Source organism: Pezoporus occidentalis, unplaced genomic scaffold (assembly GCF_034315485.1).
Source record: "Pezoporus occidentalis ecotype Australia unplaced genomic scaffold, CSIRO_AGI_Poc_V1 ctg1, whole genome shotgun sequence".
NCBI lineage: Eukaryota > Metazoa > Chordata > Aves > Psittaciformes > Psittacidae > Pezoporus > Pezoporus occidentalis.
The window spans coordinates 2,881,287-2,953,375 of record NW_026912778.1 but is presented as its reverse complement, the minus strand read 5'-3'; the positions used below and the strand labels follow the sequence as shown (position 1 = coordinate 2,953,375).

At 38.2% G+C, this 72,089-nt stretch overlaps 1 protein-coding gene across 1 annotated transcript; it reads left to right on the top strand.

The window, feature by feature from the left end:
- Positions 1 to 28,162: 28,162 nt before the first annotated feature.
- On the top strand, positions 28,163 to 50,627 carry NAF1 (nuclear assembly factor 1 ribonucleoprotein). Its single transcript, XM_062609180.1, has 8 exons — positions 28,163 to 28,406; positions 33,178 to 33,316; positions 36,341 to 36,434; positions 38,833 to 38,915; positions 39,911 to 40,071; positions 43,916 to 43,967; positions 46,912 to 47,017; positions 49,925 to 50,627. Exons 1-8 carry the CDS (start codon positions 28,177 to 28,179, stop codon positions 50,332 to 50,334), a joined length of 1,275 nt encoding a protein of 424 aa, XP_062465164.1. The 5' UTR covers positions 28,163 to 28,176; the 3' UTR covers positions 50,335 to 50,627.
- The last annotated feature ends 21,462 nt before the right edge of the window (positions 50,628 to 72,089 follow it).

Here is a 72,089-nt window from a genome sequence, read left to right as displayed (position 1 = left end):
GTTGGCAGGATGCTGTTCTTGAATTAATCACCTCATCTTGGTTAGAAACAGTTCAAATTGGTCTGAGATAAGGCACTGGGATATTTATACATATTCTTCTGTGTTGCAGTACTAACAACACCCACATTAGATATATAATATCTATGGATTAGATATATAATATCTAATGTAACAGTATTGCAAGCAACCTTAACATATGGCACAAGCTAATATTCTTAACATTGGGAAGACAAAAGAAACCATTGTAGTGAGTACTGGATAATACAACTGGTTTTCCTACAGCCTACTGAGTAGATGTAATTATAGCTCTGAAATCCTGCCAGCCTGTCTTGATAGTTCTTGAAGTAGCATTGGTTGTATAATTTGAGAAGAAAGCCTTCAAAATATGATGGAGCTAACAGACAGTATCTGGAAGTGTGAAGATGGGAGCTCCCTCCATACATAGGTGATTTATGGTATCTCGATCTGATGGACAGAATAGTTATTCAAGGCGCAGGGTGTCCATACAGCCAGCCAGCCATTGAAGTAACAGCTCTTTTAGAAAAGCTTTCTTCGTGAACCTGGAATTGCCAAAGTTTTGTGGCTGAAGGAAATACTTGTATATCCAAGTAAGATGAGTAATATCAATCTGCCAGGGTAAGCACTGAACCTGCAATGTCCTATTACAACAACTTTATGCATAATAAGGAAAAAATATCAAAGGTTAATAAAGGTGGCTATTAATAAGAAACTGATAAAACAAGATTAGAAAAGCAGCTCTGGTAAAAAACTTTTAGATTGAGTGTCAGTGTCCTTTTTGACTATGGGCTAGAGAGAGAAACAACATTTGCATCTATCTCCCTTCAGGCACCAGATTGCTAATAGAGCCAACAGAGCTTGCAAATCCTTTGGTAAACATCCAGTGTGGTGAATGGATAGGAATGTGTGTAAAAGCTTCATTGGACACTGAATAATTACAGATCTTTGTTTTTCAGGATCAAACAGAAAAAAAAAACAAAACAGGGAAATACATAGTTTGGACTGCATGAGAATTCTAGTTTTGGATTTTATTCAACAACAACAAAAAAGAAAGTTTTTATACTGTTCAGCATTATTTAACCTTTCAAAACATGTTTTTCTCTTAATCTTGATGGAATCTTAATGAAAAATGCCATAGTGAAACAAGAAATCTACATTCTGGATCTGAATGTTCAAAATGAGTTGTTTCAGCTTTTTTCAAACAAAACATTATATTTTGATAAGACCATAAAAGTAAGCACTAAGAAAGAGGCATTCAAAATCTTCTCAACCCCCCTGAAAAAAACATACTGGTTGAATGAATCCAAATTTTGTGAATAACATTGCTCCAAATAAATTACATTTTTGGTGGTTTTGTTACTTTATAAAGATGGACTGGTAGCACTAATCCAGTTCTTACCCACTCTTGTAACATCCTAGATGTTAAGTGTAACTTCATAATAAATTACAACCCTTTTAGTGTAAATGCAAACCATTTGTCTTCTTTCATAATTTTTCTCCATGGATTACCCTGCATTCTGTGTTTGTGGCTGCTGAAATATTATTGTATTGCTACAGGAACAGTATTTGAAATATCAGACTTTAGCTGGGTATCCTATTAGTATCCAATATCATCTGAATAATGGCATGGGAGTATAAAGTCTCATTATAACAAACCTATTCAGGATTGGACAAGAAAGGATAAGGATACAGAAGAAGGAAAGGAGAAGAAAGGAAAGGATACCCTACTGCAACTTTTCACCTCCTCTTACTAAAGGAGTGGGTAACTCAAGAGAAACACAGCATAACCAGAGGCCTTGTGAACTAGAAATAGTAGAGAAGGTTAGGACCATGACTTTGAGACCACATTCATCCTAGAATCTGTAATAACGTTCGTAACTTTAAAAAATACATTTATAAATTGCCTGAGATTAATATGACTTAAGCAAACGGGAAAAAAAAAATGTGATGGATCTTCATTTTCCAAAAGTTTCTAGAAATATTTAAAAAAAATAGAAAGAGAACTAGAAAGTCATGAATCCTTTGCAAATGCAGTTCTCTTTTCAGTAAGCTAACTCCTATCTTTGTACATTTTTCCTCAGTAACTCTCATCACACATGCAGTTGACAGTCTTTTCTGTGATTTTTCACAAAAAATCCAAAGTACAGTATCAACTGCACTTATTCTGTGGTACTATGTGTTAGAATGTTTATAGGAGGAAGAATAAGCTGAGAGGTGTGTGGGCGATAGCTTTGTTACTGTAGAAAGACTAAGCTTGAGAAATAAGCTGTAGTCTCTATGGCAATGAACTTAAACTTGCTATGTGCCTTTGTAAGGGTTTTAAAATTCAGTTTTTATTTTGTTTTTCTTTTTTAAAATGCAACATACAAACAATAAAGGAACAAATGAGTATTGATTTACATCCCAGTTCTGCAAACGGCACCAGGTTTAATGCACAGATACCCATGGTGCTGGAAAATTAAGAGAAACTGAGACATAAGTGGCAAGAGGAGGAAAAAAAAAGGAGAAAAAGAAAAATGAGAGAGAATACTTGCACGATACTTTATCAGTCTTTCTTGACACTAGTTTTCTTAGCTTCAGCTGAACAAGAGTTAATTTTGTTCAGCAGATATTTAACAGCTAATTTTACTCTGAAGTTTGGTGTAATGCAGAAATGAAATGTACTTTTTTACTCATTGCTTAATTTCAAGCATGTGGCTGAATGTTATAGCTCGCTCACTGAAGGCTACCATTCCCACTGGGATTGTTGACAGCACTGTTCGTAGGCTTTCAGTTATTTAATAAATTGTTCAGTTGTACACAAGCAACAGACAGGACGTAGTAAAAAATGCATGTTCTGTCTTTAAAGTTGAGCCATACTAATAATGAGTTGTTAGTGGAACAATGGCATCAATCCTTAGTCAGTAAAATAAAGGTGAGTATATGATTTTATAAATCCTCATACATAAATATACATAACATTAGAGAAGGGTTTTTCTTATTTTCTTTTAGGCAAATAACCATGGCTGCATAACCCTGTAATACAATCCTGTGTACAGAAATAATACCTTTAAATACCCACTGATCAATCACTGCCATCATAAAAACTTCTGAAGAACAATTTTTGAACTGTAATGATTATTCTATTAGTGCCACTTGCTCTTTTTGGAAACTGAATGCTTGTACAGAGCTAGTTTACTGCATCTTGCTTAATTTTGACCATACCTGTTGCTATCACTTAGATTTGTTTAATACCAGTGAAAAAATAGCAGTAAAAGGTTCTTAAAAACACAGCTTCCCAAGCTGTTGTGCTTTCCTCTGGGCTCTTTTGGGGGATACAGTACTAGAAGAGACCACCTGAGATATTGATTCAAGTCTTTTGTCACAGAAGAGTTGCTCTTTGTGTTACATGTAAGCCTTTCCTGCTGATACAGGAACACATTTCTGTGGCTGTTATAAATTGAGCCATTTAGTCAAAAGTTCTAGAAGTAATCAAAAGAAACCAAAGGAGAACAAACTGCTTTTGTACTACCAATAATTTAATTTCTGCCTGTTAGTGGGAAAGAAAAAATTAGATTAAGCACCCTAAACATTCATGCTGACAAGCGTCAAATGTTTCTCACTTCTAGAAACGCTGGAAGTTCTCCTTCCATTTTTTAAAGGGAGAGAGAGAACCAAGCTATGCTGGATACGTATGTGTGTGGGGAATGAAATGTAAGAGATTGCACAAAATATAAACTTTGAAGTCCACTCCTGAAATTTTGATGCTGGCAAACAGTCAGTTACGTTGGCTCCAAATGCAGCTTATACAACATTTTGTAAGGTCAATCTCTCTAATGAAATATAACATAACAAGTACTGATCACATTTGCTGGCGGGATACTGGAAGACATTCAGATGATATAAGAATGCTATAATCAGCATTCAAGAAGGACATGTATAAATGTGAAATCTAATTTAATTCAGGAAAGTACAGTTTTTTATAGTATTACTTTCTGCTTAGACTTAAATGATTATTTAAACAAACAGAAGTGTCAGTTACTCAAATAAATGTAACTGCTCCTTCATCTCCTTTGTTCCCCTGGCTACTGTGCGTGCAGTGCGTCAGTAAGGACAGTTAATAGCTGTATGCCCAAGCTACTGTCTTGGTTCCTCTTATCTCCCTTATTTGTGGACCCACAGGTGATCTTTTCGTTTTATACATCAGACTGCATTTTTCATTACACTGACAGATGCCATTAGACAACAAGGAAACTGATTGCTGCGTGTGGTGAAAATAATTGCTTATGAGCCCACCAGGACCATTTAGAGGAAAAATTTTCTCTGTTTATCAGTGCAGAATTCAGATGGCAAATATTCAGATACTCTGTTTTCTTTAACTGAATAGAAATGATTGATCTGATTATGAACACCAGGAACTTTCCCAAAGTTCACCACCCAAAATCAGTATTTTACATTGGTTTTGACAGAATGACACACGTTTTTTAAAGTCTAAGTAAAACAGCCATTGCTTTTCTTTCAAGGTTGCAGTTCTCATTTATTATTTCAGGGTTGCAATTCCCATTTATTACTGTGTACCATAATCATCTAGATTATTTCTTCACAAAGCTTTTACTACTTAAACATACAAACACACCCCCAAGCCCTTGTGAATTGAAAGCAAGAAGAGGTTCATTGCAAATTGAGCAACATGGAATCCTTTTGTGATGCTGTTTTTAGGGCAATAGCTCATGACGGACACATGGGAAGCAGAAAATTGATAGTGGATCAGAGTTCAAAGGGAAGTTAAGATTTTGATCTAACGATACATACTTCTTTTTTTTTTCCTAATTTTAATTTAACATAAATTCCAATTGGTTTGACTACTCAAATAGTAAATTCAAAATCTTACATTTTTAAATTCATGAATTTACTAGCATTTAGGTAGGAAAGGGTAGGAAAGCAGGATGCCGCTAAATTAATACTAAAAAAAACAAAAACCCAAACCACAGCATTTCCACAGGAATTTCTTCCTTAACTTACAACTTTTCTGAAAGCTTGAATAACTCACAGAAAAGAGCAAAGCTGAATTTATGGAGGTAATATAACTGTCTCACGTGCCTCCATCATTACTAGATTGCATTAATCTTAGCTGCCCTCTCCTTGATTACATTTCATATTTGAAATTATTATTATCCAAAATTGTTTCCTGCTTGAAGTATAGATTTTTCAAGTCAGTCTGACAGTCATGCATCTCACTGAGGTGCCTAACTGTCTTTTATACTGGAAGATACTGCTTGAAAAACATGCACTTTCTAAACCCAGCTTGATTCACACACAAGGAAACATCATGACAAAATTATTTTTCAGCACACAGTATAAGCTATTTAACTGGAATGAGATCCAAAAAATGAAGAAATTAAATCCCTGAGGACCTAAAAATCTGTTAATCCTGAAGGAAAAAGCTTCTAAATTAGGATTGAGACCAAGTATTAGATGCTTCAGAAAAAAAAAGGTAAGGGTTTTGTGTGCTCAGAGGCTGTGTTTTGCCTGGTCATCCCAGCTGGGACTGTACCCAACACAGCTGAAGAACCCATCAGACAAAAGCACAAGACAGTCTGAAGAGAGACTACGTGGGAAGTTTATTCTTTGCATGTTCCTGTTCTATGAAGGAAAACAAGAGTTCAGTTCCAGGACTGAAATATTTTTCAAGCGTTTAGCTCATTTAACTGCTTTCAGTATTCCTCCAATTATTGAAAACCAACCACTTTCTATTCAAAGTGAATGCTATAATAAATCTTGGTACCGCCTGCTTCCTTTGCTGCTGGGAGTAATTGATTATAATGTCACAGCAGGATTCAAAGAAGCAGTGCATGCAGGCTTTTCCGTCATGTCTGTAGTCTAACATCAGAGAGGGTTGAGGTACAACATCCATCAGCCCAAAGGTGGAGTTAAGCACGGGATATTTATGCCTCTGAGGCATTTTTTTCTCCCTTTTTTACACATACGGAGGAGTCAAAGGGGCTCAGAGGAGAGCGGGTCCCAAGCAGTGCATACTAGGCTAGGTAAGAAAGTGTATCTCAGGAAAGGAGTGGGCAGCCTTGAAACAGATGCATAAGGTTCTTGTATTCTCTTGCAAAGAGTCTGTAGTTCAAATCTTAGTCTTGTGTAATATGAAGAAAAACAATTCTCAGTGATATTTGCCAGAAATGCTTCAGGTTATCTTTTACTCCAGTGTGACCTAAATATCTTATTAAAAAGTATGTGTTTGTGTAATTATATAAAATTCCCAATAACTTGCTCAAAAAAAACCCCCACCAAACCCCAAAAAGCTTTTATTCTCTATGCCTGTTCCCTTCCCATTAATAAATGTCTTTGCACATTTGGTTTCTCATTAGAGTTTCCAGCATCCTAGTGGAAACAAATGTCATAAGATTGTTTTTCCATGGTAAGTTAATACGCTGGTTTTGCAGACTGGAGGATGTTTTCTCAGCAGGGAAATAATTATTCTGAAAACAATGAATTTTTCTTAACAACATCTAAATCTTCACAAGATATCCAGGGCTTCAAGCCAAACCATCCACAGCATAAGTTTACCTCTGTTTCATCAGTGATTGTGTTGATAACTGTGCACTAACGATGATCCTTACTTTACTTATGGGTGTGTAATTAGATATATCCAAGAGCTAGCACAGTTAGTGGATTCAAATAAGCCTTTCCAGATAGCTGTACAATACCCAGCACCAAGACATGCCAGTTCTAATAAATTCTCAAGGTTATGGCATTTTCACAGATTACAGTGTGACACTGGCCACATATTTGGCTTTGCAGGCTTCTGGTAAAATGAAAAGTTGAACATTTGTGTTGAACTTGTGAATAAAGCTATACTAGTTTTCCAATTCAATATTTTTTCCCTCAATTTAACAAGTTTTGGTATCAGAATAGCTTAGCACACAATGAATAGAAAAAGGAACAGTTGTTACTGCTATAAACTGTCCTTGATTTAATCGCCACTCCCCATTTTCCTTTGAAAAAATGTTTTAGAATTATTTTTAATTCTTCTAAGATTTTGCTTGCATTTTTTTTTATTCTACAAACTTCTGCCTTCTCTTTCACTTTCCATTCTTTTTCCAAAGAAAGCTCAGGGGACTATAATTCAGTATTAAAAACACAGCATTTCCAAATTTCCTCTTAGAAATCTCAGGGGACTATAATTGTGTTTTAAAAACACAGCATTTGCAAATCTCTTCTTACTTCATTCTGTATTTTGTGCTGAGACTTTCCTAAAAGTGGGCCCTTTGTTATTTAAAAGGGTCTATAATCAATATTTTCATTGTCTCAATTGTACTGCCTAGTTTAATAAGAAAACAGAATTGCTGAAAGTGAAGCAAATTGATTTTCAGGGGCCAAGGTTGCACACAGAAATCTTACTTCGCATAAGAAATATGCCCCTGTATACCTTGGAAATAGAGAGCCCCCAGATAGGAAACAAAGCAGACAATTTAATTTAGTTTTATGTTATTTTAATTACAGCAAATTGATATAAAACAAAAACGAATCTGAGTGTATTCTTCATTCTTCCATGGTTGCTAAACTCTGTGCTTCTCTGATGCAAGCACCATGTAGGCAGAAGCATACAAAAGCATCCAGGCTTTTTTTTGCCCCTGTGAGCAAGCTGTTGCTTTTAACACAGAGTTTAGCCTCACAAACAGTTCCTGGAAGTTTGGAGTCCATGCTGAACATGGCACAGTGTATGTAGTCAGTTTTGCAAAATACCTTTAATGCAAGGTCACATGCACTTCTAACCAGAAGGTTGAAAAGCTTGTAATACTGTGTTCAATATACATCTGTATAAAACCAGTCATGTGGCTGATGTACTGATGACTTGTATTATTTTATTTTAATTGGGTGTTATTAAGTACCTGACGCCCCTAAATGCTGTTGGTGTTCTGATGTGTGGCTCCAGCAAAGAAGTTTTCAAGCCTGTGGGATCCTTATGCCTTACCCTGCAGTAACGTATTCAAAGGGAATCTGCTTTTTAGAGCTGGTCTAAGAAAATTTGGCTAATTTCATGCGATAGTGGACTAGGGGAGTGTACATGTTCAAAGTACCAGATTTTGGCATAGTAATAGTAATCTCCACACAGAGAAGAGCTTTCTGAACTGCACTTGTTCGCTTTCTTGCTGTTCCTTAGTGCTAGCTAGAGATTAAGACTCAGCTATATTTCAGCTATATTTCTGACTAAGTTCAAGTTGCCCTTCTACTCTGCTCTTGTGAGATCCTACTTGTGGTATTGTGTGCAATTCTCAACACAGTGTCCTCAACATCAGAAGCACATGGAACTGTTGGAACAAGTCCACAGGAGGGCCACGAGGATGACTGGGGACCTGGAGTGCCTTCCATATGAAGACAGGCTCAGAAAGTTGGGGCTGTTCAGCCTGGAGAAGAGAAGTCTGCGTGGAGACCTCAGAGCAACCTTCCACTATCTGAAGTTCTTTACTGTGAGGGTGGTGAGGCACTGGAACAGGTTGTTCAAAGAAGTGGTGGATGCTCCACCCCTGCCAGTGTTCAAGGCTGGGTTGGACAGAGCCTTGCACAGCATGGTCTAGTGCGAGGCATTCCTCATGATCTTAAGGTCCTTTCCAGTCCTAACCGCTCTATGATTCTATGTTCCAGAATTGGAAGTAATTATCACCTATTCAAACTGATATCTCAGTTTCCATAGTTTCATAGAAATTCTCCTCTTCTGGTTCTTATGGTACACAGCACAGTAACAAAACCACAGCATATACAACAGAACAACTCATCGTAGCTTATAGATAGAAAATGCACCAAAAAAAAAAAAAAAAAGTTTCTGAGGATTCCAAAGAATCCTGTAGGCACATCTTGTTCTTGGAAGGAGCACACTATAATTTACTGTTCAGAAAAGTTCCTCTTTCCTGCCATTATCCAAGATGTAGATTTTTCCCAAGCTGGTATCAGTGCAAAGTTGGAAGCATTAATCTCTCTGTATTGCTTAAAATGACTGATAGACCTTGGTTGGTTGTTTTTTTTTTTATATTTTATATGCTCCTTATTTTACAGCAGCGATGCCTCTAGAAGAAGTGATGGCATATCCATAGGGCTGTGGTAATATAAATCACAAGTGTCAAGCAATGGAATGCTGCTTCTCTAAACAAAGCAGAAGTGTTGCATATAGAGTATTTTCTCCAAACATCTCTCAGGGGAAGCTCTTCCAGGTTTTAAGATCTTATATCTGAGCAGTATTGAAACCTGTCAAAGAGATCTGCTGCACATTCTAACATATCAAGTCTTGGACAGTACGTCACACTTAGTCCTTTCAGCATCTGCAATGCAGTAGTCCTTTTTCACAATTAAATACCTTTGCATCTGCCTTCTGGGTTCCCCACACGTAAAAATTAAGGGGCCTTATTACTTTTTATTCCAAGATAGTCAACAGTCTCCAAACCCTGCTTAATTAATAGATAGCACTATAAATGAGATATGTCATCTGAGTAATAGAAAATATTCTGTAAAGCTATGCAGATTAAGTCTGTCTGGGAAGTCAACACTTCATTAATCCTTGAAAATGCTTTTCATGTTTGATGACTGCCATGTCAATCTTGCATGAAGATCTCTATGGGATGCTGCTGATCATCCATGGATAATGGGATACACAGTTCACTGCTGTCCGTAAGGTACACATGACCAATCTGTGCTTACTCTTCCAGTAGCCCTCTGTGGATAGCACAGGAGAAAAGGATGAAAATAGATCCATGTAAGAATCTAAAAACCTGACGTTTGAGGAAGAACAGATTTTGCCTCCCATTACTTTCAACACTACACCAATATTTCAGCATGCATCTATTTAAAAAGGCTAATGAATTCCCTAGTTTTGCACTTATCTCTTTCACTTGAGGACATTTGTAGGAACAAAAGCCACAGTTTAAACCCAGAAGCTGAATGGTAGGCATTTAATGATTGAATTAATAGAAATGTACCTCAGTCTGGATTATTATAATCACACAGGCAGCTCATGTTCACTTTTTATAACACACTGCAAACTTTTGGTGGATGCTTATGTGAAAGAAAATTTAAATTTTGTGTACTGCACCTAAGTTTGTGTAACAAAGTGCCCATTTTGTGTTTCTAGCCTAGCTGTAGAATGATGATAATTTCTATTCGGAGACTAAGTGGATCTACCTCTTGTTTGCATAATTTCACATTTTGGTAACTTAGAGCATTTCCATGTCATAATAGGAGTCAGGTCCACTACAGTGGCTACCTATGTATCACCTGTTCAACCCCATTATGAAAGAAACCTGAAAAGTCTCAGTAACTAAAGCATTCTGGGAGCTGCTGCTGAACCAGCATGGGTTACGATATGAAACTGGATCACACTACATTATAAACAGAGATTGCAATCAGGCTATATCTTATCGTATTATTGGATATAATGCTTTCCATAGATTTCAGGCATCATGTAAGTGTGAGAAGTATATGACTTTGCATCTATGTATATGTAATTTAGCTATCCACTATGTCCAGTGACTGCTGCTGACATGAAATATCAGTGTCATCAGTTCTTAGCATTCCATTTATATAAATTTATGATTTCAAGGCTTTGTTTGCTTAATGAAAGCTTATATTCTCTTTCACAGAGATAAAGATCAGTTCTTTTCTCAAGGGCTTCCACGAATCCTATTCAGGAATAATTTCTCTGGTATCTACAGTCTCACTCATTTCTTTTTTTCTCTGATTTGGCCTCAGGTAAATGACTCAGGACTGTCTGTGCACAGTGCTGTCTTTTTCATCTTGAACAATGTGATTCTCTCAATACACAGCTCCATCAGCAAGGCCTGTTTACAGCCTTGAGTGTTTGAAATTTCACAATGAGAAGCAAAGTGCTAGGCTTAAAGTCATATATTATGGCAACTGCACACAAACTAGCAGATTATGATGTTTTCAAGAATAAGAGGGGGCAATATGTCAAATTTGTACAACAGCAGTGGATGATTATCTTAGAATTCATGGGGCCCTACTTTCTCTTACACTATGGAAATTTAGGATATGAAAACAAGGAGTGAAGTTTAATTTCTGAATACCAGCTGACACACAAAATAGAAGTTTCTTCTGAAGAGTATTGTAGGAACTGAGATACTACTCCCTTTTCATACCCAGAAAAGAGATGCAGAGATGCATCTTTCTTAACTGTCTCTAAACTCCACTTTCCAAATTGCTTTAGGCTGTTGTATACATCTCTCTTTGCAAATGCATAGCTAAATCAAATCTAAAGTGCAAAATGGAAATCTTAGGGTGAAAGCATCTAAAAATGTTTCAGATTAGATATTACAGCCCAAACCTTTTCTCTTCTGAAATCCTTGAAATGCCACATCTGGTATATCTCAGCATTTCCCACCAAAACATATTGCTGTCTCCTCAGACAAACCCTGGTACTTCCCACCTGAGATTTGGATTTGATCACTTTCCCCCTGCATTAACTCAGGTTTTACTTCCCAAAACTGTTCATTCTACTTTGCGAGTCATATTAGCCCTTCTAACCACATCCTGCACTATTCCTTCTGAGGTACCTCAGTGTTTTCTACTCACACATGAGCACTGATCTCTTCAGATATTAGGGAGTGAAATCAGAAATCAGTCTGACAACCCAGCACTTCATGCCCCAAAACCTCCTCCTCCCTCCTGAGGACACTCAGAGAAAAGGGCATCATGGAATTACTGAATTTTGATTACAAGGATATTTATTAAACCTGTCTGTGGCACTACAAAATGAAAACCTGCTGAAGTACCTCAACATGTCCTGCACTGCTGTACCTCAGAGGCATGTTAGAACATTGTCTATATAAAATACACTTGAGACATCTATTATGGTCAGTGAGATTAACTTTAAAACTTATTTGGATCCTCTATAAGAACAGCCATATCAGCAATGTTCCAAATTGCCGGCTCAACTACTGGGAAGTCATGGCTGATCTGAGGTAGATCATACCCAGAGAATCATCATGAATTCTTAGAGAAGCACTGGAAGAAAATGTTCCATTGGAGAAACTTTGTCTATAAATTACTCTGCAAGAAAACAACCCTCTAGATAGAAAAAAATCCTTATTATTATGAAACAGCAAATGTCATGAAAGACTAAAAAAATACATGTGATTAAGTAGGTGCTTTTGACGCATGATATCAACACATCTGATGGCAAAGAGATCAAGAAGCCTGTTTACAGAGATCAAGATGCCAGCTGCATTCTTTGAGAGTTCAGGGTGTAAAATATTAGAAATAGATACTAATGTTCTGGGTCTAACCCATTTTCTGTGACAGTGACAAGAAGAATATTGAAGTTACACACACAGAAGGAAAATAGGAGCTCACTGTAACTGTTAAAAACTCCTGCAGACATCAGTGAGTCTAACATTTTACTCATGTGTTTATGTGGAAATTCCTAGTATGCATGCTTAGCCTAAGAATTAGCTTTCTGTTGAAAAACAAATCAGCCATTAGTACCAATAAATCCTCCTATGCCAGTGTAAAACATTTAGAAGGATTTGGATCTCCACCCCCACCCCCACAGCTGATTCCAAAGACAACTCCATCCTGGGCTGTAAGCAGACTAGAGACTGCTTGCCTAACTTTGCTTTTTATCTTCAACTGAGTATCAGTGACTGAATACGCAACTGGAGTATATATTTTTATTTGTCAGACACTGAGAAGACTTCTCAGCCATTTTTTGTACCTCTGAAACAGGAATGTCCAGGAAATACCATATTTAAAAAATCTGGAAAATACACCAATATATAAATAGTACCTTTCAAGAGAAGATGAGCTATGCAAATTTATTTCGATTATACATTAACTAAATGGAGACCAGAAAATGAAGCACTTTATTTGTGAAAACATTTTAATTCAGAAAAAGTAGCTGTAATTGGTGAACTTGTCTTCTCAACATGCTTTAGATAGGACTGTAGTATCTGGAATTATCATCGATTTGATTTAATGCCAAATTTACAGTTTTGAATTCACTAATATTACTGTAACCTATTGGATATATTCTTTATTTTGGATCCACGACTAATGTCACAATGTCCTTTCCGCAGAACAAAAATTTGCCTAAAAAAACAAATAGCTATTTCTATTTTTGGCATTCTTTTAAGTAAGAAACATCTATGAATATTTAGGTGAGTCATCACTTCACTACCTAAACAAAGTCTTCTGCAATATGGTGTTTTGTTACGTTATCCCTGATCCTGGTCAGCTCAACAAAGGACATCAACCCCCAAAGCCATGGCTTATTAAATACATTATACAAATACACAAATAAATATGAATAGAGTAGTAGTTACTATATCATGTAACAACAGATGACAAAAAAGGAATTAAGTGAAGATTACATGCAACATGCAAGATTACATGTGGCAACAAAGTAAGAAATCAAAGAAAGAGAATGCTTTTTATTTGTTTTAGTAATGCACTTCAGCTATCTTTTCATTTGATTTGAGGTACTGAAAGTAAGTACAACACAAATAGATTTTAAAAAGATAAAAAAGAGATGAGCACTCTAATAATGTAGTTGCAAAATTTCTGCTTTACCATCATACTTCCAATTTAGTCAGTCTTTTGCCTAGCTTTGATTTTTTAAATTTGACATTACCATAGCTATGTGAGCCACTAAAATATAGTCTACTGTTTGATTATTAGCCCCCTAAATACTCTAATATTGCTCTCCCCTGCTCTTGTGTATAATCTTTTCCCAAATAGTTTATTAGGTAGCTTACACTTAATTTGTACACAAATCAGGGCTTCATATGTCAATGTCATGTACATCACAGTGTCAGTAATAAATATTAAAAATACAATAATACATTATTAAAACAACAATGTTCCTAGATTACCTTCTCATTCACAATTACTGATTCTCTTTCAACTTTTCCAGTAGCAAGATTTTAGCCATGCTACCATGGGCATTGTCTTGTTGTAGTGTTTGTTGTTCTATCAACACAAGTCTAGTGTTTTTCTCTATGGAAATATTTGCCCTTTCACTGTTTTGTTTCTCTCAACATTCTTAAACCAGTGTTTTCATCAGCCTGTTTGTCACAAAGGCTGACTTGCACCTTCCTCTTATTCCCAGTCAATCCAGTCAGTTCTCTCTGTCACTACAGTAACTGATTCCCTGATGACAGTGTGACCTCTGATCTGACATCATTTGTACTTAACATTTGTACTTTCCCACTCTTGTACTGAACTCTTCAAAGTACTATGAGATTCCTACTGCATTGCCAGAAAGAAAAGCTATAAATATCGGTATGACTATTAAGTTAAGGCATTGTGCTTTGAATTCTAGAGAATGGAAAGATAAGAAATCAAATCAGAAGCACCAGTCACCTTAATGAATAAGATGTAGGTTAAAAATACAAGGAAGTGAGGCTGAGGAAATGACTTCACTTACAAACTTGCCTTCTAAAGTTTCTCTTCTTTTTCATTTCCAGCTGAAACTCCTTCCTCTACTCCAACGCTGAACAAACAACATGGTTACCTAAGAAGGCTAAAAGGCAGTGACACACATCTACCTTACCTACTATGTGTGTGTTCATGTGGCCATTTCGTGTACGTGATTTCAGCTTTGTGGGAATAAGGAACTAAATTATTTACAATAAATATGCATTCCTGGATGAACAGAAAACAAACTAGCATCTCTGGACTGTATTTCCTTTAAATATATTGAGTTACCTGGGTAAGCAAATCCAGTGAAGGAAATTACAAGCCCTCTCTTTTACCAGAGAGGGCCATGATAATTTAAAGTTCTAGTGCTGCCTTTTGACCACAAGATGAAGGATGCCTTTCCCACAGATGGAATTAAGCTCTAATTATTTACCAAGGAGTTCACCACAGGGTGTGAAATCTGATGTCATGTCTCTGAAATGCTTTGATAATATTTTATTTCTCTACTCCAATTTTTTTTTTTTCTTTTTTTTTTTTAAATAGTGATCTCCTTTCGGAGCACCTTCCTCCTCCCTTCTTTCTCTTCTTGCCCCAAAGAAAAGGACAAAGCAAAGTGGTTTAGTTTCAATACCCAGGAAATTATGATCTTGAATGGGGCAGACCACACTGGTTTGCAATGAGCACATTGCTTCTGAGCAAAAGGGACTGAACTTCTGGTGAAGTTTTGCTTCCTTTTCTATGCCGTCTTAGTATCATATTTCTGGTGGAAGTATGCCAGCTTATATGGAGGGTTCCATCCATAAAATACAGTAATGATAGAAGGTAGTAGGTATTACTTACATCCATAAGGAAGACAAAGTCCTAGAATGTCTACATTCACAATAACAGCTTGACAGAAAATAGAATCTGAAGAAAAAAAGAGTTGACCTGAAAGTATGAAACCTTCCAGTTGTAGACTTATTGCATACAGATGGTAAATGAGGATAAATCAGTTCAATTGTAACTTTTGCTAGCATATGATCTTTTTTTTTTAGCTTAATCAATAAAGCAACCAATACTTCTCCAGTTTTGTCTGAACCCAAACACGAACAAAAAACAATTTGTCTATCGCATATCTCCAAAATTCAGAAAGTACACCTCAGATACTGACTGACAAATGGAATTTTGAGATATTTTAAATAATCTAAGAAATCTTATTAAGGGACATATGACAATTCCTGAAATAAACTGAAATCCAATCTGAATATACTGGACGTTGAGTCTCATAGAACATGTTTTCCTGTTTTGTTTCGTGGTGTTTTTTTTGCTTGGTGTGGGGTTTTTTTTGAGAGTTTGGTTGTTTGTTTTTGTTTTTTTTTTGTGAGAAGTATTCACTAACTATCATCGATAAAATACAACAAAGAATACAGATACTATATTACTTTTTTTAATAAAATCGCTTTGTGTTTTAGAGTGTCATATTGTGATTGAAATTAACCTTTTGGCTAGGAACAGTAAACCATTTCTGAAATTGATTAATTTATTTTTATTGTTGGCTAAGATGCCTGTATGTCTGTGAGGAAAATTCTGCACAGAAATAAGAGTAAATACACCGTGCAGCACATATATTGTGTCTGTCTCTTAGGCAATGTCAGCCCAGTTGTGTATATGTTAATAAGTTGACTGATAAAGTCTATGTGTGTGTACAGTAACTCAGAGCATCTCATCTGTATGGGACTTAGTATACATAAGCAAATCAGACAGAGAGCTCCTCTGCAGTAGCCATTGCTTCAGGAGTTCTGGATGTTGAGGTGTCTTAGGGGAATCAAGCACTCAGGAGATACTGTGCTCAGGAAACACAAAAACACTGTATTGGTTTAGGCCAAGACTCTTCTAGCTGAATATCCTGTCTACAGCAGTAGATGATGGTGCCTGTCTAAAAGAAAAACATGATTAACAAAGCTAGCGTAGGTGCTCCAACCCTGCAGCAATCTGTGGCTCAGGAACTTTCTGAGGCAGTGACATTATCTTTACAATTAATAAAAACTTCTGATATGCAAAACATTCTGTGGAAAGGAGTTCCATAGCTTAGTTATACGTGTTTTGTGAACGACAATCTTTCTCTTTTTTCATTTTGACCTCTCTTAGAAGGTTTTAATGTCATTTTTTTTAATGTCTCTTGTTACTGTCAAGTGTTTTATATTCATATTCCTCATAAATCTCTCTGAAAGTACATCTGGGCTGTCTTTCTGCAGACTGAAGAAGGCTGTCTATTTAGTACAGAATCTTCCCTACGTTTGTTCCTGTCCTACTATATCCTCTCTGATGTGAGGGCTTGCTCATAGTATTCAAGATGCAGAAGCAGTCGATTTATTCTGCAGTATTAGATTTTTCTGGTTTGTTCTCTGTTTATTTTTTTCTCTTTTTCTTTCTCCTTCTGTCTTTGTCTGTGTCGTGGTTTAAACCCAGTCAGGCAACTTGTTCACTCACTCCCAGTGAGTGGTGCCGAGCTGACAACAATCGAGGTCCGTGTCCCCCCCCCACCGGGGTTCTCCCCTTCCCCACTCCCGGAGGAACGGGGAGGAGGATCGAAAAAGTGCAACTCCCACGGGTTGAGACAAGAACAGTCCAGGAACCAATGTACACAAATCACCACCGCTACTATCAACTACAACAATGATAAGGGAAAATAACAAGGGAAGAGAATACAATACCACTGGCCAAGAAAACGAGTTCCACCCGGAAGCCTGTGTCCTTCCAGGTAACTCCCAGTCACCCCCCACCCCGGGCATGACGTGCTGTGGTATGGAATACCTCCCTGGCTAGCCCGGGTCAGGCGCCCCGTCTCTGCTTCCTCCCGGCTTCCCCTCCTCCCTGGCAGAGCACGAGCCTCACAAAGTCCTTGGTCAGGGTAAACATCACTTAGCAACAACTGAAAACATCGACTTCACCAACACTGTTCTCAGGCTGGAAGTCAAAACACAGCACTGCACCAGCTACCACAAAGGAAAAAAAACATGACTGCTACTGCTGAACCCAGGACAGTCTGTTTTCTTTTTCCTTTTTTGGATTCTTACCAAGTCTTCAGTTAATAGACCTATTTGTTATAAACCTAAAGTGTCTTTCAAGATTTGTAGTAAATATGTCAATCTATTACAGTATTTATTATATCTATTATAGTCTAATATCTAATCTATTATAGTAAAATTTGGCTGGTTTGTCTAATACGTATGATTTTACAAATTTTGATTCTGAAATTTTCTTGCATTTTTATCACCCAGCCACTCAGTCTTTCAATGTTTTTCTGCAATTCTTCACAATCACCCGTATTTTTACTATCCTAATTAATGCAATAGCCAGCAAATTTTGCCACCTGGTAATTTACCAGATCACTTGTGATAATAGGTTAACTAAGGTTTTCACATATTGTCCATCTAAATGCTTCAGACTGTGAAGTGCCACAATCAGGTTAAGTTCAGTTCTTCCACATATTCAAAATTCACTTTTAAAAATGAATCAGCAAAAAGACGACAGATCAGAATTCAGAAGCTCTCACAAAGTTTCAGGACACATGGCTCAGGATGAAAATAATAATAATATGGGTTACAGTATAGCTTTTACTAGCTTAAATAAGGGGAGACTCCATATTAGCACTGTTAATCCTATTTGCACAGAACCTCTCCCTTTGGTCAAAAGTGAGGCAATTTACATAACAAATGACCACTCAGTGCTATAGGAAGAGAGGTTTTGATAATTTCACAAAGTCTGCTTTACTTTCTTTCTGAGGCACTGTAGCAGCATTGTTTTTCATCTTACTGTACGGTTCATCATTTTCCATTTTGTGATGTGGAGATTGGGTGTTTTTCTAGTCTCTCTGGACCAAACATGAATCACATGATTGTCTGAGATTGCAGGAGACTGGATATGAGGAGCCATGTGTCTTCCACACCTCTGTTCCTTGGTCCTCAAAGACCCTTGTATCTACAATAACAAATTACTACTTAAAAAATAAAAATAGATAGGATTAAGTTGAAAAAACAAGAAAGAAAAGGAAAGGAGCATGGCATGATAAAAGAAGAGAGGGCATATAAAACTACAATACTCCAAGTATAAAACTGCGAGTTAACAGAGAAAGCAGAGGCAAGGAATTTTAGGAATTCCTGTGTAATATACTCATACTAGTTTCTCTTTCCACTTTCTTTAGATCAAATTGGAACATGGGGTACAACTCATGTATGTCACATGAAATGTACTTGCTTTTTCTCTTTGTGATGAGAAATTATTTCAGAATAATCATTGACTAAGCAATCTCAACTGTGTTTGTTTCCATGTATGTCTTACTGGTGATGTTATGAGAAGACTACAAGATTTTCCATTTTGTCTGAAGACACTGAGCTCATAAGCACTGTAAATTCTCACACGAATTAATGCCATATTTCATCAAGTGGATTTCCAAAAAGACTACTTTCTATAAACATAAGTTTAATTTGCAAGGATTGCAATTCACTTGCAGCTCTCACGAGGGGTAGTGTGATGCAGATCTTGCCTATCAATCAGTGAGAAATCAACAAGAGTTGAGCACTAAAACTATGTGCTTTCAATAGCCATTTTTGCTAGGCAGAAAAACCTCTGTTTCCTGAGATATTTTCATTTTTTGTAATGTTTTGGTGTTGGATTTTTTTTTGTTGTTGTTTATTTGTTTGGTTGATTTGTTGGTTTAGGTACGGACAATTATAATTGAGCCAAACATCAAATGTACATTGATTCCCCCTGGTTAAGTCTGAATGCAATGGAAAGATCATCATGTTCCAGCCAAACAAAGCAACAAAAAAAAATAGTGTATTTTGTAGAAGAAACTCCCTGAGTAATAAAAGAAATACGAACTCCAAGTGAGCACACACAGAATTCTTGAGTACATAATGATTTCCCAAAAGTTATTCAACAATGAGTCTAAGTTTGCAGCTTTCTCACCTGCAGATCACCTGAACCTTCCTGTTATCTTAGGTTAGACTGCTTTCTTCGAAGACTACTTTTTATGATTTTCCACAGAAGCCAGGTGTTTTTTTCAAAGGGACTTTTCAGAATTTTTCAGTCCTTTTGTTATTCTGTTTCTTAACATTGGTCTTTTGGAAAAAAAAACACACCAAAACCCCACAAACAAACAACTAGTTCTTTCCCATCACTGGGAGGAGGTAAAACTTTTAGTGTAAGGAGCTTTATATTGTCCCTTAACTCTGAAATACCTTAGCTCTTGGGTCTTGTCATTTCATATCCCAAAGCTGATGCTAACGTTTGTATGGCTACACAGGGAAAAGTGAGATATGGGACTGATCTGGGTAAAAACTAACCAGGGGGAGGGTGGTAGTGGTTTAATTTTCAGTGAATTTCCCTGCCCTTACTCACTCATGCCTGCATGGCCACTAGTCCTGGCACAAGGACTGGGACAGAAAATGAGAACTGGGGGAAGGTGAAAGATGGCTGTTTTGCTGGTAGTGTCAGTTTATGCTGGCACTGTTATGTTATGGAACTATGATGTAAGAAAGACAACCTGAGATGTCAGGTGTGAAGAAGTCTACAGCAAAACATCTGAATACAGGGAGAAGTATCTTTTAGATTCAATTATTGCATAAGTGGATTAAAAATTACATTCTTTAATTTCTGCACGGATTTCATGCCTAATGCCTATTGTATATTGACATTTTAATGGGTTCCTGTCTAGCCAAAACATTATTGCAAGCACAGAAAGCAAGCTAGGCTGCACAGCAAAAATGAGACACATAGCCTGAGAGCATGTCTGGACCTTTCATTTTCCAGGTTCTGGAGACAGTTGGTAAAGTGTTCTGATAGCCACAGACACTTCAGAGAAGGTTGTGGGAGACATGTCTAATCCACAAGAATTTATGTTAAAGAGATAAACAACCAGTTTGCTAAAACCTTCTTCTTATATCAAGGTCATTATAGGGAAGCCACACTTGATTTTACAGAGCATATTAATCTCTCCAAATGTGACTCCTTACAAACTCCAACATGCTGATTTCAGCTATGCTGACATTTGAAATTTCTGAGGTATTTATACATACTGGAAAAAATCACATTTATAGATGCAGCCTGGATGCAGTTGGTTTGGCAACTAACCAAATTATGCTTATATTGATATAATTTAAAATATTGGACTGAAATAATAACTAGGAAAAGGATGTAACAGATGCCAATAAAAGAGTTGATAAATGAATTGTACAAATTCTTAGAATAACAGGAGGTGAACCAGTCCATCCATCAGTGAAGGGATTTGGATTGCTATTGATGCAATTGGCTATGGGCAGCTCAATCATCAGAAAATTATTGGCTACATTTGGAAGAATAAAGTAAAGGAAGAATACAGGAATATAACACAAGGTTTTGTATTCTTCCATATTTAAAAATACATTTTTTGGAAAAAGTCTTCTAGCCATAGAAGTCATATTGTTTCTTATCATCGATATATAAACTGCCCAACCCTTTATGCAAAGAAATAATAAGGAATTTGTGTGATTTAACTCTGTACAATAATTTGGAGCTTTGAAATGAGTAAAACAATCTGTACTGTAGATATTTTAATCTTGTTTCAGAACTAGATACCTCAGCTGTGCAAGATACAATATGGATTCATCCGGGTGCAATGAAGCCTGACTAGCAATAGTGATACAGAAAATTCTGTTGATCTGATTTCCTCTCCCCCCACCACTGCTCCTGACCATGAATACCTTAGCCTCCAACAGTTCAGCTGGTGAGTGAAAGAAAAGGCTCTGAGATAGGAGCAGTAGTTTCAAAACTGCTGCAAATTTAAGACCATGGCTACCCCTTAAAACCAGACTAAATATAAGGAACAAAATGAATGTATAATGGTATGGGGAAACCACAGTCCTTACCACCAAACACAGTGGGTATCCCACCTACCACAGAAGCATCCAAGCACCCTTGATCAGATTCTTCAGTACAAACTGGCACACAGCTATATTTATATGGACGTGTCACCAAGGATTGTCTAATGCAAGAGAAGTGCTGGTGATTGTAATATTTTTCTGACCTTGTTTAGTGAGAGATGTAGTAAGTCAGTGTCTTTCTGTTCTATTTCTATTCAATGGGTGGCATCGACATGTAGCTTAAGGTTACTTCACGTAACAGCAAAAAAAAACTGGCTTTTCGGAGGGATTTTTTTGAGTCTGCAAAAGAAACAAACCATTCAAAAAAAGTTTTAAATTGTTTGTTCAATTCTCTGGAGTAATTATTCTCCAGTGTTAGAGTGACAATTCAGATGTCAGCACTATAACATCGCTGGTCATTTTAGAAGACATATTCAGCTGATGTACTTATCTATTTTTGTAGGTCAAAATGAAACCAATTTGGGGGACTGTAACAGAAGTTTTGTTTCCTTCATCAATTTAAAAAGTGAAGTATTGTGAGGAGCGATGTGAAGTGCCTTTTGCTCTGGGTCACTTGAGGCAGTTATATACTTGAAACCTGAAGCACAGCAAAGGCACATAGGGATATGATTTTTTTTTGTATTGCTATGCTGGCAAAAAGACCTATTGTAATTGCAATTTATGGGTTTAAAATTATTTTTCTAGTGCCATTATTCCAGTACTCATAAATCCATACATTCTCTCTTTTTTTTGGTCTGTATTTATAGGAAAAAGGCTAGTGCAGACCTGAGCTGAAGAGTTGACCTGTATAACTACACCACATCATATGAAAGAGTAGTAAATGCTGTTCTGATCAGTGGTAATGAAAAGACTAAATGAACACTAACAGAACTCCCACCACTTCTTGGCCCAAAATAGGGAAGAGTGTCATCAGAGGAAGAAATGATCTTCTGAAGACTTTCTCTGACCCCAGCACAGATATTAGACAAGAAGAAAAAAAAAGTTTTTGTTAATCCATTCATTACTGCACCTCTGAATGTGTAAACAGATTTCCCAGAAGTTTTATCAGTTCATGGTACATGGAGACCACACTGAGAACTGTGTGGAGCAATTTGTCACCATGGACTGTCTGTAGCCTCAGTCAGCAATGCTACCATTGGATGAAAGCTAAATTGCACAGTAACAAGCAAGGGAAGAGGATATGGCAATTGAAACCATCAGGATAGTGTAACAACTCATTTTCAGATTCTACTTTTATACACATTTTATACACATTCTATACAATATCCCAGGGTGTTCCTTTTTCTTGCTTATTATTTCAGATTAAAAAGTAATTATTAACTGACACAAGAATCTAAAGGAATTACTAAGTTGCTGATTATACTGATGAAACACTGAAATTGGTTACACAAAAAATACTGCAAAATTACACAAATAAATCAACCCGAATATTCTTGGAAGTGTATTTTTCAAATTTACTGTGTTCCTTCTATTAATTAAAGTGCACTGTTCTTATACTACCTGTAATCTCTGATATCACTGTGCATTGTCCCTAGAATATGAAAGCATAAAATGTAAAAAATCATAAATGTCACAATAGTATTTGTTTCCATATTTCAAATATATCAGGAAACATCACTTCCTTTCTTATTCACGCTTTTCCCTATTAAGACATAAAAAGCAACAAACTGAAATCTCAAAGTGATTTTCCACCTTCAAGTTCAGGAGAGATATCAGGATGAAACTACGGTTTTCAACAGATTCCTCTGTTGCATCCAAAGACATTCAATAAAACATTGTAATAATAGTTTGAATGGTGTCATTTTAGCTTTAAAAGTATGATGGGAACAATTACACACACCTGTCTTAACAGGAATAGAAAAAATAAAATGTAGAAACAACACCTCCAGAGAGCTTCATTGAAGAAACTGCAGGCTGAAAACAAGCCTACAATCACTTTTAGCCCTGCCTTGACAGGTGACGTCAGATTCCAGTCCCAGCAGTGACACTTCTTAACTGCTCAGACCTTGAAAACAAGCGTTAGAACTGCTGTGATTCAAGTGTTCATCTATGAAATTACTCTTCTAGAACATCATAGTGCTTGCGCTGCTGCTTTGCAGATTACTTTAAAATGACCTTGCTGAATGGAGGGTGATGTTTACTATGCATCACGACTTTCACTACCCTCATTCTGAGAGAAATGCTGTCTTACGTGTTAAAGGCTAAACTGCAGTTTTCAGATGAAATAAAATATCTTGTTTGAAAGATGCTGCCAGCTCTGCACAAACACAGAGGAAACTGTCAAAACACAATCTAGGTGCCAGAGTACAGCTACAGAACACTTACTAAAATCCTTTAAAAAGCAGGAAAGACATGATTCATAAGACATTTGAAGAATTTTACTTACATAAGTGCAAGACAGAAATCTGAATATGCTTTTACATTTATTAAAGGTTTATATTTAGCAGATAAAATTAATTTTTCTTTCCTCATCGTTCAACTAATTCAGTCCTACACTATAACATCAGTTGTTTTACCTGCTTTTAGAAAAATGATTTGGCCAATATAAGAGCTTTGTCTGCTTTGGGTAAATTATTACTTCCCAGTCACACTGATCAACTCTCTCACACAAACTCACAGATCTTATATTATGGTCCATTTCAGGTACATTTTAGGCCCCCAGTTGTGAAAAGCAAATAAATTAAACCCCCCTCAAACTATTCATAAACCTCTCCTTGCTTAGTTTTAAAATGAAACCTGTTTTTGCAGGATTTGTTTTTTGCAGGATTTATTAGGATTCTGCCTCTACTTACTACGTAATTGGATAAATATCTAATTTCTATCATTTTGTAGGGATTAAAACATATTTTCCAGTGAGATTCAATATAAGTAATTGCTATGACTGTTCAGTATTTAGTCTCTGTTCAATTGACAAATAATTGCTGTTGACATTTAATTGCAGGAATTTCTAAAGAATCCTTTCGTTGCAAAGCTTGCAGTACAGGGTAGTAATATTTGGCAATATTCACACACCCCATGTACCCTCACTGCATAATCCCTGTGTTGTCACAGGGATTGAAAAGATGATTCCTAACTGAGGTGTTCTGAGTAATGGTGCAGTGAGAAAGCTTATGTCTGCTGTCTACACTCACAGCATATACAGGCTCCTAACTTAAGACAGAGTAAAAAACACGAAATGTCCACAATGTGCCACCTGGAAGGCATGCTAAGGCACATGAAAAACAATAAAGTGCTTGGTGACAGCCAGAATGGTTTCACTAAGGGCAAATCCTGCCTGACCAATTTGGCGGTCTTCTATGATGGGGCTACGGAACTGATGGATGGGGTAGAGCAGTTGATGTCATCTACCTGGACTTGTGCAAAGTGTTTGACACTGTCCCACATGACATCCTTGTCTCTAAATTGGAGAGACATCAATTTGATAGGTGGACCACTCAGTGGATAAAGAACTGGCTGGATGGCCACACACAAAGAGTTGTAGTCAATGGCTCAGCATCCAGCTGGAGACCAGTAACGAGTGGTGTCCCTCAGAGATCGGTGTTGGGACCGGTCTTGTTCAACATCTTTTGTCAGTGACATGGACAGTGGGATTGAGTGCGCCCTCAGCAAGTTTGCCAATGACACCAAGCTGTGTGCTTCGGTTGATGCGCTGGAGGGAAGGAATGCCATCCAGAGGTACCTTGACATGCTTGTGAGGTGCGCTGACGCCAGCCTTATGAAGTTTAACCATGACAAGTGCAAGGTCCTACACCTGCGTCGGAGCAATCCCAGGCACGGCTACAGGCTGGGCAGAGAAGAGATTCAGAGCAGCCCTGTGGAGAAGGATTTGGGGAGGGGTTTGGGGATTGATGAGAAAATGAATATGAGCCAGCAGTGTGTGCTCGCAGCCCAGAAAGCCAACTGTATCCTGGGCTGCATCAAAAGGAGCATGACCACCAGGTCAAAGGAGGTGATCCTGCCCCTCTACTCTGCTTTTGTGAGACCTCACCTGGAGTATTGTGTGCAGTTCTGGTGTCTTCAACATAAAAAGGACATGGAACTGTTGGAACAAGTCCAGAGGAGGGCCACGAGGATGATCAGGGGACTGGAGCATCTCCCGTATGAAGACAGGCTGAGAAAGTTGGGGCTGTTCAGCCTGGAGAAGAGAAGGCTGCATGGAGACCTCATAGCAGCCTTCCAGTACCTGAAGGGGGCCTATAGGGATGCTGGAGAGGGACTCTTCATTAGGGACTGTCGTGATTGGGCAAGGGGTCACAGGTTAAAACTTAAACAGGGGAAATTCAGACTGCATATAAGGAAGAAGTTCTTTACTGTGAGGGTGGTGGGGCACTGGAATGGGTTGCCCAGGGAAGCTGTGAATGCTCCATCCCTGGCGGTGTTCAAGTCCAGGTTGGACAGAGCCTTGGGTGACATGGTTTAGTGTAAGGTGTCCCTGCCCATGGCAGGGGGGGTTGGAACTAGATGATCTTAAGGTCCTTTCCAACCCTAACTATTCTATGAGTCTATGAATATATTCTGCTTGACCTATACATAATTTTAGACAAATGTAAAAAAAAAAAAAATAAAAATACTGATGTTATATACATATAATCATAGATATCGTGTTGGAAGGGACCTTAATGATCATCTGGTCCAATCTTTCCAGGCAAAGCATGACCTAATCTACATGTCCTAGCATCCTCTCCATCCTCTCCCCCAACAGACCACCCAGTGTTGGGGAATCCACCACTTCATTGACATTAATCCAATGGCTGATAAGTTTCTACTGTAAAAATTCCAGTTGGAATCTCCCCAGGAGTAACCTCTGCCCATTACTTTTCATCTTTTCCATGTGAGTCCTTGTAAAAAGGGAGACTCCGTCTTCTTTGTAGTCACCCTCTAAATCCTGTAACCTGGTGACAGGATCTCCCCTGAACAAACCCAGTTCTCTCAGCCTATTTGTATACGTTTAGTTTTCCTACTGAACTAATTCTGCTGGTTGCATCTGCTGTGTTGTCTTGCAAATGAAGAGTGGAACTACCAGCAAATGACATCTTCTCCTGTCAGATGCTTCCTTCACCTTGTGTGGGGTACCTTGGGGTACACACAACAGTGTGAAGCACCGTTGTGATGTTTTTTTCAACACAGCCCAGACATTCTAGAGAAGAATTAAATGTTTTGGGTGCTCTTTGAGATGTGAGCATGCAGTTGTCTCAGAACTGGAGGGGAAGTTTATTACATGGAAAATGTATCATCACCTCCTCTGCTCCCATCAGATATTCAAGTCCCAGACCTCCTTGGCACTCTCAGCATTCCCACAAGTAACTTTTCATGTATTTATTTATGGTGTTTCCCCTCAGATCTGTATAGTATGCTGTGCTCACCCTCTTGCCTGGAAGGGAAGGTAGCCTTAGCTCCTCATTTGGAAGGCAGTTCAAAGGACAGCATGATGAAGCTCTGTGATGGTCAGGAACACACAGTGCTGGCACAGGAGCACAGCTGTCAGGTTACAGTTTGGAGTATGGGTTAAAGAGGCTTGTTCGCAGGCTCACAGCCACAGTGATCTCCTGATCTGCTTGTCTTTTGCAAGACTTTTTTTTTGTTTTCCCATGGATAAATTATGTTCAAGAGAAAACTTGTGTTTTTTCTTTTAACCTACTACCATAGGGAAGAGCTTTAAGTCCTCAAACAAATAGAGACTGAGGGATTGCAGGAGAATTCATAGAATCACAGAATGGTTTGGGTTGGAAGAGACTTTAAAGATCATCTAGGTCCAATCCCCTGCCATGGGCAGGGACACCTTCCACTAGACCAGGTTGCTCAAAGCCCCATCCAACCTGGCCTTGAACACATCCAGGGATGGGGCAGCCACAGTTTCTCTGGGCAGCTTGTGTCAGTGTCTCACCACCTTCCCCGTAAAGAATTTCTTCCTAATGCCTAAATTTCCCTCTTTCATTTTAAAGCCATTCCCTCTTGTCCTGTCACTACACACCCTTGTAAAATGTCCCTCTGTGGATTTCTTGTAGGCCCCCTTTAGGCACTGGCAGCTGCTCTAAGGTCTCCCCAGAGGCTTCTCTTCTTCAGGCTGAAGAAGCTCAGCTCTCTCAGTCTGTCTTCGTAGGAGAGGTGCTCCAGCCCTTTGAGCATTTTTGTGGCCCTCCTTTGGCCTCGATTCAACAGCTCCACATCCCTCTTGTGTTGGGGGCCCCAGAGCTGAGTGCAGTACTCCAGATAGGGCCTCATGATATTGGTCTCATGGCCATTTATGCTGCGGTGAGTGGTTTGGTGATCCTAATGATGCCCTTAAGTTTTGCAGCCAGGTATTATTATAGGCTTACCATGGCAGGACTAGGAATTACTATAGCAATTTGATATTTGGTAGCTTTCCTTAACTTTTGTTTTTTTATTTACATGAACCTTCTGTGTGTTGTGTATTTACAAAATACCAAAACTAATCTATCCATTAGGTCCTCAGCAGGAGTAGCCACAACCTCTACAAAGCCTCATAAAAACCAAAACTTGTGCTCAATTTAATTTATTCATCAAATTTACCTAACATAGAGACTGAAGTAAACAAGACTTGAAAAATGATGAGCTCATTACTGTCACCCTACGTACGTTTTTAATAGAATGGATTAGCTGAGCCAAGAGCGGAGACTAAAGAAACACGAAAGGAGAACTCCCCACATCCGCCCAACCACATCACCTCAACAACTTTCCCTGCCGCAGGACGCTGAGCCACCCCGCTGCGTCAGAATCCGACCCACCCCCCGCATGCGCTCTTCACCGGGCCCGGAAGACCCCCACTCCGCTGGGGCGGGGGTGCACGGAGAAGCCGGAAGTAGCGTGTGGCCGTGGAGGCGGCATGGAGGCGCCGCTGGAGGTGGTTTCGCAGTTGGAGAGCCTGGCGTTTGAGCCCAGCACCGCCGAGCCGCGGCCGGACAGCGCCGGGGACGCGCCGAGCCCTCCTAGCCCCCGGGAGGGCGGTGGGGAAGACCAGGCTCCGCCGCCTCCAGCCGAGGGAGCGCGCTGCTCGCTGCCGCCTGCGAGCCCCAGCGGGCCTTCCGCCGCCGTCCCCTCCTCAGACTCGGACAGGTGGGTTTATGAACGGGGGCGAGGCGGACGTATCGTTCTCTGCGGGCCTCTCTCTTCTGAAGCGGCCGCGTGTGGAGGCCCGGGGTAAGCCCGGTTCTGTGGCTCCGCGCTCCGCTTGCGAGCGGCCTGTTCGAATCCGCCCTCTTCCCCCGCCCCAACGTTTCACCCTCTGTGGCTTTCTCTTTACTATTAAAGGTGGCATTTCCACTGGGGTTTTGTTGTGTTGAATTAATAAGCCTCCAAAACCAGTGACTGGAAGTGTATAGGATTATACGCAAACATGAGTTTGACGGTGGTGGCCTGTAGAGCATCATGATTGGCTGGACCAGCATGGCCATTTGAGTGTTCTGTTTGGCATGGTCCTTATAGAGTGCTCTTGCATCACCTGTGGCAAGAAACCTGTAGTATTACTGCTGAAAAAGGAAAAGAAAATAATGTAGGAGTTAAGGTAAAGAGTCTGAAGATCTCAACTTGTGCAGAGATTTGGCATCTGTTTAGGAAAAGTTTTTCTTAACCTGTATGTTTCTGAAACCTGTAAGTTTCCATCTTCTGCTTGTATTTGTACTTTTGTGTTCTGTGTAGTTGGTTAGGTGTTGACTGTTGGGTTCGTGTGGATGGGCTTTGGTAGCAGGGCAGTCTAGAGAGGCGACTGTGAGAAGCTGCTTGAAGCTTCCACTGTGTCCAATAAAGCCAGTGCTAGCCAGCTCCAAGACAGAGCCGTTGCTGGTCAATACTAAGCACATCAGGAGCAATGGTAGCACCTCTGGGGTAACATATTTAAGAAGAGGTAAAAGTTACTGGGCAGGAGCAGTTGCAGCATGAGAGAGGAGTGAGAATATGTGAGAGAAACAGCTCTGCAGACACCAAGGTCAGTGAAGAAGGAGGGGTGTTGAGTTGCCAGAGCAGAAATTCTCCTGCAGCCTGTGGTGAAGACGATGGTGAAGCAGGCTGTGCTCCTGCAGCCCATGGAGGTCCACAGTGGAGCAAATGTCCACCTCAGCCCGTGGAGGACCCCACGCTAAAGCAGGGGGATGTGCCCCAAAGGAGGTTGTGGCATTGTGGGAAGCCTGCGCTGGAGCAGGGTCCTGGCAGAACCTGTGACCCCATGGAGAGACAAGCACATGCTGGAGCAGGTTTGGTGGTGGGACTTGTGACCTCGTGGGAGGTGACATGCGGGAGCAGTTTGTGAAGAGCTGCAGCCTGTAGTAAGGACTCTTGTTGGAGAAATTTGTGGAGGACTACCTCCCCTAGGAGGGACCCCATGTTGGAGCAGGAGAAACATAGGAGGAGTCCTCCCTCTGAGGAGAAAGAAGCAGCAGCCCCAATGTGTGATGAAGGGACCAAAACCCCTGTTGCTTTGTGCTGCTGATGGGTTGGAGGTGGAGAATTTGAGAGTGAAGTTGAGCCCGGGAAGAAGAGAATGGTCTGGGGAAGTGTTTTTAGGATTTGGTTTTATTTCTCACTGTCGTATTCTAATTTGATTGGTAATTACACTAATTTGTCAAATTGAATCTGTTTGTCCATGATGGTAATTAGTGATCTCTCCCTGTCCTTGTCTTGACCCATGAACCCTTCTTTATTCTCTTCCTTGTCCAGCTGAGGAGCGAGTGATAGGGAGGCTTTGGTGGGCATCTGGAATCCACCCAGGGTCAACCCACCACAGTAACTTTGGTTAGGTGTGGCCTCTGTTTTGGTCTTGTAAGACTGCACGGTTTGCCAGTTGCACTAAGTTCTGTGTTTTCTTTTTGGGCCATTGCAGAAAGATAGGTATGTGCTCTTTCTAATTAGTGGAAGTTGAAATGAAGTGTGAGGATTTCCTCTTAAAAAGAAGAGACTGAGCTTCATCAACAATTCATGGGTTAAATCTTTACTATGGGAATACTTTTTTTGCTCAGCTCAAAGATTTCCTAGAACATCATGAAGTGATAGTGAAATTCATGACCTGTGGCAGGGGCTTCACCTGTAGTCTTTCTCGCTATCAAAATCTGTTGTGCTAATGTTCAATTAATATTAAAGATGAAATTTTGATAGCTTTGACTTGCTTTGCTGTCTGCATGCATCTCAAACCTTTTTTTGTCCTTTTTTTTTTCTCCCTTCACTGATTGATCTCTGTTTGTCTGACTGTTTTTGTTTTTCTGCTATGTTGATTTTTTTTTTTTTTTTTCCCAAGCAATCTGTATTGGGCCTTAACAGGTTTATTTGGAGAGGTGCTCTTATTTGTTATCTTTCCCCTCAACATTTGCTGGGGTTGAAAAATCAGCAGGTAGCTGAAGGTCATTCATTTTCTTGTTAAGGAGACAATGTAATACCAAAATATCTAGAAGGGAATATTTTATGTATTTTGTTATCAGTTTGTTTCTAAATGCTGGTTTGTTAATGACTGGAGCAGGTAAGGAAGAAACAATACAATTTTACAAAAGTCTCCTTGTGTTATGGTTTAAACCCAGCTGGTAACTCAAAACCACACAGCCACTCACTCACTTCCCTCCCTTCTTTCCCCCTGCTCCGGAGGGATGGGGAAGAGAATCGAAAGGATGTTAAGTCCCACAGGTTGAGACAAGAACAGTCCAGTAACTAAGGTATAACACAAACCACTACTGCTACCACCAAAAATAATAATAAGGGAAATAACAAGGGGAGAGAATATAAAACTAAAAGTAAACAATAAACACAAATGTTGCATGATACAACACAATCTTGTGTCCCTCCTCACTGGCAGAGCATGAGAGACTGAAAAGTCCTTGGTTAAGGTAAGCACTATCCAGCAACAGCTAAAACAGTGGTGTGTTATCAGCATTGTTCTCAGACTGAAGTTGAAAACACAGCACTGCACCAGCAACTAAGAAGGACAAAAATAAGGTACAGTTGAACCCAGGATACCTTGTCTCAGTGGATTTTTATGTACGGTTTGTAATGTGTTTTTTCATAGAATCATAGAATAGTTAGGGTTGGAAAGGACCTTAAGATCATCTAGTTCCAACCCCCCTGCTGTGGGCAGGGACACCTCACACTAAACCATGTCACCCAAGGCTCTGCCCAACCTGGACTTGAACACTGCCAGGGATGGAGCATTCACAGCTTCCCTGGGCAACCCATTCCAGTGCCTCACCACCCTAACAGGAAAGAACTTCTTCCTTATATGTAGTCTGAATTTCCCCTGTTTAAGTTTTAACCCATTACCCCTTGTCCTATCACTACAGTCCTTAGTGAAGAGTCCCTCTCCAGCATCCTTGTAGGCCCCCTTCAGATACTGGAAGACTGCTATGAGGTCTCCACACAGCCTTTTCTTCTCCAGACTGAACAGCCCCAACTTTCTCAGCCTGTCTCCATACAGGAGGTGCTCCAGTCCCCTGATCATCCTCGTGGCCATTCTCTGGACTTGTTCCAACAGTTCCATGTTCTTTTTATGTTGAAGACACCAGAACTGCACACAATACTCCAAGTGAGGTCTCACAAAAGCAGAGTAGAGGGGCAGGATCACCTCCTTTGACCTGGTGGTCATGCTCCTTTTGATGCAGCCCAGGATACAGTTGGCTTTCTGGGCTGCGAGCACACACTGCCGGCTCATGTTCATTTTCTCATCAACCAACACCCCCAAGTCCTTCTCCATAGGGCTGTTCTGAATCTCTTCTCTGCCCAGCCTGTAGCTGTGCCTGGGATTACTCCAATGCAGGTGTAGGACCTTGCTCTTGTCATGGTTAAACTTCTTTAAGGTTGGCATCAGCCCACCTCACAAGCATGTCAGGGTCCCTCTGGATGGCATTCGTTCCCTCCAGTGTATCAACCGAACCACACAGCTTGGTGTCATCAGCAAACTAAATCACTCATCCTGATCAGTTACTCCATGTGTTAACTTTTTTCCCCAACTTTTGAAGAAAAGTCTTGAAGACTTACTAAAAGAAACATGTTGACATGAGTAAGGACTGAGTTCTTACTGTGTTCTTTACTTGAAATATTAAGAATCTAAGACAATAAACATGTCTTATGCAAGTGCCAGTGAAAAATACTAAATTACTAATCTGTGTGAATATGGACATGGTTAATTCAGGCAGGCCATGAATTACTAGACTGGTCTTTATCTGCCAAAGTTAGATTTTATTTTGTTTTTTTTTTTAACCTACATAGTGCTAGGTGCAGTGCTTGGAATAAATATTTTCTTGAGTTTCTCTTGGCTTTGTACTACTGTTGGGATTGTACAAGAAGAATGACTAAGCTATAGAAGGTAGTTTAATGTATTTGAAATATTTTTTAGTGCTCAGTTATGTCAAGTGATATTCAATCCTGGGAATTTTAAATGGTTCATAAAATTGGAAATTTTGACAGTGTTTACCTAGGTTACTGTGCTGAAGTGATCATCCTGTGACTCTAATGTCTCATTTCATTTGCAAACCAGTAAAATATACGTCCCAAACTGTGACTGTCATGTGTGTCTGGCAGAGGATTCTGGTGCTGGATTCTTGCATGGGGCAGTCAGTTGGAGAAACTAGATTACGTGAGCTTGGAGGTGACTGCTCTCATGCCCCATGCACCATTCAGCACTGGAACAGCAGGAACCCAAACAAGCCATTGCAATTGTTAGCTTCAGCAGTTCAGAGCAAATGCTACTACTTGTCTGAAGGTTTTTTGTTGTTTTTTTTTTACGATCTTGTCCAGTGGCTTGTAGGTTCGGGAAAGATTGTTAACCAAAGGTATTTGAGTAATGTATGATCTGGCCACTCTTTATCTGTAATGGAGAAGTCTATATTCAAACTCCTGTGTTTGTTTTATTCAGTGATACGGATTCAGATAGTTCATCAACTACATCTTCTTCTTCGTTTTCACCTTCATCAGTGTCTGATGAAGATGATCATTCAAATGAGAAGGATAACAGATCTTACTGTATTAAAACAAAAGATGAGTTGCCTATTGATGTAAGTACAATGTGTTATTCTGATAACCCAACTTAAAATATTTGCTATATTTTTAAGACATTGCGATATCTAGTGGTTGCATGGACATTTTCATGCTACTTCAGGTATAGCACAGATAACTTAAAATGTCTTATTTTTTAGTATATTAAGACCACTCTGTGGTTCACTGTGCTTCATTTAAGGTTCATATGTGTATATGGATGTTTTAGGACATGATTTGTTGTTTGCATATTGCAGGCTTTTACCCTTTCTGTGTGTGAGAGACTTGAAGGTCTGATGTGTCTTACAGATGTATTTCAAATATGTATAGCCTAGAGGTAAACATTTCAATTGTTGTATTAAGACTCCCACGGGTAAAAGTTGCATTGCCTCTACGAAGTTAAGCAAAATTACTGAAGTGGTCATAGAAGTAGTTAGTATTTATTTTATTCTGCAGTTTTTGTTACAGGGCTGTTTTATGTATTGCAGATCAGAGCCTTAATTTGCATCAATATACAGTCTTTTTGGTTTTGGTTCTCATAAATAACATGCTGATTAAATATTGCTGCTGTTATTCCTCATTATCTCAAAATTAAGAGGCTTAAAGGAATGAGTTTTAGTAATAATCTGCTAACATTATTAGCTATGCATCATTTCTAATGGCTTACAAATAAAGGCCATATTACAATATAACACTGTAATATCAATTTACATTAACAGTATATGTTTATCTGTTAATCTGTAGATCTCTCCCCATCATTAAAAATGCTTACTGGCATGAGAAATGAGTCCAGCGAAGGGTACAGAAAATGATTAGAAAGGTAGAGAAAAAAAACTCTGAAGAGCAGAATCATTTGCATACTTATACCTTAGCTTCAGTGCTCTGGAAGAGTTTATAATGAAATCCTAGATAACTGTCTGGAAAGGCTGGGGCAGTTACTTAGTAGTAGCAACAACAGGAGATGGAGCTATGTGAATTCTTAAACTGTTGCTCTAGAAACACTTGGAGTAGAAAAAAAACTCTTAGGATATCCTTTTATTCCTGAAATTAATAAAAAATTGATTAAAAATACTCCTTCAGAACATGTTCTTGGAGGAGTAAAACATCAGAGCAATTCCTGCTTACATATACTTTGTTTTGAAGTATGGTTAATATTAGAAATGTTATAAGTGCTTCTATGACAACTTTTTTTTCCAGTACTGAACATTTTTAAAAAAATCCTTGCTCAAATAGATGTATTTTTCAGGTTTTATTTTCATTTTATCTCAAATATTTATTTAAATGAAACTAATCTTGGTCTGAAAGTGATCTATTGATCTGCTCTTTTGTCTGATTAGCTTACTAGCTTGAAGTCCAAATGTTTACAAAACATCTGTCTTTCAAGTTCTGGCCTGATTCATTTCAGTAAAGCTATGGCTTTTTGCAGTGATAGTTAATAACCAAATTTCCAGCAGCCACATTATTTACTGTATCCTGTACTAAGCTGTTCTACAGTAATAGAATTGGTCTGTTCAAAAAGTTGTAGATTCTTACGTAAATTGGAAGGAATAAAATTCAAAAATTAAAATGTATCTGTTAAAAATGAAACATTATGTTAAGTCTTTTACCCCAAAGTCCCCAATAATAGGTAAATTGCTAAAGCATGGGTCAAAGATAAAAGATTAAGGTATATAACTGGAATATGTACTTGGAGGGGTGGGGAAAGCTGCATGTGTGAAGGAGAGTTAATGGAACTATTTTAGAAACCTGCCTTGAAGTGTAGGATTGGGAGGTACTATATATAGTATGACAGATGGTACAGTTTATGAGTTTGAGATTTCTGATCAAAATGTTAGCTTTCTCCATTCTAGCCTTTGGCCTTTGAATTGCTCTGGCGTCCGTGACTTGGTTGTCTTAGCATTGAAGTTTGGTTTAATATTGAAAAACTTGCTGTCTTGCAGAAGAGTGTGGTGTTTCTGTCTGAATTTACATCTTGACTTTAATGCTTTTTGATCTGGGAAAGTCTTGTCCTCTGGTCTCTAAGTTGCTCTAGAAGCCTTTAACAAGCACTTTTGTTAAGGGTGAAGATTATCAGGTGATGTTTTGATAAAGCAGGATAAGATTCATCTATTGGAGAGGGATTTTTTTTTCTGGAGGTGGCCTTTAAAAGTGCAGTTCAGTCCTAAGATTTGGACAGTACCTCCAAATTCAGAAGACGTTGAATTTGAAGATAATTCTTACTCTAGTTGTCCTTACCTTTGTATTCTATTTTGAATTCACAGCAGTATATATACAGAGAAATTGTAGTTTATAGGTAAACCGGAGGTAGATGATGAGTTCAGTGTTAATCAGCCTTTGATAGCACATTTTGATGCTAAAATTTCAGGAAAAAGATTAAATTGATATTGTTTGTATACCAGGGTATTGTTTGGACATTTGAACTTTGGGGTTTTTTGTTTTGTTGTTCTCTGATTATCCTTTTATACCAAAATACAACTTTTAGCTAAAAGTAGGTTTTTTTTTTGTGTGGGTTCATATGATCTTTACATCATAAGGTCTGAGTCATGGCATAAACGGACAGACACCATTTTGTCAAATCATATGATACATTTGATGTGTCTTGTACTATTTTTATCTCTTGCTGTGTATGCTTTCCTTCTTTCATGCGTTGAGTATGGTTACAAGTTGTCTGATTTTTTTTTTAATCGCTGATTTACTATTGTGTTATACATTGAAATTAATTTATCTATCTTGGAAGGTCAAAAAAAATGAACAGAATGTCTATCAGTTTTTGGTTTTCTCCAGTTGAAGTTGGCTTCTATCTTTAGTTGCAGTGGAGTTATGTAAAGTAGCATCTCAATAGAAAAGGTGTCTTCAAAAGTGACTTTCCCCCAAGATGAATTCATTTGGAATTATTCTGAAAGAGACAAATCAAAGTAGATGTTTTTATTAAATCTTCAAAGTGCTAGGAGATTTTTCTGATTGTCAAATTTATGCAGTGCCAAAGCGATGAATGTCTTAGCGTGATGAGATTATATTCTGAACATTGATTTAATATTTTTCAGGACCTGCCTCCTGTTGAAGACTTAACAATAATTCTGCCTGATGATGTTGAACTGAAGCTCTTTGGGACAGTTTCCAGCATCATTGAGCAGCTAGGTAGACGATATAAGTTTGCTCTGGTTTTAATTAAAAATATTTCTTTATATCTCTGCATGTGTTGTGTACTTAACTGTTCCCTCATAGTGTCATTCTGTTTTGGGGGGTAGCAGGTTGCTGAAGTGACAACTCGCGCTACTAAATGACATTTGCATTGAATTCACTATTAGCTGGCTTACGTCTTCTAAAAATTAAAGATACTATTATTATGCGTGTGCTTGTATGTGATTTTGATGTTCTCTTTTTTTTCATAAAAAAAACTTTTTTGACCTATTATGATCTTTGTAATAATTCTGACAACAGTAAGATTGAACATTTGCTGTTACAAGAAAATCTTGCAGTGGCACATGTATATTTGAAGGAGGTGTATAACTGAATGCATGTGCCAAGTGTTTGCTTGTTAATATACGAGGACAGGAAAAAGACTTGTTTGTTTAGCAGTGCAGGTGGTTCTTTATTTATTTTATATATATATATTCAACCCACTATTGGCACCTTGACCAAATGCAAGCTGCCAGTGTCAGCAGTCATAGGACAGCATGACTAACATGATTGAGATTGAGAGATACAATGGATATAAGCTTAGCTGCAGGTGATATGCATTTAGGGATCTTTTCAGATCTACCCAGGACCTCAGGTTTTGATATGGGGAATCAAAGTTTTGCTGAAGCTGAAAATCTTGCATAGTATGTTTGTATTTAAGCTTATTTCACGTGTTCTGTTTTGCTTGAACTGCTTTCAAAGTAACTGTCTAAAAAAACCCTGCAAGATACCTGTGTTATTTTTCTATTTTTACTGTCTTGCTTTATGTCTTGCTCTTTCTATGTGTTTTCCTTTATTTTCAGTTATTCTGGAAACAGTTATCTGAATGTCCTTAATTTCAATAGATTTGTGGCTGTATTGGGGACTCTGCCAGTTAACTGTCGGTTGTTTTTTCATTTTTGAACTAAATTGATACCTGTGTATACCATGTTTGTATTTAGTATGAGGGGAGTTGAGATCTCATTAGGAAACCACAGATACTGTTTTAGCACAGCGATCAGCATTCTGAACACTTTCCGTCCCTTTAACTTATTGGAAATCTCTGCTGTTCTCTGTAGCAAGCTTCCAAGTTCATCATACTGCAGCATGTGATACCTGTAAGTTGGGTATTGATACTATGAGGTGAATTTAAGGCTGGGACAGTATAGGTTCATGTTTGCTTCCCACTAGTTAAAACCAAGATGATAGCACTTTTCTGTGATCTTCTCAATGTATCAGAATTTGACAGAACTTTGCTATGTTTTGCTTCAGGGTACTTAGAGAAGTGGGGTAAAAAAAAAAAATATCACTGTGGGGGTTGTAGTCTAGACAGTAAGCAGCTTTGGTGTATATGAGAAACCTGCCCTGGGACTGAACTTTGTGCCCTGGAAGAGCAGAATCTGAGGATTTTGGATGAGTTGAGGTAGGAGAATTCAGATAGGCTGTAGGTGATAATGCTTCTCCTGAGTTTCATGTGACTGGCATGACATTTTTCAGAAGATTTTGGTTTGGAGTGTTGTGTTTTGGTGTGGTGGTGGTGGTGGTGTTTTTGTTGTTGTTGTGTTCTGGTTTGGGTCTTCTGTGGTTTCGGTTTTTATGTTTGCTTTTTTTTTGCCTTTTTTTTTTTTTGAAGGTATTTTCATGAAGGTTGAGCAGCGCATTGGGTTCTTTGACTACGTTTTATCTTATAGGTAGACACAAAATAAACTGATTTCCCTAATCTTTTAATATTCAGTGAGCTATTAAGCCTGTGGCATTGTCACAGGCTTGCTTGGCATGTCAAGTTCTTTGCAGACTTAAATAGTAGCAAAGTTTGAGTTTTAGCTTGAAGTGTTTGTTGCTTTAAATCCTATTATGTAAGTTTAGCAATGATAATCTTGTTAGGTTTTTTGGCGTCTGAGTGACACTAAGTGCTTGGGTGACTTTATTTGCTGATGGAGAGGCACTGAGAATGCTTAATTGAGCATTCTGTTGTTTTTAGATGTAGAAAAGATTACCTTCGGAGTTGGAATTGTTGAGTGCAATGCTGCTAGGCCACTGTATTGACAGCTTTAAATATAATTCCTGTTGAATTTAAAGTTCCAGTATTTCTGTAGACTAAAGCAAGAAATGTGAACTACTACCAAAGAAGAGTAAAATACTCTAAAAATTTCAGTGAAGAATAAGCTCTTTTTGTGTCTGAATCTGGAAAACCTAAAACCGAAGTAGCCTGTATGTCAAATCATGTATTTAATGGAGGAGGAACATGGTTCTGTGTCCTTTTAGGATCTCTATGAACTTTAGTAGACAAATAATGGCATGATGTATGTTTCTTTGCAATTAACTACATGCTGCTGTTGAAACAAACTTCTAATTGATTTTTTTTTTCCCATCTTAGTAATAATTGAATCGATGAGAGGCCTACCTCCTGTAAATGAGGAAAGCATAATATTTAAAGAAGATCGGCAAGTAGCAGGAAAGGTGTGTGTAAAGCAAAAAATCTGTTATTCTAATATAAAATTAAAGGTATTTTTTAATGTTCCAACAAGTAGTGGTGAAGTCAACTAAATTAAAGATGTTTTCTTGATATGTCATTTTTTCTTTGTGCTTTTGACTCTTGCTATAATCATCTGTTTTTTTTTTTTTTTTTAATCTCAAGAAAAAATTATATCCTTATGGATTTACAATATGTGATGAGTTTCAGCTCATGAGAGTGCTTTTGGAGGAGAGGTTGCTTTCAGCTGTATTATGGCTGAACTCTTTTATTGCCAGGAGATGGGAGCAAAGATTGGAGAAATTAGAGTCAAGTTTCAGGAAAGATGGGGAGTATTTATGTATCTAAGCTCTGCTGCTTCAGTTTAAGGCCACTGTTTTATGCAAGTATGATGAAGATGTTTGCTGAGAGGGATGTTTATTGGGAGAGAAAGCTGTCATCAAAATGGTTACTACTATAATATCTTTGAATGCTAGATGTGAATGAAACAGAAACTCAGCCTGAAATTACAGATGTTCTATACAAAATCTCAGAATTCTCTATTCTCTGCAGAATTGGGGAACAGAGAAGGAAACTGACATAAAGGCATCTTGTAAAGATGAACTTTGAAGAATAAATGATCAGGAGATTGTTCTCAGTGTAAGAGATTTGAAAGCACAATAGAGAAAAAGTTTTGACAAAAGGAAAGATTACTACAGTAGAGGAAGTAGACAGTGAAAGCAGTGCAATTGGGTGGGTAAAGGTAACGTCAGCATGTAAGAACTTTTCTGCATTATAACTTTATAAACAACTGGGAAAATACACTGTCAAACAAAATGTGATAATAAAACTAAAGCATGAAAGTAACTTCATTTGCTGCATTTTGCAAACATATTACACTTCTTAAAGCAAAGCATCTTAAAGCTTCATGGGTATCTACAGTGAAATTAACTATCTACTCTTGGTGGTTTATTTAAACACTTTACTTTTGTTTGTGTTTCAGATATTTGAGATATTTGGTCCTGTTTTACATCCTTTTTATGTGTTAAGATTTAACACCTCTGAGCATATCAAAGCAAAAGGTATTAATGTGCAAGATAGCATGTATTTTGCTCCATCAGTAGAGGACTTCACCCAGTATATATTTGCAGAGAAACTTAAACAGTGAGTATGACTTCTAATATGTAATGCATTTTGGATATAGTTAAAATACTGGATTAAAGTTTAGCCTTGAGTGAGGAACTGTAGGACTAGGCTTGACGCTAAAACTTTCTTTTAAATACTCAGTTGTGTTGTAATAACACTTCGTACTGGTTTGTCTTTCAGAACAGTTCAGGGTAGGTGTAAATTACAAGCTTTTAAAGTGTTATAATTGCTAAATTTAGTAGATTCTTATTCAATTCAATATCTTAAGTGTTCTTTCTTTTCATGTTGCTGTGTTACCTAAAATATCATTGATAAATCCCTCCCCCATGGTCACACATACATAAAAACATGATGGTTTTGCAAGCTGTGTTGTTCTTCAGATTCTTGTTTAGTTTCATAACTTAAATAAACTTGTTTAAATTCTGAACAAGTTTGTATTTATTTACTATTTTTATTTCATGTTACAAGGCCAGAACTGAAATTTAATTATAAATAAATGTATTGTACAGTTGTAATATAACAATTCTATAGGAAAATTACCTGCTGTAAATGAGGGATGGGGGAAAGAAGATTGAAGTGGCAATGTAGTAAGATACTCGGGAACTTCCCAGCAGTTCGTCTCCCAGTCTGCCTGAGGAAGGTAGCATGTATGAGTAGGACTTGTTGCTGTTTAAAAGGAAATGTATTCAAAGATACAGATTAAGAAATAAAGCATAATAAATGTTAGATGTTAGTATTCTAATTATTAATAAATAATGGTCTGAAATACCCATAGGTTAAAACACTTCAGTCATACAAATGACTTATTCTGTTTTATTAGGATTAGTTCTCATCTGACTTGCAAATTTTTTTCTGACTATAGCAAAATTGGTGTTTGCATTAACTGCAACTCTGTCAGTACTCATACTGAGTAAGTTTTTCTTTAGCTATGCCTCTGTGGCCAAGCCTGCAAGAGTTTTTTGTTGCTTTGTTGTTTGGGGATTTTGTGTGTGGTTTTTTTTTTGTTTTGTTGGTTTTTTTTTGGTTTGGTTTTTTTTTTGTTTTCTGCAGGAAGGAATGTTCCTTTCCCATTTCTGTGGAAGCAGAAGTCTTCCTTTTAGTCAAGACCAAAATAGATCGGTTTCTCACTCTGCTGCTTGTTTGTTTTTCTGTAGCATTTTGATGCCAGCTGGTCTTTGATTGGTGCCATTAAACTTTGTTGCTTAGCACAGTAACTGCAGAGACTAATCATCTGCTTGCTACAGCGTAACTGTCATACTCAGCATCTGAGATGCCAGATTCATGTTTTAGTTCTTTTATATGCTTTGCAAGTAGTTTTGGGAACTACTTGTCTTTTGGTAGTACTTCACTATCGTAAGTGGTACAAAATTAAACACTAGGTAAGACGTTGCAAACTTGGATGACTTAATCAGCACAGTTGAACAGTGCATCAGGCATTGTTTCTTGTCCTGAGTTAAAATGAGCAGTGTGAATACATGTGAAATCTGATGTAAACCATAATTTCTGAATAATTTGACTTGTTACATTTCACAGAAACAATATTTTATTTCTGAGTTTTGTCAGTAGAGTTTATTAAGGTTTTGTGAGGCAATGGTGCTATTTCTCGAAGATGCCTTCTCACAGAGTAGGTGTCACTGGAAAAGAGTAAAGAATTTTGATTTCTGACCTGTGCTGTAATGTCAATATAAAGAAACCAAAATGCCATGGATAGTAGAAAAATCAAGCTTTGGTCAGCGCTTCACAAGAAGGCTTTTGGACCTAAGCATATTGCAAATTCGATGACCAGTGGTTTTTATTCTCTGCTTTTTATTAGTTTGGCTCTGTGCAGACCAGATTGTGATGGTACTTCAAAAAAGAAAGGAATCAGGATTAAGATCTGAAAGAAACCTTAACTTTGAAGCATTTTCTGAAATCTGGAATGCAGTCTGTTTGCATTGTAAAAAGTTGCAGTGCTCTAAGTCTTACACTCTGTAACAAAATAAATGGTAATGTAGTGTAAAACTTGAATGCAAAATAATTTTTTGAAAAAAAATAGTTTTGTGTTGTATTGCCAGAAACACAGAGTAATTCTAAAGAAGCTCATCTGTTTTCATGATTCCTCCAAGGCACCTTTTGTTAGACTTCCGGATTTTATAGTATATAGTATATAGAAATCAAAAAATTACTATTTTGTGCTTTGCAAAAGATTATGAAGTATCTCGCAGCATGAAAGGTGTTTTGTATTTTGCTGAAGTGGGGAAGGCTGCCTTGGGAGAGTGAGATAAGCTGCCCGAAGAATTTACAAGGTTTAAATTTTTAGTCAGTAGTACTGTATATTGCCTAATGACCATAGGTCTCAAGAGTTCCTTACATGTTGTGGTATTTCTGGCAGGCATGTATTGCACCAAAATAACAAGATGGGAGGGACAAACAAAGAATTTGGTTTAAAATAATGATGATAAAAAAAGGTGTTACGGTGTTATTTTCCATCTTTGCATAGGTAGAGGGTTTTCTGCAGCTGAGAAATTACTGGTACAGAGACCTTGTCTTCCTTGCCTCTCTGTAATGTTTTCCTCTAATTGAGCTTTAAAATGGCTTTCTTGCTAATATGATTTGCACATAATCGCAACGGTGGTGTGTCTTTATGGTTTTCTAGTGATATGTGGAGATAGAGCTTCAGTTTTTTGGCTGGATTGAGGCACTCCAGATCACTTGCCAGCATTCCCATGGGCAGCCTTTGACTAAGGACCTCTTTGGACCAGGCTACTTAAAGCTGATGGTTCTGTACTTTAGTGTAGCTATTGCTGCTTGATTGTTGCTGACTTGATGAATACCTAAAAAAACCCTTGGTTGTTAGAGCACTGATTGACGACATTTCACACTGAACATGATGTCTTAAACTCTATGGTTCAATTGCAAGTAAGAATTTTTAGTATTGCTTTATTTTATATAGTTTGTTTGCATAGGTAAGGATTCTGTCTTAATGTTTCAGACCAAAACATATGAAATTTGCAAGTGGTGTGGAAAAATCTTCCACAAAACTTTAAAAGCATAATTTAAATTTGTTTGATGAATTCATGATAAAAAATTTACTTGATTTTTAGCAAAATTCTTAGTGATGGGTCAAATAATAAAACTACTTTGAATTAATTTTGGTGCTTGTAAGGCAAGGTAATTGAGTTTTTTCTTCCTTAAATGTCTTTTTACCTTTCTTTTTAATTTTATATTTGCAACAAAATAGAAGATGAAACCTATTTATCTAGCTAATACTGTCCTAATTGTAAGACAAGCTTAGAGGTTTTTTGATTCGGAATTAATTTGCTATAGTTATACTTAATGCCTGTGTCCTGCTAGACTATTTCATTGTCCTTTTTAACTGAAGATGTGTTCTGAAACCAGAAGAATAAGAAAGCTTGTGACTGTAGTCAGCAGTTAGTGTAAGAAAGTTGCAGTGAACAACCTCAGTTCAGGTTCAAAGCAATTTATATTCGATAGGCTGTGTTGAGAGAATATTGACTTAAGCTTAATATAAGCTGTATGAAATGTTCAGTCTTCACTGAACATTTTTCATTGAATTTTTCCTTTCACTGACCATTGAAGTTTTTTCAAGTGACATACATAGTGAAGTCTTAAGTTGATACATACATTAGTACTCACTTAGAAATGATACTAAAAACAAAAGTCCCTTAGAAACAGGCAGGTCCTGGTGTAGGAGATCTGATACCTTGAAGGTGGCGTTACCCTATTTGCTGCAGTGCCGTTCTTGCAAGTTAGAAATAACTTGGAGTATTGCTACAACATGACTCAAAGACATGTTCTGTAGCCTCCTTACACCATGTCCATTCCTCTTGATTGTCTAATTTGTGGTTTTTTTTTTCTTTAGGGAAAAAGGTTCAGATGCATCCTGGAAGAATGACCAAGAGCCACCACCTGAGGTAACTATAGGATTGGGGGTTTTATTGTTTATTATTTTTGATTACACAAGATATATGTAGAAAAATTCCTGTGCAGAGTAACTAATTAGTAAGGTTATTTTTCTTATGCAGGCAAGAGTTGAACGTACCTCTTAATTGAAAAGACGGTCATGCATTTCTTGGAGATCTCACAATCAGTATAGAGAGTACTACCTGCCTTTTTCTACTTGCTTTTTGCAATTGGGATACCTATATCCTTATTGTCAGTTCCTCTGGTCCTTTGAGGACATGTTTGGCAACCTGAATGTTCAGCTTTGAAGGCTTCTTTATCTTGCCTAATACTTTTGCTTCTGCTAGTGAAATTTTGTCCTTGATATTCTTTTTGACTGCAGCTTTGTCTTTTATCTCGCACAAGCAATTGTTTGCCTTCAAAGGCCTGCTACTACTCTGCAAATAGTATTACTTGGGTGTTTAAGCTGTCTGCTCTGTTAGATTGACTTGACAACTTCTCTTGCATTCTTTGAATGGCTTCTGAGTATGGTTTCCTAGGGCAGCTTCTTCCATACAAAGGCAGTAATACAGGATCATGTAGAAGTGAGAGCTTCTGATGACCACCGAGATCATTTCTCTAGGATCTGTAAAGCTTTCTTCAGTGAAATCCAGGCTTCCTGACCAGTGCTCTTCAACTCCACTCTTAACTATGCTTTTCATAACTATTCTTCAGTAAAAATGACAAGGCTGGTAGTTGTATTGAAGTGTTTTCATGAGATTTGTTTTCTGACTCAACAATTGAGCCACTTTTCCTTGCAGTTTCTACTTTAAGCCTATCTTACCCAAAATAGCTGAGGTTTCTGGAAGCCTTGTGTTTACCATAGTCTCCTAAAGAGATCTGACTGTGTGGCTTTTTTTGGTGTTTGGTTTCTGTTTTATGTTTTGTGTGGGTTTTTTGGATTGGTTTGGGTTTTGTTGTTGTTTTTTTTTTATGTGTGTTTGGGTTTTTTGGGGTGGTTTTTTTTTTTTTTTTGTGTTCTGAACAAATATTTAGGATAGACTAGACTATTTCAGTTGAAAAGTACCCACAGCAGTCATTTAGTCCAACTTTGCTGTAGGGCTGAAGGAAGCTTAAACAAAATTGGTGATGACAGGGATTGGTAAACCTGATTGCTGTTTGACACTTTTGTTTCTGTGTCTGCTGTTTGTGATACATCTGTACTCTGTTCTGGAAAAAACAGGGCATTTAACAACTTGTGATCCTTAATTAGAATAATCTTTGGATAGTTCTAGCAGTTAAGAGTTTACCCTAAGATATCTAAACTGTGACAGCTGGTGAGCTGATACAAAGTAGCTTTTGCTGTGAAGGTAATAGTTGTTGACAAGGGTGCAGATGAAATTTTATGCTACTGATGCTTGAAATTGTCTCTTACAGCCAGGCTTTTTTTAATGCCCTCAGCTGGCAGCTGCTTCTATAACTTTTCTGGCCAGCTCGGATGATAAACTGCATGCAATTGCTGGAATCAGTTCTTTTTTGTGATATTGTGAAGCTTTATTAGTTTGTGAATGTTAAATCAATCTGTGCTAGGCCTTTTATTCTTATCCTTTAAGGTAGATGGCAAGTGTTTAATTTCTGACAGGCTTGAAATTAGCCTAGTTTAACTGGAGACTCGGTGATATGATTTCTCCTGCCCTTGTCTTTGGGGTCATGGGATGTGATCTGTGTGTTGAAAGGCTACCAGGAGCAGTTAACCGCAATTTCTCTGTGAAGTGGCTTTTTTGGAAAGTTATGTAGAAATTAGCTAGCAACAGAATATACCTGTTGATTTTATTTCTGCTCTACTGGAGGATGGCTTATTGTGAAGTCCTTAGAAAAAGCAGGAGTTAGTGAAATGTTTTACTTCATGGCATGTATCATCTTGTATTCCTTGTGGATTTTTTTTTTTTTTTTTTTAGTAAAATCATAATTCAGTTATATAGAAGAGGAAATGTTTCAGAATTAACTGTGTGGCTGTTGTGGTTTAAGCCCAGCAGGCAACCCAGAACCACGCAGCCGCTCGCTCTTTTTTAGCACTGCTTTAGTGCGGTGGTTTTGAGATCCTTGCTCTGTATATACTGTAGAGATATATCAGTAAGCAGCAAACCCCTTCCTTTCAGAATTGGGAAAGGTAGGGTGACGCCTTTAAGTCATATGAACAAGCTATTTTTCAGGGACCTAATTAATGCTGACAGATCTGTTTCCTTTTACTAACAACTTTCTTCATTGTAAATATAAGCTAGGACTCAAAAGGTAGCAAAACCTTGTGTAACAGTAACAAAATGTTGCAGTGACATTAAATCTATTGTGAGTAACAACATTCTCCAAAGCTGAAAATACCTTTGGCGTACCATTGCTATTGCTTGTTTAATAGGAACAGTGTTATTAAATATACTAGAGGAATTTCCAATGTAGTGACAATTTTAGACTAGAGATTTTTTTAATGCAGTTTCACCGTTCTAAGTATTGGTTAAAAAATTATTTTTAACTTATTCTAAACTCCATGTTTTAATTCATCTGCTCTGCAGTTCGGCCTTCAAAAGCTTTTTCTTGGCAATAACTAGCTAGCTCCCTCAGATGTCCAATTTTTTTCTTACTAACATATAGTCAATCAAAAATTTGTGTTTGGTACTTGAACATTGCAGTTTTTTTGAAAATTAGAAGGAATAACTGAGTATTGTGTAATTATCTTATGAAAAATTTGTGGAGCGTTAATACATTTATTGTGTTGAGAAATCAGCTGAATGCACTTTGGCTCTTTGAATGCAAAGTAGGAAAGTGCAGCTTTAATATTTCTTCCTGTAAGCTCACTGCAGCATAGATTGTTTTCTAAATAATGATTTTTTGCTAGAGCTGAAGTCTCTGCAGTCTTTATATGGCTTTGTTTCACCACCCGTCCCTTTCTTCCCCCTTCTCCAATTTTTCTTTTTTAATCAGGCCTTGGATTTCAGTGATGATGAAAAAGAAAGAGAGGCAAAGCAGAAAAAAAAGAAGCCTCAGAGTCAAGGGAGGAAGAAACTCAGATCGGAAACAAATGCATCAAGTGAGTGAATACTATGTGAGAATTTTTATCTGTTAAACTGAGCTTGAAATACACTGTAATACTTATCTTAGTGATTGAGCTTTCATACAGTTCATCAGTATTTCTGTGTTTTTCAAACTAATATTCATAAATTTGTGACTACATTCCTTTTTTATTACAGGAAAATGTTTGGGTTTTTGGGGTGGTTCTTTTTTTGTCTGTTTTTTGTTTTTTTTTTGTTTTGTTTCGTTTTTTTTTGGGGGTGTTTTTTTCCATTAATCTGTGAAAGGGAAGTAGTATAGGAGCAGGATACTTAGAGATTCAGCATATTGGCTGACACAGGGAGGAAAACAGATGCCATATTTTGGAATTCAGAGCTTGCTTATTGCAGGGGTTATGGGGGCCCAAGTTCAGATTAATCCTTTGAGTGCAGGGAGATGATAGACATAAGCCATGTGCAATATTTGGAAACCTTTTGGTTTGTTTCAGTTAGGGAGAAGACACAAGACACAAGTCTTACAGAATTCGTTCCTCTGAAAATGAAGTTCTTCCTCACCCATGGCATATAAATGCTTCTTTAAAATGACTGTTACTTGTGTAGCCTACTGAGAGCCTCTGTTTACCTAACACAATTGTTAGATAATCCTACAGTAGTTTATTAAACTACATGTAGTTTTTCATAATATACATAGTTGTCTTCACCTTCCTTTTTCCTGCTCTTGACAGATCTGTTCCAGGTATATGCTCGCAGCTATTCTGTTTGCAGTAATCAGTTTTCCTATCTGTCTCCTCTCTTGTATCTCTCTACTGACAAAATATTTTCTTTTCTTTTTGGTTGCTATTTTAATTTAAATCACGTCCCTCTTTCTCTGTTCTCACTGGTCTGCTCCTGTTGGATGCTTTTCCTGCCACACCCTTTAAATACTGCTGACTCCCCTGCCCTCTTCCTCTTCTTCTAATGGTCACATATCAGGTTTCTTCAACTGTCTGCAGTACAGTGCTTCCTCCCACTGAATTTCTTGGATGGACTCCTGTGAGTTTCCTGCTCTTCCGTTGTAAAGCTGCTAGACGTGCCCTGCTAAACCCCTTTTCTCATCATCTGTTAAGTCAGTTAACCCTTTTACTCTGTCTACTGTACATTCCTCCCTTGTACCCTCTAAAGAAAGCTGTGATCTTTCTTGGGCTGGCTTTTGTACTGTGGTTTTGACAGTTTTCCTTTCAGGGAAAGATCCGAGTTGTGCTGTACTTTACCTTCATTGTTGATGGTTATTTTCTCTCCTGGTTTCTGCTTACCTAGCATATGGCACATTTTCTACTGTATCCTCATTCTGCTGGCTTATTGTAGACTTGCCTTTGCCTGGGGCTTGGTGAGGCTGTTGCCAAGCTATGTTTCATAACTGAGAACACAGTGAGAGGAACTCTCTCAATCTGTCAGAGGAGTATGGATTATGATTTGCTGTAATTTTCTGAAATAACAAGGTATAAATTGACATTGTATTCAATTTAGTTTGGCTATGCAATTCAACAACAAGGATGTCTGGCAAATTGAGGCACAAACAGCCTCAGGTGGAGTTTTGCTTGCTTGCATCTTCATAAAACTCTTGAGTACATTAAAATTGACTTGTTAGTCTTTTTGATAGAAGAAGGAAGAACAAAAATATTCACTCAAAGGGCTCTTAAATCCTAATCCACCATAAAAATGAGTAGGAATTCCAGCATCCAGCCAACTTTCCAGCCTTAGCTTTTTAAAGGTGCAGATATTTCTGTGTTGTATAGTGCCAAGGTTTAGGTCCATGCAGATTCCAAAAATTTGTTGGTTTTTAAGTGGTGTTATGTTCTTAAGTATCTTTTTACTTCTAGCCCTAAAATCCTTTAGAGAACATAGAATCATAGAACAGTTAGGGTTGGAAAGGACCTTAAGATCATCTATTTCCAACCCCCCTGCCACAGGCAGGTATGCCTCACACTAGACCATGTCACCAAAGGAACTGTCCAACCTGGCCTTGGACACTGCCAGGGATGGAGCATTCATCACTTCTCTGGGCAACCCATTCCAGTGCCTCACCACCCTTATAGTAAAGAACTTCTTCCCAATATCTAACCTGAACTTCCTGTGTTTAAACCCGTTACCCCTTGTCCTATTGCTACAGTCCCTGGTTTCAGTTTAAATTCTACAGCCTTTTGAATATCTTACCAGCTTTTTGGAATATTTTTAATACTTTGGTGCTCTTAGTTTTATAGCACTTATCCCATTAATATTCTTACAGTACTTGTGTAAAGTGGCAGTACATTTGTTACAAACCTTAAAATATATGCTTATAGTGAGTGACCTGTACAGGGAAAAATTCATGTTAGAAAGATAAATGCTGAAAGCTGATTGGCTAAAAGTACAGGCTGCCTTTTTTCTGATAAGTAAGTTAATTTTATTAATTTGAATTTGAATAATTTCTTGTGTCCTGTGTCTGTGCTGTAATACCAACTCAGGTTTGAAAGCTGTATACCACTTTAGTGCAATGCAGTGTTGATTTATCTTCGGTTTTAAAATGACTTGCTTTTAAATCTTGCTTTAAACCAAAGCTTCCAAAATACTCAACAGTTTGGCTTCTAAAATACAGTTGGAGTATTCTTGTAATTCATTAATATAAATAAAAATGCCTGGAGGGGAAGAAAGTGAAATTTCTTTTTTAGTGACTGAATTTGCAACCCTCAAGATCATCCTTTCTATAACTCAAATAAATAAAGATGAGTTCCTAAACAGTAGAGTTGCCATCGTTATTTGGTTGTTTATGTATTATTTGCCGCTATTATTTAAGATTACTTGGCAAATTTCCTGGACTTCAGCTTGAAAGATTTGTAAGGACTAAACCTTTACAAAGTAATATTAAAAATGTGTGTGTGTGTGTGTGTTTGTTTTGTTTTGTTTTTAAGGTGAGAATAAAGGACTTCATCAACCAATGCAACAGCCTGCTTCAAGTTATTCAAGGGGGTATCGTGGCAGAGGGTTCTCCAGGGATCCATTTCCTCCTCCATCAGGCCATCCAGGATTTTTGAGACCACAAGTAAGAGTGACACAGTCGTACTCTTCAGACAGCAGAATACCTCGGGAATCTCCAGTGTTTCCGCACGGAAAAGAAAATCCAACGATGCGACCGTATCCCTTTCCTCCTCCAGTTTTTGGTTCTGTTAATGATATGCATCAATTCCACCTTCCACCTTCAAATCCAAATATGATTTGGACAGGCCCAAATATGTATAACTCATCATACCCATTTTTACCACCTCCACCGCCACCACCTCCACCTCCACCAGATAGCCATCCTCAGTTCAGGCCTTACTAAGTTTCTGTAAATGTCCATACAGAGCATTGCAGCTTAAAGGGAGGAAGAGCAGGTTGCGAAAACTAGATTCCCTTATGTTGGAGATGCTTCGTTTTTCTGCAACAGAGAAATGCAGCGTTTGATACTTTGTGAGACATCAATAGAAACTTACTTTTTTATATATATATATATATATATATGTTTTCTGTTTCAAAAAAGAAAACTATGATAAAATTACTGAATATTAAATAATGGTTTATTTTTCTAAGATCTGCAAGTTTGAGATGATAAATAAAAATTTTTGGAGACTGGTATGTAGTGGTGGAAATCTTACTTTGTAAAAAAAATTAGGAGTTTATGTAGGTGAGGATATGTCACATGACTGGTACTTAAATATTTTGAGAGTGGTTGTATATTGCTATGCTGAAGTATTTTTCTGTTTTTGCAAATTTTGCAGTGTACTTGCATGGAAACTGAAAACCTGGGACCTAAATTTTAATCTAGGTGTGCCACTATTTATATAAGTTCCTGTTATCCAACTTTGGTTTTTCATTAATTTCATATTAACTAAAACACTGGGGCTGGATAGTTTTGGTTTGTTTGTTGTTTTTATTTGTTTGGTTTAGGTTTTGTTTTGTTTGTTGTTTGTTTTTTTTTTTTTAAGTAGGTGGGGTAGCTAGATCAGAATTTGGTCCAGCAGCTGAATTACTCTATCAGATTTAGTGTCCTACAATAGCTCTAGAAGTTCAACTTATTGATTATATGTTTTGCAATTAATTTATGATATAAAGCTGTACGTTATGGGGAAGTTGAAGCCAGTGTACCTTCTCTAGCTTGTCTTTGCTGCTGCTGCAGAAATGCCCATAGATACGTAAAGTATGCAGTCAGCCTTTCTAGGAAGAAGTTATCAGACGTGTTGGGGGAGAAGATCTGCCATTTCAGAACTCCCTTGGTTAAATTTACATCCTGAATGCAGGTAGGACTACACTGCTATTTGATTGTCTTTGCATTCAAAACTGTCCCTTGTGAAATTAGGAGGTTGTCAACCAAAGATGACCTGCTACAACCTCCACCTATCCAAAGGGGCAGTCCTGCAACTGCATTTCTCTAGCATTTGTGGAAGTGGCTCTGATTAACTACAATGGAAACCCTTACACTGCATGAAGATTTTAAAAAGGTGTGCAAGTGAGAAGGTTGTATAGATTTTTTGTTTTTTATGGCAAACAAGTGCTGTACACAAGTTTCAAACTGGTGCTGTTCAGTGGTCCAAGATGAATCAGACTGGAGGAAAAATGGCAGGATTTACAAAGTAACGGGAGGTTAGAACTTTAGAGTAGTTTGCTTTCATTCAATGAGATACAGTTTAGAAGCCTGTAAAAAGCTTCAAGAGAGTGTTTCTTATTTTGTTATCCTTTCCTCTCAAAGGTGAGTAAAGTAATGTCACCATCAGAAAAACTTTGAATCCAGGACAGAATCTTCAGAAGTGATTCCCACCAGCTCTGTGTTTGTGCCAAAAGTAGCAGGGATTGCTAGGCTCTGGACTGTGATGGGTCAGATGCGAGTCTTCAGTATAGTATTTTCTCATAGGCCAGTATTTCTCTGACTCATATGATGTCTATTTTCAGATTCAGCCTGAAGAGCTGTAATAAAGTCCTGTCAGTTCTGTAACATTTTTAGTTACTCCCCCATGGGATTTAGCATTTCTTCATGGGCTGCTTTCCAGAGAAAGCTTAAGACGTAGAATGAGTGAAAAGACAGAGAGAGTAGAGACTCCAGGAAAAGCAGAGGCTTAGGGGAAAGGTTGGCTGTAATTTCTCAAAAGGCAGAGGTTTATAAATAGAAGTATGGATGCAATAAACTATTGAACTGTATAAATGAGTGTAACTATGGTAACATGGGAAAACGAAAATTGTAATCACATACTTGATAACATTCCTGTTAAATTTATAAACAAATTTAAATACCAGCATTGGTACTTTTGCTGGCTTTAAGCTCCAGTTTGGGCAAGAGTCAGCAGTGAGAAGAGGCTGAACTTTTCCTGAAGATAACAGCAAAAGGGCTAACAAGTCGATTGTCAGAATTTTTCTTTAAGTGCTGTGGGGAGAGGGGGGGAGCTTACACTGCCACAGGTTGCTCGGAGAAATGGTAGAATACACAGTCCACAGAAGCTGGCTTTGGACAAGGGCTTGTGTGATGTAATATCCAATTTAGTCCTGTTTGAATAGAGGTGGACCAGGCAGTCTGAAAGCCATCCCAACCTTAATTATTCTTGGCATTGCTGTTGTTCTTCTGTTCTCCCTACCTTAGAGGTTTTGTCTCTAGATGCTAAAAAGTATGAATATCCTAACCTGAATTACTGGTGTTCAGGAAGCCTAGCTTTTCTTTTGTGCTATTGTGGTTTTTCATTATCCTACAGATTTTTATATATAAGTTATCTATGCTGTGCTAAAAGTTGGACTTGCTGTGGAAGATAATGACTGCTTCCGTTTCACTGGGTGAAAGAAGATTTAAGAATTGTCCCTTTATTAGTTGTTTGGGGACTAATGCCAGTGAAATTCTCAGTTGCTGTCATTTTCCCTGGAGGAGTAAAACATTTTGAGAATTTTTTTTTTGAGAATTATTTTGAGAATAATGCCCCCCCTCCAAAAAAAAAAAAAGAAAAAAAGCCCTGAGAATTATTTTTAACAAATGCTCTTTAAAGAAGGGATTTTTGCCTTTGTGGTGACCTTTTGAATCACTCTGGGCACTCATGCCAGGATGCATATTAGTGCCATACAGAGGAAAACCAGAAATAAGCAGGGGGTTTGTAGGTTATATTTAGCTATTTCAAGGTTCAATTTTCTATTTCTTTGCAAGTTAAAGATACAGTTATTCTTGTATAGTGAACTGAGTGATACATGTACTCTGGACTTAAAGGACTGCTGAATCTGCACAGAATCCTTAGTAATAGAATTTGCTATGGTGGTAAGTGAAAATATAGGATAGAATAGTTAGGGTTGGAAAGGACCTTAAGATCATCAAGTTCCAACCCCCCTGCCATGGGCAGGGACACCTCACACTAAACCATGTCACCCAAGGCTCTGTCCAACCTGGCCTTGAACACAGCCAGGGATGAAGCATTCGCAACCTCCCTGGGCAACCCATTCCAGTGCCCACCATCCTCACAGGAAAGAACTTCCTTCATATATCCAATCTAAACTTCCCCTGTTTAAGTTTTAACCCATTACCCCTTGTCCTATCACTACAGTCCCTAATGAAGAGTCCCTCCCCACCATCCCTATAGGCCCCCTTCAGATACTGGAAGGCTGCTATGAGGTCTCTATGCAGCCTTCTCTTCTCCAGGCTGAACAGCCCCAACTTTCTCAGCCTGTCTTCATACGGGAGGTGCTCCAGTCCCCTGATCATCCTCGTGGCCCTCTTCTGGACTTGTTCCAACAGTTCCATGTCCTTTTGATGTTGAGGACACCAGAACTGCACACAATACCCCGAGTGAGGTCTCACGAGAGCAGAGTAGAGGAGCAGGATCACCTCCTTTGACCTGGTGGTCATGCTCCTTTTGATGCAGCCCAGGATACAGTTGGCTTTCTGGGCTGCAAGCGCACACTGGTGGCTCATGTTCTTTTTCACATCAACCAACACCCTCAAGTCCTTCTCCACAGGGCTGTTCTGAATATCTTTGCCCAACCTGTAGCCGTGCCTGGGATTGGTCCGACGCAGGTGTAGGGCCTTGCACTTGTCATGGTTAAACTTCATGAGGTTGGCATCAGCCCACCTCACAAGTGTGTCAAGGTCCCTCTGGATGGCATTCCTTCCCTCCAGCATATCAACCGAACCACACAGCTTGGTGTCATCAGCAAACTTGCTGAGGGCGCACTCAATCCCACTGTCCATGTCAGCGACAACAATGTTGAACAAGACTGGTCCCAACACTGATCCCTGAGGGACACCACTCGTTACTGATCTCCAGCTGGACATTGAGCCGTTGACCACAACTCTTTGTGTGTGGCCATCCAGCCAGTTCTTTATCCACCGAGTGGTCCACCTGTCAAATTGATGTTGCTCCAATTTAGAGACAAGGATGTCGTGTGGGACAGTGTCGAATGCTTTGCACAAGTCCAGGTAGATGACATCAACTGCTCTACCCGTGTCCATCAGTTCTGTAGCCCCATCATAGAAGGCCACCAGATTGGTCAGGCAGGATTTCCCCTTAGTGAAGCCATGCTGGCTGTCACCAAGCGCCTTGCTGTTTTTTGTGTGCCTTAGCATGCCTTCCAGGAGAATCTGCTCCAAGATTTTTCCAGGCACGGAGGTGAGACTGACTGGTCTGTAATTCCCCGGGTCATCCATTTTCCCCTTCTTGAAAATGGGTGTTATATTTCCCTTTTTCCAGTCATTGGGAACTTCACCTGACTGCCATGATTTTTCAGATATGATGGGCAGTGTCTTAGCTACTTCATTCACCAGCTCCTTCAGGACCCATGGCTGGATTTCATCAGGTCCCATGGACTTGTGTATGTTCAGGTTCTTAAGATGGTCTTGAACTGGACTGTCTCCTACAGTGGGCCCAAGGTCTTCATTCTTACAGTCCCTGCGTCTGCCTTCCAAGACTTGGGTGGTTTGGTCAGAGCCTTTGCCAGTGAAGACCAAGGCAAAGAAGTCATTCAGAACCTCAGCCTTCTCCAAACCCTGTGTAGTCAGTTCTGATAGCTTTGGAGGAGAGCCATGTTGTACCTAGTCTGTCTTTTATTTGCAGTGCAATTACAGATTCCCTTCCTGTTATCCTTAATATCCCTAGCCAAGTTTAATTTTAACTTGGCCTTAGCTTTCCTGACCTGGTCCCTAGCTTCCTGGACAACATCCCTGTATTCTTCCCAGGCCACCTGTCCTTGCTTCCACCTTTTATAAGCCACCTTTTTTCTGTCGAATTTTCCTGAGCAGCTCCTTATGCATCCAAGGAGGTCTGGCTCTCCTGCTGCACTTCCTTCTAGCTCGGATGCAACACTCCTGAGCTTGTAGCAGGGATTCCTTGAATATCAACCAACAGCCTTGGGCCCCTTGCCCTCTAGGGCTATTTCCCACGGAACCTTACTAAGCAGGTTCCTGAAGAGGCCAAAGTCTGCTCTCTTGAAGTCCAGGGCAGTGAGCTTGCTGCACGCTCTTCTCACTGTCCTGAGGATCTCAAATTCGACCATCTCGTGATCGCTACAACCAAGGCTTCCCTGGAGCATCATGTTTCCAACGAGCCCTTCCCTGTTGGTGAGCACGATGTCAAGCATGGCACTTCTTGTAGGCTCCTCTATTACTGCAGAAGGAAGTTGTCTTCCACACAGTTGAGGAGCCTCCTGGATTGCTTGTGCCGGGCCGTACCGTCCTTCCAATAAAACCAAGATGGTTGAAGCTCCCGGTGAGGACAAGGACCTGCGAGCATGAGGCTGTTTCTATGTCTATAGAGTGCTTCATCCACAGGTTTCTCTTGATCAGGGGTCTGTAACAGATCCCCACAATAATGTCTCCCATTGCTGTTTTCCCTTTAACCCTGACCCACAAGCTCGCTGTTGACCCCTCGCCTGTCCCCAGACAGAGTTCCATACTCTCCAGCCTGTCCCGAACATAAAGGGCAACTCCCTCTCCCCGCCTGCTGGGCCTGTCTTTTCTAAAGAGCCTCTAAACTTCCATTCCAACACTCCAGTCTCAGGAGTCATCCGACCATGTTTCTGTGATGCCTATTATATCATACCCCCATAGACATGCACACATCTATAATTCCTCTTGTTTGTTCTCCATGTTATGGGCGTTTGTATAGAGCCATCTGACCCGAGCTCCAGGTGAAGCCCGTTTGTTGGCTGGAGCAGCTGGAATATCTGTACATTGCTCCCAGCATTTATTATAGATGCTGACAACTGACTGGGTGTGTTGGGATGGAATGATGCCCCCCTCCACCAACACATCTAGTTTAAAGCTTCCTTGACCAGTCTGGCAAGCAGCCTCTCACTCCACCAGCCCCCAGTAGACCTGGCCTACCAAATTGAGTCCCATGTTCTAAACACCCAAACCCCTGACTATGGCACCGCTGTTCAAACCATTTATTAACCACCTGGCTAATCCTCTTAGCCTTTTTAAGGTCCTCGCCTTTAACCTGGAGAATTGACAAAAAGACTGTCTGAGCTCCAGAGTCCCTAACCACCTCTCCCAGGGCTCTTGAAAACATTGTCAAGAATGAGAAGGGAAATAAAATGCATTGTGGTAGACATAGCACCAGGCTTTTACAGACCAGCTTACCTTTCAGGGCAAATACATAATTTTGGAAAGTATGAGGAATGTTCTTTCTTTCTCAATCGCTTGAAAATTTATTCAGCGTTATTGAATGTGGGGTAGTCTTCGATTGCTGTAGATAAAACCTGTGGTAGCTATGGAAGAATATTATTGTTGGTTTTCATATGAACCTGGTGCTCTTAGTTTTTTAGGTAATGATTTGCAAAAACACTATATTAGAATTTTCTGTATTACTTCTGAGGCCTAAAATAGATAGAAATTGTGTATAATGCCTGCAATTTATTTGCATGAAGCCAGTAACCTATAGGCAGAGCTGAGCAACTGTTACATGCTCTACCTTTGAACTTGGAATATGAGATTTTCTCTGACACCTGAGTAGTGTGTGTATACATGTATAAAATAACTTGCTTCACCAAGTGCTGAAACTAATAGGGGAGTGTTGATGGTTGTGAAGCATCTAAATTTATTCATATTGAGTCTCAAAGACTATTATTTGCATTATGTTCTAAACAGGAAAAATTCACTCTGCAGTTTTCTTACTGTGAAAAGTAGGAAACGGTCATCAAGAATGAATCTTAGACTAATTTGTCATGGAGGTCTGTCTTGTGAAGAAGTGATACAGGTAAGATTTTCTTTAAAGAGAATAAAAAATGTCATTACCTATATTCACTTAATAACTTTTACTCAATTTTTAATATTAGGTGATCTTAAACCTGCTTTGTGAGGTTTGCATGCGCATGAGGTCTGAAAAATGCATTTTCTTCAAAAAAGAACCAAAGAAAAGAGTGTATTTTGTGAGTTTTCTGTTGAATCCTTTATTTGCCTGTTTGATGAAAAGTAGACTTTCTACCGTATTCAGTTTACAAGTGAATAGTATACCTAGACTATGAAGACCTCTTTAACCTTTATATTGGATTTGCACACCCTTGGTTCCACATTTCCTATGTTGTCCTGTGTAACAGTATGCCCACTTATATCCGAGAAAACTTTACTAAAGTTTCAAAAATGAGGCATTTTTGTGACCATATTTCTCAGAAGTTCTGGCCAGCATTTAGATTCTTGGTTGCACTCTTCACCATAATGCATTTATTTCACAGATAGCTGTACATCTATTTATTGTACCTTGCAGACCTCAGTAACCACAGTTTTAATTTGCCACATAGCGATGTACTTGATCTTTAGTTTTGGTCAACACATCCTGCAAGTTAGAGAGCGCATGGATATGTTGCATTTTTCTCCTATGTGGTGGCACTCCATAGTGCTCGTCTCTTCCTCTGTCAAAAAGTGGTGCAGTACTACCTGCACTGATATTCTGCTTTTGGTGATGGCTGTGTTTTCCCTTGCAGTGTATCTGGTCTATACCCATTGTGTTCTCTTCCTATTGACAGTATATATTTTTACTTTCACTAAAGTTCTGACCCTGAAAATGCTCAGGCATTAAAGATTTCCATCCCTCCACCATCAGGTGAGGAAGTGGTGATACTGGATTTAGAGGTAGAAACAATTACTGTACTGTAGAGGAAAATACAGCCTTGAGTAAGTTACATGGGTTACATGATGCTCTTTGTCTGTGAGTAGAGAATCCTATTTGCTATTTGTTTTACTATTCCAATATAGTGAAAAAAAGAAGGACTTTGTGACCTTAGCAGGAAAGGGATTATCATCCCTCAAAATTGCGATGTCTGTGTGTGACTGTAAGGACATTCAGATCATTATATTGTCACCCTCAATCACTTAAGCAAATCAACTGTTTTTTCAACTGGAGAAGCAGAGTTGGGGGGAAACAGCAGAAAGCTATGGCATTTATCAAGGTCTGGATTCCAAGGAAAAATATTTCTTATTAAGTTCAAACTCATTTTGGTGTAATATAATAACACATTGGAAGATGACTTTGTTATAACCAAGGGTAGAGAAAATGTCCTTTTATAGAAGAGATGGTTCTAGTTTGTCACAATTTAGGTCAATGTCTCTCGTACCCTGTAACCAGTTCAGAGATTCCACTGAAAAGGCAATTTCTGTCAGAATCAGTCTCACTAGTATGGACAACTGGAAAACATTAAACACTGGATCCTGAAGGGAATTCAGTTTGTATTTGAGAGAGAATTTGGGGTTAAATACTAGATTTCTCTTGCCCTAAATGAGTTAGAAAATTTTAAGGATCGATCTTTATGTATTTGTGAGATATAAGGGTAGTGTAGAAGCAAGTGTAAAGTGCTCTTACTTAGCCTTTTTCATTGTTGTTATTTATGCACATCATTTGGATAGTAAAGTACCATTTTGAAAAATATTTACTTTTAATTTGCAACAATATAAATGTAAATGAAAACTGTACAGTGTCAGTAAGAAAAAATATTTTTTTTTCATTTACAGTAGCTACAGACAAATAGGAAGAATCACAGAATTGTAGAATAGTTAGGGTTGGAAAGGACCTTAAGATCACAGAGTTCCAACCCACTTGCAGTGGGCAGGGACACCTCACCCTAGGCCATGTAGCCCAAGGCTCTGTCCAGCCTGGCTTTGATGCCCGGTTGGAGCCTGGCAAATGTCAGGGATGGAGCATTTACCACTTCTCTGGGCAGCCTGTTCCATTGCCTCACCACCCTCACAGTGAAAAACTTCTTCCTTATATCTAACCTGAACTTCCCCTGTTTAAGTTTAAACCCGTTACCCCTTTTCCTATTGCTACAATCCCTGATGAAGAGTCCCTCTCCAGCATTCTTGTAGATCCTCTCCAGATATTGGAAGGCTCCCATGATGTCTCCACGCAGCCTTCTCTTTTCCAGGCTGAACAGCCTGAACTTTCTTACCCTGTCTTCATACAGGTGAGGCAACAGACTACAAGGTAGAAATTGAAATACTGTTGATACCTTCTTGACACCTGCTATATCTCAGGCCTGAGAAAACCAAATTAGCTCAGCATTTTTAAAGTATAAGGGATTTAGATTTGTATCTTCTTGAAAGGTTAATGGGAAATGTGTCCAAATTCCATGACTTTTTTTTTCCCTTTCATCTGTAGAAATATTAATCTAAAACTGCTTTGAGAAAGAAGATTGACCTACAAATAATTTAAAATGCTAGAAAGTCCAATGTTTTCCTACTTATTTTTGGGAGTAAAATAATTTTATTTGCATTGAAGGCTGTGGCAAATAAGACTTCAACATATAGGACTTGTTGACATGCAGAATATTGGTTTGACTTTTCAGGGGATTAATTCCTTTTTGAAACTTGCAGACTAAACTGATTTGCCTTTTTATCAAGATTCAGATACTGGATGTTTTGTTGATAACTCAATCTTTGCGTAGATCCTATATTGCTGCTCAACAGTACTGCCGTTTGAAGATCTTATGAGGAGGACTCTGGGTCTTTAATCCAAAAGCTGCTTAAAACCCATCTTATTTCTTATCTGCAGATGAAAAAGTGTATATCTAGAAATATTTTTAATCTTGACATTCCTGAATTTTGAATGTTTCACTCTCCAGTGATGATGATACTCTTTAAAGGTGATTTTTTTCATCATTTATGATTAAAACCAAGTAAATCTAAAGATAAAAATATTGCAAATGCATCTAATAAGGCACAGAGGGATTTGAAAACAATAACTGTAACCTGTTTTTTTTGAGGAAAAAGCCTAAGCAAACTCTTTCAACAGGCATCTAAGGATTTTGGGGTGGAATAATTGGAGTTTTAAACCTTGGGAAAAGGCAGTTTTGGAAACATCAGCATTAGATGTTTACTTGTGGATGTGCAGATGTCTTTTTCAAACTGTTACCCAACTTTGTAGCCATACCAGAAACAATTATGTATTTCTCTGTCAAATTTCTGGCCTATCCAAACTAATTTTTTTTTTTTTAGTCTCGAACCTTTTTCCTTTAGAGCCCAAAACCTGCAAAAGTGGCTGAGTTCCTACAAGCAGTCAATCGCTAATCCATTTAAGTTGTGATGTTCTGTTGCAGTCTCAGAGTAGGGAACATAAGTGAGTAAACAATGAATAATCATGACTGACTCTAAACTAGCTTATAATGTAATGAAAAAGGAGACATAGAAAATCATTGAAGCCATGTTTTACATCTTGTTTAGACTCTAATTTTCAGAAGTAATCTTGGGAAATGAGTCTTTTTTTCAAGGAAGTTTGGGGTTTGTGGGTTTGTGTTTTTTTTTTGTTGTTGTTTTTTGTTTGTGTTTTTTTTTTTTTTAATAGGATTGGTCTTAAGTATCAGCTAATGTTTTATTTCCAATAAATAGTTTTAGTATCGATATAAAGAAATGTGTGCATATATATATATATAGTATGATAATCTATAATTAAATTATCATTAGTAATTATATATGTGAGTATATGTGTGTAAGTGGTTTTTAAGTATCCTGAACTAAATATAACATATCCTGTATCATGCTAAGCTTCCGCAGCAGACAGAAATTGCAAATTACTGAGTTACTACTTAACCATTTACTGCAAGACTCCTTATTCAAAGCAGCTGGGCAAGTTAATACTCTTATTCCATTGCATTGTAAAATGTAAATTGAAGTTATCCTTGAGACAAAGAAAGCACTTATTTTAGGGGAGAATCTATTGGCGTTTTCCTCATTTTACCCATTGTTGCTAGGATGGCTGTGCCCTCTTTTCCCTGTGCAAATGACTGAATGGAGGGATACACACTCCACTCAAGTCACTGTCTGTGGTGGTTCACCATTCCACTCCACGTGGTACATTAGCAGTTCAGGGCTTTGCTGTCATGTAGGAGCTGTATGTGGCTGCCTCTAAATTATCTTTTAGTTTTGAGGGTGTAGTTTCATGACCAGTTCAGTGGATGTAAAAATGCACTGAAAAGGTGGACATGTCCTTTCCACTATGCTTCTGTCTCTTTCTGCTGAGAATAACAGTGGTCATTTTTCAGTGGGATTATTTTTCTGACTCAGTTGAAGAGCAAACCTAATAGTAGGACAGAAGATCTTGATGCGATCTGAATGATAATGTAGCTTAACGCACTGTCTTGAAAGACATGGACCTGTTGGAATGAGTCCAGAGGAGGGCCATGAAGATGATCCGAGGGCTGAAGCACTGTTCTTATGAAGACAGGCTGAGACAGTTGTGGTTGTTCAGCCTTCCAGTACCTAAAAGGGGCTTATAAGAAAGATGGGGAGAGACTTTTTAGTCGGGCCTGTAGCAATAGGACAAGGGGTCAATGATTTTAAACTAAAAGGAGGTAGATTCAGACTAAACACAAAAATAAATCTTTTTTTTTCTTTTTTCTTCTTTTTTTTTTTTTTTTTCTTTTTTAATAAGGGGTGCAGTGAAATACTGGAACAGTGTTGCCCAGAGAAGTTGTGGAAACATTCAAGGTCATGCTGGATGGGGCTTTGAGCAACCTGGTCTAATGGAAGGTGGCCATTCCCATGGGAGGGGGGTTGGACCTAGGTGATCTTAAAGGTCCCTTCTAACCAAAACCATTCTATGTTTCTATGAAAGAGGACGGTCTTCTGTATTGTTTCAGAAGTTTTCAACATCCATTTGTCTTTATGATGAAACTACAATTTCATTGTAGTAGTGTATTTTTTCAGATTATTAGCACTGTCAAACAGTCAATGATTAAAATATTAATCTGGAGTTTTAACTTTAGTACTCTGCTTTTAAAGTGATTAATTTAATTTCCTTATCATAACTTGTTTCCTATACTTAATTCTGTTGGCATGTATTATTACATTTCAAATTCCATTAAAATTGTGATTATAAAAGAGGATAGGGTTTTTATACTCAAGAGGCAATTTAATAACTTCCAGATGTAATTACAGTACCTCTTGATGATCAAGTAATCCTGATGATTAAAACCATGACTTGACAAGTATTTTCTTATTCTCACTTACAACATCAGGCAGAAGCAAAAGACAGCAAGTAAAACATAAATTTTGTAACATGAAAGTAGATGCACTTAAAAATTTCAACATGGAAAGAGAACTATTTTTATTTGCAGACAAAGAAACGTTTTTCTCGATGTTGTTCATTACTTAGGATGAAAATTTGCATCTCTTAATATTTAATAGAATTTGCTTTGTATGCGGCAGAAACAGGATCAAACTTGATTATTTTTTTCTTTTAAAGAAGTCCTTCCCTTGCCCATGGCAGGGATTGGAACTGGGTGATCTTTGAGTTCCCTTCCAACCCAAACCATTGTGTGATTCTGTGTTTCCTCTGGCACGGAAATAATTTTCTAAAACAATAGTATATGAGGTACAAACACAAAAGAGAGGTCTCTATTTGCATCCTATCAAAAGAATTAACAGAATTTTGTATACAGGTTTTCTGAACAAGGCTTGAGGAATCTGGATATCAGTTATCAGATACTCATACTGTTTTGAATATAATAACGAAAAACAAGCAACAAAACTTACCTCTGAGTAATCTTAGTTGGTAGTACCTCCTGAATTCTTATTTGTATGGGCTAATAAATAGTGCTACACTTCAAATGTTTTGTGTGCAGATGTCTTCATGTTGAGTACAGAAGCCAAGAAAATGGAAATGGGCTTTGAATAGAGTACATAAGCGAGCTAGTTAGTCACAGTCAACACTGAGGTTTTAAAGTCTGTGTTTATACTCACAAATTGTCCAAGTATACAATGGGATCTAGGTTTTAAGACTCTAATCCTGAGCAGTTTGGTATGTCTCTAAACAGAAAGCACTGTGGTATGTTAGAGCATAATGATGGACAAATACTTTTATAGCCTTTAAATAGTGGCTACAGATCAGTTCATCTCTCATGGGTGAAAGTTAGAACCATCGTTTTATGATCATTATGAATAAATGCTTCAGAATACACTTGAGCTGAAAAATGGTGCATAAAATATCAGTCACATGGTTTATTAAAAAAGATGCCCTTCCATTTTTCATATAGTACAAGCTCTGTATTGCTAGAAAACCATCTCATTTATGTTTGCCTCATCTCCATTTGCTTTTAAGTAGGCAGAATAATTAGGATGACATGCCTTTCAGTTCACAATTGTAAGTAATAACCCACTGGAAAGGGAAAAACCTGCATAGGCTCACCAGACTAATGCAGTGTGCTGAAAAAAATACTTGCAACTGCAGTCCAGTTTAAAAGTTGTGGCAGCTCAGTGTGGACCACTGTTTTCCTATAATCAAAATATTATCAAGTTGAAATAATATCTAAGCTGGGTTTTCAGTAAGTAGACACTACTAGGCAGGTGTTTGTTTTTAGATTGGTAAGCTCAGTAATCAGTTTTACTACTTAGTACTCATATGGATAAACAAACAGGTCAAGAGTACAGACCAGGACCATAGGGATGAGCAAGATCACCTCTTGATGGCAAAATGTCTTAAGCTTCCTAGAAGATTTCACCCTTGTTCATATTTAGCAATATTGATGTCAGTGCAGATTTCCCTGAATAAAGATTTGGACACGTAGTGTTAGGAAAACTTGTATCCTTAATTGTCTTTGTCTGAAGTCCAAATGGATTTGCCAATCTCCTTTCATTCCTGCCTTTCTAGTATCCTATTTTCTGCCTTCAAATTAGAGCACACCACCAGCACTGATATAATACTAGTACTGTCTGAGATAGGTAATTTAAAATGCCAGGATTTAAGTATGTTGTGCTCATTTTGGAGTATGAACGAGGTGAAACAGGATGTTATTAATGGGTCTTCTCAGTTAGTTGAATCATGGGTGGTTGTTAAAATACATTGAAGCTCTGGTGGTAGGTTTTTAAGAGGGCAGGAGATTTCTTGCTGCCCCTCTCTACCTTTTGCCAAATTTATTCCTTCATTTTCCTGCTCCCAAAATCTAGGTTATTGATTACTCATAACAAGTATGTAAGAACAAGTACATAAACAGAAACTGCTGAAAACTTGCAGTACATTACCAGTTTGTGAATATCAGAATACCAAGAAGTGCTCGTGTAGATCCAGCTGTTTTCAACGCTGTACTTTGAAAGAGCAGAGTGAAATTACAGACTATAATGAAGGAGCACAGTTTTTCCAGCGCAGTGAGTCATCAGTAGAGATTTAGCCTTTAGTGCAGATCCTCAAAAACTTATGCACAGGTGTAAGTCTGTAATCACATGAGAATTTGGAAGCATCCTTTAATATTTGCATAACTATATCTCCTCAAAAATAGAAGTGGTTTAATGTCTTGGATATCACCATCTCAGACAAATTGTAAAGTGGGGGAGAGAAGATCATGGAAGGAAATGGGGTGCTTATGCATGGCTTCTAAGATCAGAGGAGATTGTACAACGATGTGATTTGTGGTTTCCAAGGAGGGATATGAAGTCCCTAGTGTATGCAGTAACCTTGGCTAGCAGAATTCAGTGTGTGCAGTCCTGCAGCTTCAAATGATTTATTCCTAGTAACATTTCACCATTCATCTCTCGTATACTCGAGATGTAATTTACCTTTATATTTCAAAATTGTGGCCTGGTTGTCACCCAAGAATGTTTGAAGGCCTGACTTTTGACTAGGAGATTTATGTTAGATAGTACTTAGTCATGTTCACATGCATATGTGTACACACACACATAACAAGGTGTGCAGTAAGATTTGAAAGGATGCCAAAGTTTGGTTTTGGATAAAGGAAACATCTGTTGATCTTATTTAGATTTGTTTTTTTTAATATGTATAAAACCTTAAAGTGGAAATTAAAGCTGGAGATTACTGTTGTGCATCTGAAAATATCAGTCTGACAAAATGGAAACATCCCTTGAACAAGTATCAGTGGCAAAATTCCTGGGACGATATTCTGAAAGGGAGCTTGGAAGCTTTGGAAACAATATTCGCTCCTCTAAATCCATTGTGTGGCCAAAGACAGGACAGGAGATGGCAGGCACTAAGGCAGCTGGATGACAAAGGTGTGTGGCTTCATTGGAGGTCCCCTGGAAGTTTATGCAAAGATTTTTAATATTGGTTATTTGGAAAATTCTTAAGGAGAGAAGACTGGAATCTTCCCTTAAGAAGGTTAAGGGAATCATTGGAATTTTTCTGAAATGTTCTGCCTATTAGTTTGATGTGCTTTGTGTGTGCTGGATTTGTGCTCTGTTTCCCCTGTGTGGGGCTGCTATCCTCTTTCTTGCCTGCAGTTACATGGAAAGAAGAGTTCTTCCACACTGCAAAAGGCTTTAGCAGCACAGTCACTGAGGCCAGACTAATTTGGAGGTGGTATGCACTCTCTGCTTGTGTTGAGATTAAGTTAAATTGTATGCTGTCCTGGTTTTGGCTGGAATAGAGTTAATTTTCTTCCTAGTAGCTGGTGCAGTGTTGTATTTTGGCTTTAGGGTGAGAACAATGCTGATAAAAAGCCCAATGTTTTTGTTGTTGCTCAGTAGCACTTGCCCTGATCAAGGACTTTTCAGTCTCTTATGCTCTGCCAGTGAGGAGGGGCACAAGAAGCCAGAAGCAGAGACAGGACACCTGACCCAAAGAAGCCAAAAGGGTATTCCATACCACAGCACATCATGCCCAGTATATAAACTGAGCAGAGTTAGCTGGAAGGCCCAGATTGTTTCTTGGGTCAGGTTGGGTATTGGCCTGAAGGTAGTCAGCAATTGTGTTGTGCATCACTGGTGTTTATTGTTGTTTTTTTTTCTTTTCCCCTTTGGTTTTGTATTCTTGACCCTTATTTCAATTATCATTGTTAGTAGTAGTATTGTATTGTATGTCAGTTATTAAATTGTTCTTACCTCAACCTGCGAGTTTACATTCTTTTGATTTTCCTACCTATCCTGCCTGGGACAAGGCAGGATAGAGGAGTGAGCCTGTGACTGTGTGGTGCTGAATTACTGTCTTGGTTTAAGACCATTCTCAGAAGTGGATGATAGTTACTTGGGTTAACTTTGTAACAAATGCCCATTTCTTCCTAGGTGGAAGATGTAGAATGTGTAAATGTGAGATTACCTGAACAACAGATACCCAAGCTCCTGGCTGGAGCTCCACCAGTTTGTGGTTGAAGGTCTGGTTTGGTGCTGCAGAGCAATGTGATGCTTAGTTCTGTTCTGAAAATTATTAATATATGGTTTATTTTAATCCTGAAATAATTAAAGAGGAAGAACACTGATAAGAAAAGGTATTAAACTGTAAGAGAAAAAGCAGATAATTACAAGTGGATGACTTAGTAAGGTTGAGGATTATCCCATTCTGGTCATCACACCTGGGCATGTCTTATGTGTATTCACAAGTAAATAATTGCTATGTACTTCTGAACTTTGTATATCCTGCTTTTTGGAGTCTCTTGGCATCTGGTAGAAGTTGCTGAACAAGTGACCCAGAGAAAGAGTTACAGTTCTAGCAGTTGAAGCAGGCTCTGTGAAAGTAGAGGTAATCCATGTGCAGATGAGCACAGACAAGATTTTGGTCTAAATAGAAACAAGTTAAAAACTAGTTAAAAGCAAACAAATGGTACCAAATAAAACCGTACCAAAAGAACCCAAAATCAAAAAACAACCCCTAACAGTCCCCAAACAAAATGTCCGAAAACCTAAGCAGAAAAACTACTCACCTTGAGCAATCTTCTAGGATGAAATTGGGCCCATAGCTTCTTAGGTCTTCTTAAATACCAGTTTAATCAAGCTAACTATTTTCTGCTTCTAGTTCTCTTACTCAGCTTCTGGAGTGCCTCAGTTCAAGTCATGCGTAAGTGTATGAATGTTTGTGCTGGCCTAGTGTGAAGTGAGGGGTAAAGCAAGAAAGCATTAATGCATGTGAACTTAGCCAAAGAATGGCCAAAGAAGCCACAAAGAACCATGAGGGTCAGGTACAGAGGTAAGAAGTAGTTGAAACAGGCCAGATTTTTTTGTTTTGATGTATGGCTCTCTGGAGTGACAGCTTTGTGGATTTCTAAACACAGAAACTACATCTGATTGTAGATATGGGAAATAAGATTTCATGCATTGTTATTATTATTATTCCTCAGTGTGGAAGAAATATTATGTTATTATTTTTATTATTATCTTGTTTAGAAATAAGATTATATTAAGTAATATGCCTGACTCAATATGTAATTTTGCTTTCTACTGCAAAGGAGCTGTGTTTGCATATTAGCTCCCTGCTTCAACTATGGGGAGTAATATAGAAGAAAATATACTAGGTGTACTACAGAAAGTATTTACTGCTGTATATAGAAAAGAATAGGAACTATAACTTCAAATGGTAGGAAGAGGAGACAAACTGGATTAAAGGAAAATAAATTTTCCAAAATATGTATTGAAATGTAATGTTCATATTGTATTCAGCAATTAAATACAAAAGCAAGTAGCTTTGAGGGAGAACCTAACCATCAGACAGAGATGTGGATATTGATGTCTAGTGGAAAACAGTGAAAATAAGCTACTTTATCTAGCTATCTTAGATACATTTTGAGTTTTTGTGCAATATTGAAGACTTAGACTTGATATCTTACTATCTTATGATAATCCTCTAAGAAGCAATATGCACTGTATGTCAGCATCCTTTCCTAAAAAGCATTTCTGCTGCTTCTTTGTTTCTTCTACTGTTACTTACTCTTTGGGAAGGCAAATGGTAGTTAACTGTGAGCACAGTCAACACTTTTCTGGCATGACTGCAAGACATGCCAGTTTGGGGTTTGTTAAGAACGGTCGGTACTCTGATGCTTTGAAAAATGTATTAAGAGTTTACTCAAAGTTTGTTAGACAAAATCAGCATATTTTGGATTTATTTACCTTTGTAAATGAATTGAAAGTAAAGGAATAATATCTAAGTCAGTTTGCGCATGGTGTCATTTACAGCAGCAAGACTCATAGATTAATCTTTATCAGGTGAAGCTAAATCAAAGTTGAGGAAAAACCCTCAACAATAAAGTGCTCCTGTCCACAGAAGGTATCTGTAGATGTAAAATGAGCAAAAGATCAAAGGGACAATGCACAGCAGAAAGAAAAGAAATAAAGGCCTTAAGTGAGAAGACAGGGATATATCTGAAAAGCAGAGATTGTTGTGCTGTAGTTAACAGAAGAACACTAAAAAGGAAGTAAAATGAATTTGGCACCTTGCACAGGTGCAAAGAGATGCTAGAATAATCAAGAAAATAAAATAAGGAGAAACTAGCAGACATTAAACAAGCCACTCCTGGCTAATAAGTGGAAGAGGAGCTGCACGCTATGCAAGCATATGATGGAGCTGTACAGCTAACATCTAAAAATAATCCTATGTATAGTAATCTCAGTTACTTTCCAGAGGACAATGATGCCTTGAGAAGTTATTAGAGAAATAATTTTAAAGACTAACTGTAAATATTGTAGATTTCTGTGGTTTAGAATACCTGTAAAATGGCTCTCATAGCACTGATAAAGTCTTGGGACTTTCTCAGAGCAGGTGGATTTCTGATTAAATGGTTTAAAAAACAGATTTTATGCTAATAAGAAGTTTAAACCACAAAGAGTTTGAAAAAAATGTACTTTTCCAAGAAAAGTTTTTAATCCTACTGAAGTAACTTCTCCCTCCCTCCTCTTAGCAGTCCCAATTCAATTATGTTAGCTTTTGTTCTCTCAGCTTCTTAATTCGTGGTTTCTGTGTCTTTTTTTTTTAATCTTGTTTGCCATGCTAATAACACCTTGCTATGAAAGCTCATCTATAAGTTTAACTGAATCTTTGTGCATATCAGTTTTACTGTGCTGCCTTCAATAGCCTAAGTAGATGGTCATTGTGGTGTGTTTGGGTGTACTGTTGTAGAAAGATCAGCAGTTATTTGATGGTGCCCTGTTGCTGAAAAAAATCTCCTCTGTCTCTCCATTTATTCTGATGAATAATTTTAAGGAAGATATGAACCCTGATTTCCTTGGTTTAGTGTTAAGTGTTAGTGTAGAAGTCTGTAATACTACCGCTAGGTATTAGCTTCACTTAAAAGTGAGTGAAATACTGCTTTTTTAACCCTGAAAACTGTTTTATGCTGGCAAACTGGATAACTGAATGCAGTAACTCTTACTGTCGTGAATAAGAAATTTTAAGCATTGAGGTATGGGGGGACACGATGACTGCTTCACTGCTGTGAAAATGCAAGAGGGAGGAAATTAAATGAAATGAAGTACTTGTGAAGAGCTGGGTGCAGACATCCACTTATGTGAATTATTCCAGAACCTTATTCTTTATAGCCTATGCCAAGAGAATCTCTAGTCATTTAATTTATGCCAAATATACAGTTGCTTTTCTGCTCCTTTGGACTGTAACTGCCTTGTAGCATGTTGTGCTTATTTTCCAAAATAAGTAGTTCAGTTTTCTTTTCTCAGTGTCTTTACCATAGAGAAGACAAGATTTAGGCATGAGAAACAGTCCATTAATGACTGCCATGTAGGCCATGAAGAAGATCTAGCAAAAGAAGTATCCACTACAAAATTAGTTTCTCATAGATGACTATGAAGAAAATCTGTGGAATAATAGTGTGTTTTTTCTCTTCCTGAGCTAATTGTGGATTCACAAGGATGATAATGCAGGAATACAAGTCTGTCTAGTACCTGTTTGAGCTGAATTATGCTGCAGCCTTGCATGGCCTCAAGACATAGCTGTAGTGATGGAGGGTTAGTTAACTAAGTGCTTTTTAAATATTTCTGCTTGCTTCCATGTGGTGCTATTGCCATGACTTTTATCATGCTCCTGAAGCTGCTGCCTTCTGTGCTTGGCCAATAGCCTGTGTATTTGTTAAGATGCTATTGCTTATACTAATTAAACTTGTTCTAAGAGTGCCTGGATTGTTTGTTCAGTGCTGGAAGCTGAAGCTGTCAACTTTTGATGGCCTTTACCTGGTTTTACAGAGATCAGTTTACTACCTGTTCAGAGACTGAGATGTTTCCAGATAGCTTTTGTTGCCAAGCCTCAGTGTTTGGATTTGGTTGTTTGTTGCGGGTTTTTTGTTTGTTTGTTTGTGTTTGTTTTTTTGTTGTGTTTTTTTTTTTTGTTTGTTTGTTTTTAATTATTATTGTTTATTTTGTTTTTTTTTGGGGGGGTAGGTTTTTCTTGTTTGGGTTTTTTTTTGTATTTTTTTTTTAATTCTCTTTCTTCTCTAATTCAGAATGAACTACCTCATTTTGGAATGTGCATTTTGAAATGTGCTGTCATCCTGTTTTACAGCAAAGAGGCTCATCTGTGGTGGTTAGATTTGTGAGTCTTTTCATGGTTTCTATTTTATTAGGCAGTTTCTCTTTTATATCACCTGGGCTCCAAAACGGAAAGAAGACAGTGTTTATAACGCTACAAAAACAACTCCAAACCCCTCAAACTTTCTAAAGATAGGGTAGATACAGTACACTTGCAGTTGTTGTTAGATGCAATGCAGTGGCAGCATTTGGGTACCTAGCAGCAGGTGACTTGCTGTGTGTTGCAAACACAGATTCAGTCTGAGAGAGAGGTTCACAGCCCAGAGATGAGAAGTAGGTGTATTATTCAGGGTCACACAGCAGGTCAGAGGCAGAGCAAGAACTCAGGGCAAGATGTGAGAAGCAGCCTGATACTGCTGGAAAGATACTGCTGAGCCTTTGAACAATTTATTTCCCTGGAGGTATGCTACTCTGTTCTTTGATTTTCAGTGAGCTTTCACTTCAACAGGGCTATAAGCTTAACCCATCTTTTTTACAGAAGAAGCATTATGATGTAGTTCTGGAGTGTCTGTCACAGTGATATTTTGGATCCCATGTAGTTGATTCACTGGGATTTGATCTTTGTTAGGTAGTTGATTCACTGGGATTTGATCTTTGTTAGGAGTGGCAATGACATTACTCATACTCTGCTTGTTCATAAGCTCTAAATTCACAAAGGACACTTTCTTTAAATGGTACCAGCAAGAGTACCAGTTACCAAATTCCAAAGTGTCTGTGAATTAAATTATTCTGGCTGGTGGCTTTCTGATGATGACACCAGAGGCTCCAGCTCTGTCATGAATCTCAGCCCTTTCCAAGAAAGAGCTATTCCTTCCGTTGTTTTTATGCTTGGGAGGGTAGCTGCAGAGAAAAAGCAGAGGTTTCCAGTCATGAATTGGAGAGGGGTTTGTGCTGGTTGGAGATCAGTGCAAAAAAAATGACCGGTGTGGTTCCTCTCTCTCCTCTGCCCCTCTAGGTTATTTTCCCATTCTCTCTCAGGGATACCTGGTCTGGAAAAGGGCATAAAGGAGCTATGCTTTAAACAGGTGAAGTTCCATCAGGCACCCTTCTCTCACTCTCAGCAAAAGTATTCAAAATGGTGTTGCTAGGAATCTGTAGACTGAAAAGATATTGTTGTTAAAATAGGTGTAATGAAAGCAAGTGCAAGTTGTAGTCATAAAGTTAAATTTAAGGATTTCTGAACATAGCATCTTCATGCATGTAACTGTATAATTGCATGTTGCAAGGTATTTTTAATGTCATTCAAAATTCAGCAATAAAATTCATTGCACAATATTATTTTTTAAATTTTTTGGTAAGTATGGTCTCTAGACTCTCTGCATCTTCCTAACCACTTGGAAGAGCTTATAAAAACCAAGGCTTATAAAAGACAAGAACTATTGCTACAGTTCACTGTATTT

Excerpts from the sequence above, each read along its gene's own strand:
- NAF1 (XM_062609180.1), top strand. The coding sequence starts at position 28,177 with ATGGAGGCGCCGCTGGAGGTGGTTTCGCAGTTGGAGAGCCTGGCGTTT. Across the intron at positions 28,407-33,177 it reads CCCTCCTCAGACTCGGACAG|TGATACGGATTCAGATAGTT; the intron begins GTGGGTTTATGA and ends TGTTTTATTCAG. Across the intron at positions 33,317-36,340 it reads AAGATGAGTTGCCTATTGAT|GACCTGCCTCCTGTTGAAGA; the intron begins GTAAGTACAATG and ends AATATTTTTCAG.